Here is a 72,089-nt window from a genome sequence, read left to right as displayed (position 1 = left end):
CCTAACCCTAACCCTAACCCTAACCCTAACCCCTAACCCCTAACCCTAACCCTAACCCTAACCCTAACCCTAACCCCTAACCCCTAACCCTAACCCTAACCCTAACCCTAACCCTAACCCCTGATCCGTCTCCACTCTGGATCTGTAACTTAAATAGTCTAAAATGTTTAAGTAGAAGATTAACCAGGTTTCCAACCTCCAGCCCATAATTTACTTGTTTACTTGTGGTTACATTGCCTAAACCTAAGACTTTGAGGATCAATGCCTAACCCCTAAAAACCGAGAGATTTTGCCTAACCCTAAACCATAACCTCGGCAGTAATGCCTAAACCTAAATTTAACACCTTAATTTGGCTCTTTTTAACCTGATCCTGATACCTCATTCTAACCCTAACCTCTTAGGAACCCATACTATAACCCTAACCATTACACCTTAGAAACCCATACTATAACCCTTACACCTTAGCCATAACAACTAGGGGAACCTAAAGCCTAATTCCTATCTGGAATCCCAACCGCAATCAGGAACCCTTGGGCTATCGCCTATCTGGAGCCCTAACCTGGATCCCTTGGCCTAATTGCTATCTGGAGCCCATTTTCTTTTTGGAACCTCTGTTCTTTATCTGGAACCCTATATCTTGAAGCCCTGCATTCTCTAAGCTTAACCCTGGAGGTTTGTCAGGGTTTTCCTTCAACAGGGCGTAGTCTTCCCTGGCCGAGACTCCAATTGGTGAGTCAATCTTGAATCAACCAATAATGGATTCTACTATAACCATAGTATAACCAGTACTAATTTCACAAAGGAGGCCCCAAGAGGCCCCATGGGAGACGAGGTCTCACCGGCGGATCCGAAAATCCATGACCCGGCCTTCATCTCGGCCGGAACCCCATGAATTTCACGAGTGTTTTCACTCGCGGTTTCAATTTTGTTCTTTTTACCCATAATGCACCTGAATGCATAATTATTTTAACCACGCCCATCAAGGATTTTTACCCATAATGCACCATTATGCATAATTATTTTAGCCACGCCCATCCAGGATTTTGACCCATAATGCACTTGGTCGATGGAAACTTTCTTTACACGTGAATATCTCGCCTTCCGTAAGTCCGATCGAGATAGAAAGCATACCACCGGACTCGTCTCGACCTCCTCTATCTACTTACACGGTAAGTCTTTATTATTCTTCTTTATTATTTATTTTTTTCCCCCACCACGAGCGAAAAGCCGGGTTCCCATTATAGAGTACCCACTTGGCCCTGGACCTTCTTGCACACACCCCATCGTCACGAATCGTCGTTTAGACCTTCGAGACTTCCAGATCCTCATCCGGACCTTGAGCACAATCTCCAAGGCCTTTTTGAAGGCTATTTCCTTGGACCCTCCAGGAGACTCTCATCCTACTAGAACCATCAGTAAGATTCTTCTTGGACTCTGGTCGGGCCGGGAGTCTACTCCACATCCAGTTCCCTGGGTGTCTGCTTGTTCTCCTTTTCTTGCGGACTTGACCAGACCTCTTCATAGGAGACTCACTTTCTCAACCTTGTCTGGGCAGATTGTGGTAACCTTACGGTGTCAACAAGCAATCTGTTAACCTGAACAAGGGGTAAGTATACGGCCCTCCCAGGTCCACTTGGACAGCACGTGGGATGTGGTGGTCTATGGCGTCAAAGACCTTAAACGTGGCCAAGTCTTCTATGGGGGTTAGCCCCACTCATACAACAGCACATTTTTGCACCACATACGTTTGATTCTGCCTTACATAATTTTAGCTTCACTTTAAATCGCTAAACACTTACCTTCGCAAACTTACCTTTAGATGTAACCATTTTAGCCAAAATACTTACCGTTCAATTCCAAAACCAATAATTTTAAACAAAACTTAAAGCTTGGCACAGACCAAAATAAATTCTCTTAAAAGATCCAATTAAACACCTTTAGCTGTTAATGCCAAGCTTAGCCTAACCATAACCCTAAATTGGCTATGGGACACGCCCCGGGACTTGATCACCCCGGGGTCCTGCCTTCGAGTGAGGGTGTCTGGTGGTAAATGGTGAAACACCCGATGATCTCAAGGTACACCACTGATGAGGTGTCCCACAATTCTTTTAAAACCGTAAACCTTTTCAAATCTAAAACTTCAATCTAAACTTCAATCTAAACTTCAATCTAAACTTCAATCTACTTAACCCTCTTATGACCTAAAACCAAACTTTTAATTAGCCTCATCCTTAATCAATGTCTAACCTTAACCGCTCAGAGTTATTGCCTAAACCTAAAGCTAAATTAATTCTTTTAACTACCTAATATCTCAGTTAACTAAATTAGCCTTACCCTTTGTCTCTTTCTAAACCTAACCAATCAGGATATATGCCTAAACTTAACCTTTAAAACAGGCCTAACACTTTCAGACCAAAACCTTTAACATTGGTAAATCATGTAAACCTATTTAACCGTAATGCATATTGGAACCAAAACAAACTTTAACCTAATACTCTAAAAAACTTTTACATCATTGAGACACCATGTGACTCATAAAGTCCGCAATGAACGTGATCACTGGACCCTGGGAACTGAGTGACAAGCGCCGGCCCGTGCATTGCCTTTGGCTCTCTATACCAAACTGCTCTAGTCGTCAGACAGAGTGGGGAGAGTCATCGAGATAGAACTACTTACACCTAACCCGCCAGTGCCTTCGGACAACCATTCCCATGGGAAGCCTTAATGATCACGATCTGGTCTGTTGGAACGGTGAGGGTAAAAAAGGCTTTGGTTGCGGTTGAGACATATCCCTGTTTCCTGCTCCTCTGCCGAACTCCATCTAATCCGACGGATCTTCATTGCAGACTATAATTAATTAGAATCCAGGGTCGGAATTTTCCATGCCCCTTTCTACTCCGATGCAGAGTTTGAGAGGAGCAATGGGAGCGGAGCACGCCTAACCCGGCGGGGTTGTTGTTGAGACCTAACCCGGTTTCCAACTTCCAAGTCTCTGATCCATTTCTTTCTGCTCTGATGGTGAGTTTGAGAGGAGCAATGGGAGCGGAGCACGCCTAACCCGGCGGGGTTGTTGTTGAGACCTAACCCGGTTTCCAACTTCCAAGTCTCTGATCCATTTCTACCCAGGTTCTATAAATAATAACTATGTCAATTTACTTACCTCAAGTATCCGAGGACGAATTTTCCCACATCCCTACCTGCTTTTTGGAGGGGAATTATGATGGGATCATGGCTTGCCTATACTGGCAGGGTCGTTGTTGAGACCTACCCAGTTTCCAATATCCATTACTACCTTTACTCTATATAACACAATAACTCAATTGGTTTACTTACCTTAAATAGCCAAAACTGCGATTTCCCACATCCCTCTCTGATAGGTTTAGGAGCTAGAGGGGTATGATAGGAACAGGGCTTGCCTACCCCGGCAAGGGTGTTGTTGAGACCTAACCCGGTTTCCGACTTCCAGTCCCTGATCCATCTCCACTCTGAATCTGTAACTTGAAATAGTCTAAAATATTTAAGTAGGAGATTAGGAACTAGAGGGGTTGACTGGAGCAGGGCTTGCCTACCCCGGCAAGGTTGTCGTTGAGACCTAACCCGGTTTCCGACTTCCAGCCCCTGATCCGTCTCCACTCTGGATCTGTAACTTGAAATAGTCTAACATATTTAAGTAGGAGATTAGGAACTGGAGGGGTTTGATTGGAGCAGGGCTTGCCTACCCCGGCAAGGTTGTCGTTGAGACCTAACCCGGTTTCCGACTTCCAGCCCCTGATCCGTCTCCACTCTGGATCTATAACTTGAAATAGTCTAACATATTTAAGTAGGAGATTAGGAACTGGAGGGGTCTGATTGGAGCAGGGCTTGCCTACCCCGGCAGGGTTGTCGTTGAGACCTAACCCGGTTTCCGACTTCCAGCCCCTGATCCGTCTCCACTCTGGATCTGTAACTTAAATAGTCTAAAATGTTTAAGTAGAAGATTAGGAACTGGAGGGGTTTGATTGGAGCAGGGCTTGCCTACCCCGGCAGGATTGCCGTTGAGACCTAACCCGGTTTCCGACTTCCAGCCCCTGATCCGTCTCCACTCTGGATCTGTAACTTAAATAGTCTAAAATGTTTAAGTAGAAGATTAACCAGGTTTCCAACCTCCAGCCCATAATTTACTTGTTTACTTGTGGTTACATTGCCTAAACCTAAGACTTTGAGGATCAATGCCTAACCCCTAAAAACCGAGAGATTTTGCCTAACCCTAAACCATAACCTCGGCAGTAATGCCTAAACCTAAATTTAACACCTTAATTTGGCTCTTTTTAACCTGATCCTGATACCTCATTCTAACCCTAACCTCTTAGGAACCCATACTATAACCCTAACCATTACACCTTAGAAACCCATACTATAACCCTTACACCTTAGCCATAACAACTAGGGGAACCTAAAGCCTAATTCCTATCTGGAATCCCAACCGCAATCAGGAACCCTTGGGCTATCGCCTATCTGGAGCCCTAACCTGGATCCCTTGGCCTAATTGCTATCTGGAGCCCATTTTCTTTTTGGAACCTCTGTTCTTTATCTGGAACCCTATATCTTGAAGCCCTGCATTCTCTAAGCTTAACCCTGGAGGTTTGTCAGGGTTTTCCTTCAACAGGGCGTAGTCTTCCCTGGCCGAGACTCCAATTGGTGAGTCAATCTTGAATCAACCAATAATGGATTCTACTATAACCATAGTATAACCAGTACTAATTTCACAAAGGAGGCCCCAAGAGGCCCCATGGGAGACGAGGTCTCACCGGCGGATCCGAAAATCCATGACCCGGCCTTCATCTCGGCCGGAACCCCATGAATTTCACGAGTGTTTTCACTCGCGGTTTCAATTTTGTTCTTTTTACCCATAATGCACCTGAATGCATAATTATTTTAACCACGCCCATCAAGGATTTTTACCCATAATGCACCATTATGCATAATTATTTTAGCCACGCCCATCCAGGATTTTGACCCATAATGCACTTGGTCGATGGAAACTTTCTTTACACGTGAATATCTCGCCTTCCGTAAGTCCGATCGAGATAGAAAGCATACCACCGGACTCGTCTCGACCTCCTCTATCTACTTACACGGTAAGTCTTTATTATTCTTCTTTATTATTTATTTTTTTCCCCCACCACGAGCGAAAAGCCGGGTTCCCATTATAGAGTACCCACTTGGCCCTGGACCTTCTTGCACACACCCCATCGTCACGAATCGTCGTTTAGACCTTCGAGACTTCCAGATCCTCATCCGGACCTTGAGCACAATCTCCAAGGCCTTTTTGAAGGCTATTTCCTTGGACCCTCCAGGAGACTCTCATCCTACTAGAACCATCAGTAAGATTCTTCTTGGACTCTGGTCGGGCCGGGAGTCTACTCCACATCCAGTTCCCTGGGTGTCTGCTTGTTCTCCTTTTCTTGCGGACTTGACCAGACCTCTTCATAGGAGACTCACTTTCTCAACCTTGTCTGGGCAGATTGTGGTAACCTTACGGTGTCAACAAGCAATCTGTTAACCTGAACAAGGGGTAAGTATACGGCCCTCCCAGGTCCACTTGGACAGCACGTGGGATGTGGTGGTCTATGGCGTCAAAGACCTTAAACGTGGCCAAGTCTTCTATGGGGGTTAGCCCCACTCATACAACAGCACATTTTTGCACCACATACGTTTGATTCTGCCTTACATAATTTTAGCTTCACTTTAAATCGCTAAACACTTACCTTCGCAAACTTACCTTTAGATGTAACCATTTTAGCCAAAATACTTACCGTTCAATTCCAAAACCAATAATTTTAAACAAAACTTAAAGCTTGGCACAGACCAAAATAAATTCTCTTAAAAGATCCAATTAAACACCTTTAGCTGTTAATGCCAAGCTTAGCCTAACCATAACCCTAAATTGGCTATGGGACACGCCCCGGGACTTGATCACCCCGGGGTCCTGCCTTCGAGTGAGGGTGTCTGGTGGTAAATGGTGAAACACCCGATGATCTCAAGGTACACCACTGATGAGGTGTCCCACAATTCTTTTAAAACCGTAAACCTTTTCAAATCTAAAACTTCAATCTAAACTTCAATCTAAACTTCAATCTAAACTTCAATCTACTTAACCCTCTTATGACCTAAAACCAAACTTTTAATTAGCCTCATCCTTAATCAATGTCTAACCTTAACCGCTCAGAGTTATTGCCTAAACCTAAAGCTAAATTAATTCTTTTAACTACCTAATATCTCAGTTAACTAAATTAGCCTTACCCTTTGTCTCTTTCTAAACCTAACCAATCAGGATATATGCCTAAACTTAACCTTTAAAACAGGCCTAACACTTTCAGACCAAAACCTTTAACATTGGTAAATCATGTAAACCTATTTAACCGTAATGCATATTGGAACCAAAACAAACTTTAACCTAATACTCTAAAAAACTTTTACATCATTGAGACACCATGTGACTCATAAAGTCCGCAATGAACGTGATCACTGGACCCTGGGAACTGAGTGACAAGCGCCGGCCCGTGCATTGCCTTTGGCTCTCTATACCAAACTGCTCTAGTCGTCAGACAGAGTGGGGAGAGTCATCGAGATAGAACTACTTACACCTAACCCGCCAGTGCCTTCGGACAACCATTCCCATGGGAAGCCTTAATGATCACGATCTGGTCTGTTGGAACGGTGAGGGTAAAAAAGGCTTTGGTTGCGGTTGAGACATATCCCTGTTTCCTGCTCCTCTGCCGAACTCCATCTAATCCGACGGATCTTCATTGCAGACTATAATTAATTAGAATCCAGGGTCGGAATTTTCCATGCCCCTTTCTACTCCGATGCAGAGTTTGAGAGGAGCAATGGGAGCGGAGCACGCCTAACCCGGCGGGGTTGTTGTTGAGACCTAACCCGGTTTCCAACTTCCAAGTCTCTGATCCATTTCTTTCTGCTCTGATGGTGAGTTTGAGAGGAGCAATGGGAGCGGAGCACGCCTAACCCGGCGGGGTTGTTGTTGAGACCTAACCCGGTTTCCAACTTCCAAGTCTCTGATCCATTTCTACCCAGGTTCTATAAATAATAACTATGTCAATTTACTTACCTCAAGTATCCGAGGACGAATTTTCCCACATCCCTACCTGCTTTTTGGAGGGGAATTATGATGGGATCATGGCTTGCCTATACTGGCAGGGTCGTTGTTGAGACCTACCCAGTTTCCAATATCCATTACTACCTTTACTCTATATAACACAATAACTCAATTGGTTTACTTACCTTAAATAGCCAAAACTGCGATTTCCCACATCCCTCTCTGATAGGTTTAGGAGCTAGAGGGGTATGATAGGAACAGGGCTTGCCTACCCCGGCAAGGGTGTTGTTGAGACCTAACCCGGTTTCCGACTTCCAGTCCCTGATCCATCTCCACTCTGAATCTGTAACTTGAAATAGTCTAAAATATTTAAGTAGGAGATTAGGAACTAGAGGGGTTGACTGGAGCAGGGCTTGCCTACCCCGGCAAGGTTGTCGTTGAGACCTAACCCGGTTTCCGACTTCCAGCCCCTGATCCGTCTCCACTCTGGATCTGTAACTTGAAATAGTCTAACATATTTAAGTAGGAGATTAGGAACTGGAGGGGTTTGATTGGAGCAGGGCTTGCCTACCCCGGCAAGGTTGTCGTTGAGACCTAACCCGGTTTCCGACTTCCAGCCCCTGATCCGTCTCCACTCTGGATCTATAACTTGAAATAGTCTAACATATTTAAGTAGGAGATTAGGAACTGGAGGGGTCTGATTGGAGCAGGGCTTGCCTACCCCGGCAGGGTTGTCGTTGAGACCTAACCCGGTTTCCGACTTCCAGCCCCTGATCCGTCTCCACTCTGGATCTGTAACTTAAATAGTCTAAAATGTTTAAGTAGAAGATTAGGAACTGGAGGGGTTTGATTGGAGCAGGGCTTGCCTACCCCGGCAGGATTGCCGTTGAGACCTAACCCGGTTTCCGACTTCCAGCCCCTGATCCGTCTCCACTCTGGATCTGTAACTTAAATAGTCTAAAATGTTTAAGTAGAAGATTAACCAGGTTTCCAACCTCCAGCCCATAATTTACTTGTTTACTTGTGGTTACATTGCCTAAACCTAAGACTTTGAGGATCAATGCCTAACCCCTAAAAACCGAGAGATTTTGCCTAACCCTAAACCATAACCTCGGCAGTAATGCCTAAACCTAAATTTAACACCTTAATTTGGCTCTTTTTAACCTGATCCTGATACCTCATTCTAACCCTAACCTCTTAGGAACCCATACTATAACCCTAACCATTACACCTTAGAAACCCATACTATAACCCTTACACCTTAGCCATAACAACTAGGGGAACCTAAAGCCTAATTCCTATCTGGAATCCCAACCGCAATCAGGAACCCTTGGGCTATCGCCTATCTGGAGCCCTAACCTGGATCCCTTGGCCTAATTGCTATCTGGAGCCCATTTTCTTTTTGGAACCTCTGTTCTTTATCTGGAACCCTATATCTTGAAGCCCTGCATTCTCTAAGCTTAACCCTGGAGGTTTGTCAGGGTTTTCCTTCAACAGGGCGTAGTCTTCCCTGGCCGAGACTCCAATTGGTGAGTCAATCTTGAATCAACCAATAATGGATTCTACTATAACCATAGTATAACCAGTACTAATTTCACAAAGGAGGCCCCAAGAGGCCCCATGGGAGACGAGGTCTCACCGGCGGATCCGAAAATCCATGACCCGGCCTTCATCTCGGCCGGAACCCCATGAATTTCACGAGTGTTTTCACTCGCGGTTTCAATTTTGTTCTTTTTACCCATAATGCACCTGAATGCATAATTATTTTAACCACGCCCATCAAGGATTTTTACCCATAATGCACCATTATGCATAATTATTTTAGCCACGCCCATCCAGGATTTTGACCCATAATGCACTTGGTCGATGGAAACTTTCTTTACACGTGAATATCTCGCCTTCCGTAAGTCCGATCGAGATAGAAAGCATACCACCGGACTCGTCTCGACCTCCTCTATCTACTTACACGGTAAGTCTTTATTATTCTTCTTTATTATTTATTTTTTTCCCCCACCACGAGCGAAAAGCCGGGTTCCCATTATAGAGTACCCACTTGGCCCTGGACCTTCTTGCACACACCCCATCGTCACGAATCGTCGTTTAGACCTTCGAGACTTCCAGATCCTCATCCGGACCTTGAGCACAATCTCCAAGGCCTTTTTGAAGGCTATTTCCTTGGACCCTCCAGGAGACTCTCATCCTACTAGAACCATCAGTAAGATTCTTCTTGGACTCTGGTCGGGCCGGGAGTCTACTCCACATCCAGTTCCCTGGGTGTCTGCTTGTTCTCCTTTTCTTGCGGACTTGACCAGACCTCTTCATAGGAGACTCACTTTCTCAACCTTGTCTGGGCAGATTGTGGTAACCTTACGGTGTCAACAAGCAATCTGTTAACCTGAACAAGGGGTAAGTATACGGCCCTCCCAGGTCCACTTGGACAGCACGTGGGATGTGGTGGTCTATGGCGTCAAAGACCTTAAACGTGGCCAAGTCTTCTATGGGGGTTAGCCCCACTCATACAACAGCACATTTTTGCACCACATACGTTTGATTCTGCCTTACATAATTTTAGCTTCACTTTAAATCGCTAAACACTTACCTTCGCAAACTTACCTTTAGATGTAACCATTTTAGCCAAAATACTTACCGTTCAATTCCAAAACCAATAATTTTAAACAAAACTTAAAGCTTGGCACAGACCAAAATAAATTCTCTTAAAAGATCCAATTAAACACCTTTAGCTGTTAATGCCAAGCTTAGCCTAACCATAACCCTAAATTGGCTATGGGACACGCCCCGGGACTTGATCACCCCGGGGTCCTGCCTTCGAGTGAGGGTGTCTGGTGGTAAATGGTGAAACACCCGATGATCTCAAGGTACACCACTGATGAGGTGTCCCACAATTCTTTTAAAACCGTAAACCTTTTCAAATCTAAAACTTCAATCTAAACTTCAATCTAAACTTCAATCTAAACTTCAATCTACTTAACCCTCTTATGACCTAAAACCAAACTTTTAATTAGCCTCATCCTTAATCAATGTCTAACCTTAACCGCTCAGAGTTATTGCCTAAACCTAAAGCTAAATTAATTCTTTTAACTACCTAATATCTCAGTTAACTAAATTAGCCTTACCCTTTGTCTCTTTCTAAACCTAACCAATCAGGATATATGCCTAAACTTAACCTTTAAAACAGGCCTAACACTTTCAGACCAAAACCTTTAACATTGGTAAATCATGTAAACCTATTTAACCGTAATGCATATTGGAACCAAAACAAACTTTAACCTAATACTCTAAAAAACTTTTACATCATTGAGACACCATGTGACTCATAAAGTCCGCAATGAACGTGATCACTGGACCCTGGGAACTGAGTGACAAGCGCCGGCCCGTGCATTGCCTTTGGCTCTCTATACCAAACTGCTCTAGTCGTCAGACAGAGTGGGGAGAGTCATCGAGATAGAACTACTTACACCTAACCCTAACCCTAACCCTAACCCCTAACCCCTAACCCTAACCCTAACCCTAACCCTAACCCTAACCCCTAACCCTAACCCTAACCCTAACCCTAACCCCAACCCTAACCCTAACCCTAACCCTAACCCTAACCCGGCGGGGTTGTTGTTGATTGACCTAACCCGGTCTCCAACTTCCAAGTCTCTGATCCATTCCTACCTAGGTTCTATAAGACGAGTTTTCCCACATCCCTTTCTGCTTTTTGAAGGGGAATTATGATGGGATCATGGCTTGCCTATACTGGCATGGTCATTGTTGAGACCTACCCAGTTTCCAATATCCATTACTACCTTTAATCTATATAACACAATAACTAAATTAGTTTACTTACCTTAAATAGCCAAAACTGCGATTTCCCACATCACTCTCTGATATGTTTAGGAGCTAGAGGTGTTGATTGGAGCAGGGCTTGCCTACCCCGGCAAGGTTGTCGTTGAAGACCTAACCCGGTTTCCGACTTCCAGCCCCTGTTCCGTCTCCACTCTGGATCTGTAACTTTAAATAGTCTAAAATACTTAAGTAGGAGATTAGGAACTAGAGGGGTTGATTGGAGCAGGGCTTGCCTACCCCGGCAGGGTTGTCGTTGAAGACCTAACCCGGTTTCCGACTTCCAGCCCCTGATCCGTCTCCACTCTGGATCTGTAGCTTTAAATAGTCTAAAATACTTAAGTAGGAGATTATGAACTAGAGGGGTTGATTGGAACAGGGCTTGCCTACCCCGGCAGGGTTGTCGTTGAAGACCTAACCCGGTTTCCGACTTCCAGCCCCTGATCCGTCTCCACTCTGGATCTGTAGCTTTAAATAGTCTAAAATATTTAAGTAGGAGATTAGGAACTAGAGGGGTTGATTGGAGCAGGGCTTGCCTACCCCGGCAGGGTTGTCGTTGAAGACCTAACCCGGTTTCCGACTTCCAGCCCCTGATCCGTCTCCACTCTGGATCTGTAACTTTAAATAGTCTAAAATACTTAAGTAGAAGATTAGGAACTAGAGGGGTTGATTGGAACAGGGCTTGCCTACCCCGGCAGGGTTGTCGTTGAAGACCTAACCCGGTTTCCGACTTCCAGCCCCTGATCCGTCTCCACTCTGGATCTGTAGCTTTAAATAGTCTAAAATATTTAAGTAGGAGATTAGGAACTAGAGGGGTTGATTGGAGCAGGGCTTGCCTACCCCGGCAGGGTTGTCGTTGAAGACCTAACCCGGTTTCCGACTTCCAGCCCCTGATCCGTCTCCACTCTGGATCTTTAGCTTGAAATAGTCTAAAATGTTTAAGTAGGAGATTAACCAGGTTTCCAACCTCCGGCCCATGATTTACTTGTTTACTCGTAGTTACATTGCCTAAACCTAAAACTTTGAGGGTCAATGCCTAAACCTTAAAAGCCGAGAGATTTTGCCTAACCCTAAACCATAACCTCGGCAGTAATGCCTGAACCTAAATTTAACACCATAATTTGGCTCTTTTTAACCTGATCCTGATACCACACTCTAACCCTAACCACTTAGGGACCCACACTGTAACCCTAACTCCCTAACCCTAACCACTTAGGGACCCACACTGTAACCCTAACCCCCTAACCCTAACCACTTAGGGACCCACACTGTAACCCTAACTCCCTAACCCTAACCACTTAGGCCATGGCCGAGACTCCGGTTGGTGATTCAATCTTGAATCAACCAACAATAGATTCTACTAGAACCCTAGTAGAACCTCTATTAATTTCACCAAAAGGGCCCCAGGAGGCCCCATGGGAGACGAGGTCTCACCGACGGATCCGAAAATCCATGACCCGGCCTTCGTCTCGGCCGTTACCCCATGAATTTCACGATCATCTTCACTCACGGTGTCAGTTTTGTTCTTTTCACCCATAATGCACTTCGGTTAATTATGCAAACTCCTCCCACTTTCTGGGATTTTTTTCCCATAATGCACTTCGGTTAATTATGCAAATTGCTCCCACGTTCTGGTTTTAACCACGTCCATCCAGGATTTTACCCATAATGCACTTGGTCGATGGAAAATTTCTTTACACGCGAATATCTCGCCTTCTGTTAGTCCGATCGAGATAAAAAGCATATCACCGGACTCGTCTCGACCTCTTCTATCTTCTTACGGGGTAGGCTTCTTTCATTCTTTCATTATTCTTCCGACACCGTGAGCGGAAAGCCGTGTTCCCATTATGGGGTACCCGTTTGGCCCTGGGCCTTCTTGTACACACCCCATCGTCACGAGGCGTCTTCAAGACCTTCCAGACCTTCATCAGGACTTTGAGCATAATCTCCTTTACTAAGGCCTTTTTGAAGGCTCTTGCTGTGGACCTTCCAGGGGACTCTCACCCTACTAGAACCATCGTTAGGTTTCTTCTTGGACTCTGCTTGTTCTTCTTTCCTTTGGGACTTGACCAGACCTCTTCATAGGAGACACACTTTCTCAACCTTGTCTGGGCAGATTGTGGTAACCTTACGGTGTCAACAAGCAATCTGTTAACCTGAACAAGGGGTAAGTATACGGCCCTCCCAGGTCCACTTGGACAGCACGTGGGATGTGGTGGTCTATGGCGTCAAAGACCTTAAACGTGGCCAAATCTTCTATGGGGGTTAGCCCCACTCATACAACAGCACATTTTTGCACCACATACGTTTGATTCTGCCTTACATAATTTTAGCTTAACTTAAAATCGCTAAACACTTACCTTCGCAAACTTACCTTTAGATGTAACCATTTTAGCCAAAATACTTACCGTTCAATTCCAAAACCAATAATCTTAAACAAAACTTAAAGCTTGGCACAGACCAAAATAAATTCTCTTAAAAGATCCAATTAACCACCTTTAGCTGTTAATGCCAAGCTTAGCCTAACCATAACCCTAAATTGGCTATGGGACACGCCCCGGGACTTGATCACCCCGGGGTCCTGCCTTCGAGTGAGGGTGTCTGGTGGTAAATGGTGAAACACCCGATGATCTCAAGGTACACCACTGATGAGGTGTCCCACAATTCTTGTAAAACCGTAAACCTTCTCAATCTAAACTTCAATCTAAACTCCAATCTAAACTTCAATCTAAACTTCAATCTACTTACCCTTCTTATGACCTAAAACCTAACTTTTAATTAACCTCAACCTTAGTCATTGTCTAACCTTAACCGCTCAAGGTTATTGCCTAAACCTAAAACTAAATTAATTCTTTTGACTGCCTAATATTCCAGTTAACTAAATTAGCCTTAACCTTTGTCTCTTTCTAAACCTAACCAATCAGGATATATGCCTAAACTTAACCTTTAAAACAGGCCTAACACTTTCGGACCAAAACCTTTAACATTTGGTAAATCAGGTAAACCTATTTAACCGTAATGTATATTGGAACCAAAACAAACTTTAACCTAATACTCTAAAAAACTTTTACATCATTGAGACAACATGTCTCATGAAGTCCGCAATGAACGTGATCTCTGGACCCTGGGAACAGAGTGACAAGCGCCGGCCCGTGCATTGCCTTTGGCTCTCTATACCAAACTGCTCTAGTCGTCAGACAGAGTGGGGAGAGTCATCGAGATAGAACTACTTACACCTAACCCTAACCCTAACCCTAACCCTAACCCTAACCCTAAACCTAAGACTTTGAGGGTCAATGCCTAACCCCTAAAAAACGAGAGATTTTGCCTAATCCTAAACCATAACCTCGGCAATAATGCCTAAACCTAAAAAACTGAGGACATTGCCTAAACCTAAATTTAACACCTTAATTTGGCTCTTTTTAACCTGATCCAGATACCTCATTCTAACCCTAACCTCTTAGGAACCCATACTATAACCTTAACCTCTTAGGAACCATAACCCTAACCATTACACCTTAGAAACCCATACTATAACCCTTACACCTTAGGAACCCAAACTCTAACCCTTACACCTTAGCCATAACAACTAGGGAAACCTAAAGCCTAATTCCTGTCTGGAATCCCAACCGCAATCCGGAACCCCTGGGCTATCGCCTATCTGGAGCCCTAACCTGGATCCCTTGGCCTAATTCCTGTCTGGAACCCATGTTCTTTTTGGAACCTCTATTCCTTGTCTGGAACCCTATATCTTAAAGCCCTGCATTCTCTAATCTTAACCCTGAAGGTTTGTCAGGGTTTTCCTTCAACAGGACGTAGTCTTCCCTGGCCGAGACTCCAATTGGTGAGTCAATCTTGAATCGACCAATAATGGATTCTACTACAACCATAGTATAACCAGTATTAATTTCACAAAGGAGGCCCCAAGAGGCCCCATGGGAGACGAGGTCTCACCGGCGGATCCGAAAATCCATGACCCGGCCTTCATCTCGGCCGGAACCCCATGAATTTCACGAGTGTTTTCACTCGCGGTTTCAATTTTGTTCTTTTTACCCATAATGCACCTGAATGCATAATTATTTTAACCACGCCCATCAAGGATTTTTACCCATAATGCACCATTATGCATAATTATTTTAGCCACGCCCACCCAGGACTTTTACCCATAATGCACTTGGTCGATGGAAACTTTCTTTACACGCGAATATCTCGCCTTCCGTAAGTCCGATCGAGATAGAAAGCATACCACCGGACTCGTCTCGACCTCCTCTATCTACTTACACGGTAAGTCTTTATTATTCTTCCTTATTATTTATTTTTTTTCCCCCACCACGAGCGAAAAGCCGGGTTCCCATTATAGAGTACCCACTTGGCCCTGGACCTTCTTGCACACACCCCGTCGTCACGAATCATCATTTAGACCTTCGAGACTTCCAGATCCTCATCAGGACCTTGAGCACAATCTCCAAGGCCTTTTTGAAGGCTATTTCCTTGGACCCTCCAGGAGACCCTCATCCTACTAGAACCATCAGTAAGATTCTTCTTGGACTCTGGTCGGGCCGGGAGTCTGCTCCACATCCAGTTCCCTGGGTGTCTGCTTGTTCTCCTTTTCTTGCGGACTTGACCAGACCTCTTCATAGGAGACTCACTTTCTCAACCTTGTCTGGGCAGATTGTGGTAACCTTACGGTGTCAACAAGCAATCTGTTAACCTGAACAAGGGGTAAGTATACGGCCCTCCCAGGTCCACTTGGACAGCACGTGGGATGTGGTGGTCTATGGCGTCAAAGACCTTAAACGTGGCCAAGTCTTCTATGGGGGTTAGCCCCACTCATACAACAGCACATTTTTGCACCACATATGTTTGATTCTGCCTTACATAATTTTAGCTTAACTTTAAATCGCTAAACACTTACCTTCGCAAACTTACCTTTAGATGTAACCATTTTAGCCAAAATACTTACCGTTCAATTCCAAAACCAATAATTTTAAACAAAACTTAAAGCTTGGCACAGACCAAAATAAATTCTCTTAAAAGATCCAATTAACCACCTTTAGCTGTTAATGCCAGGCTTAGCCTAACCATAACCCTAAATTGGCTATGGGACACGCCCCGGGACTTGATCACCCCGGGGTCCTGCCTTCGAGTGAGGGTGTCTGGTGGTAAATGGTGAAACACCCGATGATCTCGAGGTACACCACTGATGAGGTGTCCCACAATTCTTTTAAAACCGTAAACCTTTTCAATCTAAACTTCAATCTAAACTTTAAACTAAACTTCAATCTAAAAACTTCAAATCTACTTACCCTTCTTATGACCTAAACCTAACTTTTAACTAGCCTCAACCTTAGTCATTTTCTAACCTTAACCACTTAGGGTTATTGCCTAAACCTAAACTAAATTAGTTCTTTTGACTGCCTAAGATTACAGTTAACTAAATTAACCTTAACCTTTGTCTCTCTCTAAACCTAACCAATCGGGATATATGCCTAAACTTAACCTTTAAAAACAGGCCTAACACTTTCGGATCCAAGCCTTCAACATTTAATAAATCATGTTAACCTAGTTAACCGTAATGTATATTGACAACAAAATAAACCTTAACCTAATACTCTAAAAACTTTTACGTTATTTAGACACCGTGGTGACTCATGAAGTATGCAATGAACGTGATTACTGGACCCTGGGAATAGAGTGACAAGCGCCGGCCCGTGCATTGCCTTTGGCTCTCTATACCAAACTGCTCTAGTCGTCAGACAGAGTGGGGAGAGTCATCGAGATAGAACTACTTACACCTAACCCTAACCCTAACCCTAACCCTAACCCTAAGATTCTGAGGATCAATGCCTAAACCATAACCTTGGCAGTAATGCCTAAACCTAAAAAACTGAGGATATTGCCTAAACCTAAATTTAACACCTTAATTTGACTCTTTTTAACCTGATCCTGATACCTCATTCTAACCCTAACCATAACCTCTTAGGAACCCAACACTGTAACCCTTACACCTTAGAAACCCTAACCATAACCCTAACCTTTACACCTTAGGAACCCATACTGTAACCCTTACACCTTAGCCATAACAACTAATTCCTGTCTGGAATCCCAACTGCAATCCGGAACCCTTAAACTATCGCCTATCTGGAACCCTAACCTGGATTCCCTGGCCTAATTCCTGTCTGGAACCCATTTTCTTTTTGGAACCTCTATTCCTTGTCTGGAACCGTATATCTTGAAGCCCTGCAGTCTCTAATCTTAACCCCGGAGGTTTGTCAGGGTCTTCCTTGGCCAAGACTCCAATTGGTGAGTCAATCTTGAATCAACCAATAATGGATTCTACTATAACCATAGTATAACCAGCATTAATTTCACAAAGGAGGCCCCGAGAGGCCCCATGGGAGACGAGGTCTCACCGGCGGATCCGAAAATCCATGACCCGGCCTTCATCTCGGCCGGAACCCCATGAATTTCACGAGTGTTTTCACTCGCGGTTTCAATTTTGTTCTTTTTACCCATAATGCACCTGAATGCATAATTATTTTAACCACGCCCATCAAGGATTTTTACCCATAATGCACCATTATGCATAATTATTTTAGCCACGCCCATCCAGGATTTTGACCCATAATGCACTTGGTCGATGGAAACTTTCTTTACACGTGAATATCTCGCCTTCCGTAAGTCCGATCGAGATAGAAAGCATACCACCGGACTCGTCTCGACCTCCTCTATCTACTTACACGGTAAGTCTTTATTATTCTTCTTTATTATTTATTTTTTTCCCCCACCACGAGCGAAAAGCCGGGTTCCCATTATAGAGTACCCACTTGGCCCTGGACCTTCTTGCACACACCCCATAGTCACGAATCGTCGTTTAGACCTTCGAGACTTCCAGATCCTCATCAGGACCTTGAGCACAATCTCCAAGGCCTTTTTGAAGGCTATTTCCTTGGACCCTCCAGGAGACTCTCATCCTACTAGAACCATCAGTAAGATTCTTCTTGGACTCTGGTCGGGCCGGGAGTCTACTCCACATCCAGTTCCCTGGGTGTCTGCTTGTTCTCCTTTTCTTGCGGACTTGACCAGACCTCTTCATAGGAGACTCACTTTCTCAACCTTGTCTGGGCAGATTGTGGTAACCTTACGGTGTCAACAAGCAATCTGTTAACCTGAACAAGGGGTAAGTATACGGCCCTCCCAGGTCCACTTGGACAGCACGTGGGATGTGGTGGTCTATGGCGTCAAAGACCTTAAACGTGGCCAAGTCTTCTATGGGGGTTAGCCCCACTCATACAACAGCACATTTTTGCACCACATACGTTTGATTCTGCCTTACATAATTTTAGCTTCACTTTAAATCGCTAAACACTTACCTTCGCAAACTTACCTTTAGATGTAACCATTTTAGCCAAAATACTTACCGTTCAATTCCAAAACCAATAATTTTAAACAAAACTTAAAGCTTGGCACAGACCAAAATAAATTCTCTTAAAAGATCCAATTAAACACCTTTAGCTGTTAATGCCAAGCTTAGCCTAACCATAACCCTAAATTGGCTATGGGACACGCCCCGGGACTTGATCACCCCGGGGTCCTGCCTTCGAGTGAGGGTGTCTGGTGGTAAATGGTGAAACACCCGATGATCTCGAGGTACACCACTGATGAGGTGTCCCACAATTCTTTTAAAACCATAAACCTTTTCAATCTAAACTTCAATCTAAACTTCAATCTAAACTTCAATCTACTTACCCTTCTTATGACCTAAAACCTAACTTTTAATTAGCCTCAACCTTAGTCATTGTCTAACCTTAACCACTCAGGGTTATTGCCTAAACCTAAAACTAAATCAGTTCTTTTGACTACCTAATATTACAGTTAACTAAATTAGCCTTAACCTTTGTCTCTTTCTAAACCTAACCAATCAGGATATATGCCTAAACTTAACCTTTAAATCAGGACTAACACTTTCAGACCGAAGCCTTCAACATTTATTAAATCATGTAAACCTATTTAACTGTAATGTATATTGACATCATAACAAACCTTAACCTAATACTCTAAAAACTTTTACATTATTTAGACACCAGGGTGACTCATGAAGTCCGCAATGAACGTGATCACTGGACCCTGGGAACAGAGTGACAAGCGCCGGCCCGTGCATTGCCTTTGGCTCTCTATACCAAACTGCTCTAGTCGTCAGACAGAGTGGGGAGAGTCATCGAGATAGAACTCCTTACACCTAACCCGCCAGTGCCTTCGGACAACCATTCCCATGGGAAGCCTCAAGAATCACGATCCGGTCTGTTGGAACGGTGGGTGTGAGGAAGGCTTAGGTTGCGGTTGAGACAGGTTCACTGTGTCCTGCTCCTCTGCCAAAATCCATCTAACTGGTTCGACGGATCTTCTTTGCGGACTTCTGATCACCAATAAAATATAATTTATTAGAATCAAGGGTCAGGATTTTCCATGCCCCTTTCTGCTCTGATGAAGAGTTTGAGGGGGGCAATGGGAGAGACGCACGCCTAATCCGGTGGGGTTGTTGTTGAGGCCTAACCCGGTGTCCAACTTCCAAGTCTCTGGTCCATTGCTACCCTGGTTCCTTAAATAATAACTATATCAATTTACTTACCTTAAATATCCATTACTACTTTTAATCTATATAACGCAATAACTAAATCGGTTCACTTACCTTAAATAGCCAAAAATGGGATTTCCCACGTCCCTCTCTGATTTATTTAGGAGCTGGAGGGGATGATGTGAGCAGGGCTTGCCTACCCCGGCAAGGTTGTTGTTGAGACCTAACCCGGTGTCCAACTTCCAGCCCCTGTTCCGTCTCCACTCCGGACCCATAACTTTAAATAGTCTAAAATATTTAAGTAGGTGATTAGGAGCTAGAGGTGTTTGATGTGAGCAGGGCTTGCCTACCCCGGCAAGGTTGTTGTTGAGACCTAACCCGGTGTCCAACTTCCAGCCCCTGATCCATCTCCACTCTGGATCTATAACTTTAAATAGTCTAAAATAGTTAAGTAGAAGATTAGGAGCTGGAGAAGTTTGATGTGAGCAGGGCTTGCCTACCCCGGCAAGGTTGTTGTTGAGACCTAACCCGGTGTCCGACTTCCAGCCCCTGATCCATCTCCACTCTGGATCTATAACTTTAAATAGTCTAAAATAGTTAAGTAGGAGATTAGGAGCTGGGGAGGTTTGATGTGAGCAGGGCTTGCCTACCCCGGCAAGGTTGTTGTTGAGACCTAACCCGGTGTCCGACTTCCAGCCCCTGATCCATCTCCACTCTGGATCTATAACTTTAAATAGTCTAAAATAGTTAAGTAGGAGATTAGGAGCTAGAGAGGTTTGATGTGAGCAGGGCTTGCCTACCCCGGCAAGGTTGTTGTTGAGACCTAACCCGGTGTCCGACTTCCAGCCCCTGATCCATCTCCACTCTGGATCTATAACTTTAAATAGTCTAAAATAGTTAAGTAGGAGATTAGGAGCTAGAGAGGTTTGATGTGAGCAGGGCTTGCCTACCCCGGCAAGGTTGTTGTTGAGACCTAACCCGGTGTCCGACTTCCAGCCCCTGATCCATCTCCACTCTGGTTCTATAACTTTAAATAGTCTAAAGTAGTTAAGTAGGAGATTAGGAGCTAGAGAGTTTTGATGTGAGCAGGGCTTGCCTACCCCGGCAAGGTTGTTGTTGAGACCTAACCCGGTGTCCGACTTCCAGCCCCTGATCCATCTCCACTCTGGATCTATAACTTTAAATAGTCTAAAGTAGTTAAGTAGGAGATTAGGAGCTAGAGAGTTTTGATGTGAGCAGGGCTTGCCTACCCCGGCAAGGTTGTTGTTGAGACCTAACCCGGTGTCCGACTTCCAGCCCCTGATCCATCTCCACTCTGGATCTATAACTTTAAATAGTCTAAAATAGTTGAGTAGGAGATTAGGAGCTAGAGAGGTTTGATGTGAGCAGGGCTTGCCTACCCCGGCAAGGTTGTTGTTGAGACCTAACCCGGTGTCCGACTTCCAGCCCCTGATCCATCTCCACTCTGGTTCTATAACTTCAAATAGTCTAAGGTAGTTAAGTAGGAGATTAGGAGCTAGAGAGTTTTGATGTGAGCAGGGCTTGCCTACCCCGGCAAGGTTGTTGTTGAGACCTAACCCGGTGTCCGACTTCCAGCCCCTGATCCATCTCCACTCTGGATCTATAACTTTAGATAGTCTAAAATAGTTAAGTAGGAGATTAGGAGCTAGAGAGTTTTGATGTGAGCAGGGCTTGCCTACCCCGGCAAGGTTGTTGTTGAGACCTAACCCGGTGTCCAACTTCCAGCCCCTGATCCATCTCCACTCTGGATCTATGACTTAAATAGTCTAAAATAGTTAAGTAGGAGATTAGGAGCTAGAGAGGTTTGATGTGAGCAGGGCTTGCCTACCCCGGCAAGGTTGTTGTTGAGACCTAACCCGGTGTCCGACTTCCAGCCCCTGATCCATCTCCACTCTGGACTTGTTACTTGAAATAGTCTGAAATATCCAAGTAGGTGATTAACCAGGTTTCCAACTTCCGGCCCATACTTTACTCATTTACTCGTAGTTACATTGCCTAAACCTAAGATTCTGAGGATCAATGCCTAAACCATAACCTTGGCAGTAATGCCTAAACCTAAAAAACTGAGGATATTGCCTAAACCTAAATTTAACACCTTAATTTGACTCTTTTTAACCTGATCCTGATACCTCATTCTAACCCTAACCATAACCTCTTAGGAACCCAACACTGTAACCCTTACACCTTAGAAACCCTAACCATAACCCTAACCTTTACACCTTAGGAACCCATACTGTAACCCTTACACCTTAGCCATAACAACTAATTCCTGTCTGGAATCCCAACTGCAATCCGGAACCCTTAAACTATCGCCTATCTGGAACCCTAACCTGGATTCCCTGGCCTAATTCCTGTCTGGAACCCATTTTCTTTTTGGAACCTCTATTCCTTGTCTGGAACCGTATATCTTGAAGCCCTGCAGTCTCTAATCTTAACCCCGGAGGTTTGTCAGGGTCTTCCTTGGCCAAGACTCCAATTGGTGAGTCAATCTTGAATCAACCAATAATGGATTCTACTATAACCATAGTATAACCAGCATTAATTTCACAAAGGAGGCCCCGAGAGGCCCCATGGGAGACGAGGTCTCACCGGCGGATCCGAAAATCCATGACCCGGCCTTCATCTCGGCCGGAACCCCATGAATTTCACGAGTGTTTTCACTCGCGGTTTCAATTTTGTTCTTTTTACCCATAATGCACCTGAATGCATAATTATTTTAACCACGCCCATCAAGGATTTTTACCCATAATGCACCATTATGCATAATTATTTTAGCCACGCCCATCCAGGATTTTGACCCATAATGCACTTGGTCGATGGAAACTTTCTTTACACGTGAATATCTCGCCTTCCGTAAGTCCGATCGAGATAGAAAGCATACCACCGGACTCGTCTCGACCTCCTCTATCTACTTACACGGTAAGTCTTTATTATTCTTCTTTATTATTTATTTTTTTCCCCCACCACGAGCGAAAAGCCGGGTTCCCATTATAGAGTACCCACTTGGCCCTGGACCTTCTTGCACACACCCCATAGTCACGAATCGTCGTTTAGACCTTCGAGACTTCCAGATCCTCATCAGGACCTTGAGCACAATCTCCAAGGCCTTTTTGAAGGCTATTTCCTTGGACCCTCCAGGAGACTCTCATCCTACTAGAACCATCAGTAAGATTCTTCTTGGACTCTGGTCGGGCCGGGAGTCTACTCCACATCCAGTTCCCTGGGTGTCTGCTTGTTCTCCTTTTCTTGCGGACTTGACCAGACCTCTTCATAGGAGACTCACTTTCTCAACCTTGTCTGGGCAGATTGTGGTAACCTTACGGTGTCAACAAGCAATCTGTTAACCTGAACAAGGGGTAAGTATACGGCCCTCCCAGGTCCACTTGGACAGCACGTGGGATGTGGTGGTCTATGGCGTCAAAGACCTTAAACGTGGCCAAGTCTTCTATGGGGGTTAGCCCCACTCATACAACAGCACATTTTTGCACCACATACGTTTGATTCTGCCTTACATAATTTTAGCTTCACTTTAAATCGCTAAACACTTACCTTCGCAAACTTACCTTTAGATGTAACCATTTTAGCCAAAATACTTACCGTTCAATTCCAAAACCAATAATTTTAAACAAAACTTAAAGCTTGGCACAGACCAAAATAAATTCTCTTAAAAGATCCAATTAAACACCTTTAGCTGTTAATGCCAAGCTTAGCCTAACCATAACCCTAAATTGGCTATGGGACACGCCCCGGGACTTGATCACCCCGGGGTCCTGCCTTCGAGTGAGGGTGTCTGGTGGTAAATGGTGAAACACCCGATGATCTCGAGGTACACCACTGATGAGGTGTCCCACAATTCTTTTAAAACCATAAACCTTTTCAATCTAAACTTCAATCTAAACTTCAATCTAAACTTCAATCTACTTACCCTTCTTATGACCTAAAACCTAACTTTTAATTAGCCTCAACCTTAGTCATTGTCTAACCTTAACCACTCAGGGTTATTGCCTAAACCTAAAACTAAATCAGTTCTTTTGACTACCTAATATTACAGTTAACTAAATTAGCCTTAACCTTTGTCTCTTTCTAAACCTAACCAATCAGGATATATGCCTAAACTTAACCTTTAAATCAGGACTAACACTTTCAGACCGAAGCCTTCAACATTTATTAAATCATGTAAACCTATTTAACTGTAATGTATATTGACATCATAACAAACCTTAACCTAATACTCTAAAAACTTTTACATTATTTAGACACCAGGGTGACTCATGAAGTCCGCAATGAACGTGATCACTGGACCCTGGGAACAGAGTGACAAGCGCCGGCCCGTGCATTGCCTTTGGCTCTCTATACCAAACTGCTCTAGTCGTCAGACAGAGTGGGGAGAGTCATCGAGATAGAACTCCTTACACCTAACCCTAACCCTAACCCTAACCCCAACCCCAACCCTAACCCTAACCCTAACCATAACCCTAACCCTAACCCTAACCCTAGTAGGGACATGCCCTGTTGCAGTGTAATCAGTGTACTTACCTGTCTGCGTCGATGCTCCTCCATATTCCTCCGGACCACTTACCTGTCTTGGACTCCTGGATCGTCGTCTGCTCCATCATCCCTGCTAAAAGAAGAAAATATTTCATCACCACAATTTAATATTTAAAGCCCCAGTGGGGAACGGACATGGTGCGTGTAGGGGGGTGGATATATGGGTGGACCTGGATTGGCCAGTGCATTACTGTGGCCCTGGGACGCTGGGGTCACAGGCCTAGGGGTTCCTAACCCCGTCTTATAACCCTAACCAGCCCGTGCCATTCAGGTCCATTGTCTTCCGCCTTCCTCACGCTTCCATCAGTCCTACGCCTATTTAGGCCCTTAATTTTTTCGCCGGCTCCCTGATGACGGCATGGCAGCCAGAAACGCGTTGGAGCCTGATCTTTGAGCCCAACTTGGCCAGATCAGTGCCTACAAAATTTAGAATTAGAATACGGCCCAACTTGGCCCTAGATTAAGAATTTAGCCTTAACTAAAATATGGCCCAACTAGGCCTTGCCCCTATCCTAACCCTAAACCTAAGGCCAGTAGGCCGGATCCCTAACCCTAATGTCCCTATCTACGGCCAGTAGGCCTTATCCCTAACCCTTAGTCCCTGGACCTTAAGGCTAGTGGCCGGGTCCCTAACCCTAAATCCCCCCTCCTAAGGCTATTCAGCCGGATCCCTAACCCTAATTTCCCTGCCTATATATACAATAATCCCCCACTGTGCTTCCTCATTTCTATCTGTCTTCCGTGGAGGAAGGTCACAGGACACAGTGCTGGTGTGATTTTGTGTATTGGGCATTCAACCAATCAGGATGGATGTGGATTGACCTTGTGGGGGTCTGGGACACTGGGGGTGCCTCCGGGGGACACCGGAGTGGCGCCGGCGCCGTACACAGGGGGGCGCTTTACCTGCAGCAGGATGAAACCTTAGTGAGGAAACATAACCACAGTGTGGACATAATAGGATACTTACCTCCTGAGCCGGCGTGGGCCTGGTCAGCCACGTCCGAGCTAGAATATAGGAGAGGAACATATAATATTTAGATATAAGTGCGGTGCCCAAAGCCCCAGTGGGGGATCTAAAGCCCTAGTAGGGACATGCCCTGTTGCAGTGTAATCAGTGTACTTACCTGTCTGCGTCGATGCTCCTCCATATTCCTCCGGACCACTTACCTGTCTTGGACTCCTGGATCGTCGTCTGCTCCATCATCCCTGCTAAAAGAAGAAAATATTTCATCACCACAATTTAATATTTAAAGCCCCAGTGGGGAACGGACATGGTGCGTGTAGGGGGGTGGATATATGGGTGGACCTGGATTGGCCAGTGCATTACTGTGGCCCTGGGACGCTGGGGTCACAGGCCTAGGGGTTCCTAACCCCGTCTTATAACCCTAACCCTAACCCTATCTATATCCCTAACCCCTAACCCTAACCCCCCCTCTCCCTAACCCTAAGACTCCCCCTTTCTCCCTAATCCTAAGACTCCCCCTTTCTCCCTAATCCTAAGACTCCCCTTTTCTCCCTAATCCTAAGACCCCTTCTCTCTTCCTAACCTCAAGACCCCCGCTTTCCTCCTAATCCTAAGACCCTCTCTGTTTCCCTAACCTTAAGACCCCTCTTTTACTTACCATTAATACTTACCTGAACCTGTATTTTAGATGTATGCTTCATCATTATTCTGTTTTACTTACCTCTCAGTTGGTTTAATTCTTTATTTGATTACAACTACCAGCAGGGGGCATAACATTGGTATCAGGAATACTACTGTCATTAGATACCATTCCAGGCTTTACCTGGATGGATCAACAGAAAAATAAATAATAATTAATTTAAATAGAAATGTACTTACCTTTTGATATCTTGACTACCTTATACTTACCTTCCAGGACTTTAGTCATCCAGGTCGTTGTCTCCGCCGTCATCGTCGTCACCGCCATTACTGTCTTTTCCGTTAATAAGGTCACCATCACCTAGAATAACCCCCATTAGAGGGTCTTTCCTCCTACAAAAAAAGTAATGAATATATAAGGACAAGGGAATAGTGCTGCCAGTGCACCATAAAACACTATAAGTGTTGTTTTAAACAGTAATCTTTACCTAACCCCTAACCCTAACCCTTTAAAATTTACTTTCCAGGACAGAATGCTTAAATTTTAACCTAATCTGCATTTTTCAAATGAGCACGCCCACTTCCCCCACTTCCACTTTGACCTTGTTTCATGGTTCAGTAGACTAAAATAATCTGAGGCAGATGTTATTTGACATCTACAAGCTACAGGAAGTGTGTATTTTAGTCCTTCAATCAAAATCCATTGGTTCAGAAAAGATGACCTATAAAATTTACTCTTCAGGAAAAAATGCTTGAAATTGAACCTAATCTGCATTTTTCAAATGGCCACGCCCACTTCCACTTTGACCTTGTTTCATCGTTCAGTAGACTAAAATTATCTGAGGCAGATGATTTTTGATTCCTACAAGCTACAGCAAGTGTGAAATTTAGTCCTTGAATGAAAAGCCATTGGTTCAGAAAAGAGAACTGCGGACTTACTCGTCGGGAGAAAATGCTTGAAATTTAATCAGTTCTGCATTTTTCAAATAGGCACGCCCACTTCCACGTTGACCTTGTTTCATCGTTCAGTAGACTAAAATAATCTGAGGCAGATGATTTTGGACACCTACAAAGCTACAGGAAGTGTGTATTTTAGTCCTTCAATCAAAAGCCTTTGGTTCAGTAAAGAGTATGTGGGACACGTATAATTCAGTCTCCAAGAGAATATGCTTGAAATTTAATCTATAATATTTTTTAAAATGGCTATGCCCACTTCCACTTTGACATTTTATCGTTAAGTAGACTAAAGTAATCTGAGGCAGATCATTTTTGACACCTACAAGCTACAGGAAGTGTGAAATTTAGTCTTTTAATCAACAGCCTTTAGTTTCGAAAAGAGTACCTGCGATAATTATAACTTAGTCTCCAAGAAAATGCTTGAAATTTAATCTAATCTGCATTTTTAAATAGGCACGCCCACTTGCACTTTCACCTCGTTTGATCGTTAAGTTGACAAAAATATTATGAGGCAGATTTTTGACATCTACATGCAAAGGGAAGTGTGAAAGAAACATTTCCCAATACTTTAGCTTCTTTATACTCATGTTCTGGCAAAATATAGGGCCAGGGCATAGCCATTGCTGTGCCACCGACATGAGGAATGCTCATACCACTTCCTCACCTATATAATCTTTCATCAGGCACCAACTATGTGCTTGCTATGGCAGCACATATACTAAAATTGGAACGATACAGAGATTAGCATGGCCCCTGCGCAAGGATGACACGCAAATTCGTGAAGCGTTCCATATTTTGCTTGGCTTTCCTGGTCCTCAACTTAATCAAACTGCATGCTGTGAAAAAGACATGTTCCTAAATGAAACTATTGTAATATTTCTCTTGCAATGGACCTTAACAGGAAACCTGCTCATAATAGATGATTGTAATAATCAGAGAAATATAAACCAGCGTGAAAATCTTTCATTGGCAAAGATTTAGCCCAATCCAAAGCATATCATGCTTATGCGTGAAAATGAGAGAAGTGTCAGATGACTATGCTGACTGGAATGTGATTGACTTTTGTCTGAAAATAACCCAGCTGGAATTCTTGGGGAACGTTTTTGATGCCATTAAAAAGCAAGTTTGATGTCAATAATGAGTGCAATAACAAAAATTGTGATTTGGTATAAGTGTGTCTCAGAAAGCAATACAAACCAATTGACTGAAGGTTTCAGGAAGAGATGGAAGCCAGATTTTACCACACTTTTAAATTTTGGTCTTTTAATCAAAAGCATCTTATACAGAAAAGAGGACCTGGGACCTGTAGAATTCGGACTGCAATGAAAATACTTGCACTTTCACCTTGATTCATTGTTGAAACATGCTAAAACACATAATTTAGTCTATAAGAGAATATGCTTAAAATTTAATCTAATCTGCATTTTAAAATAGGCATGCCCACTAGCACTTTGACCTTGTTTGATCATTAAGTTGATTAATACGTTTTGAGGCAGATTATTTTTGAGAACTACATGTTAAGGTCAGCGTAAAATTTAGTCTTTTAATCAAAAGGCTTTGGTTCAGAAAAGATGACCGCGGACCTTTAAAATTTACTTTCCAGGACATAATGCTTAAATTTGAACCTAATCTGCATTTTTCAAATGAGCACGCCCACTTCCCCCACTTCCACTTTGACCTTGTTTCATCATTCAGTAGACTAAAATAATCTGAAGCGGATGGTTTTTGGCACCTACAAAGCTACAAGAAGTGTGAAATTTAGTCCATTAATCAAATGCCTTTGGACCAGTATAGTATGTGCGACATGTAGAATTTAGTCTCCAAGAGAATGTGCTTGAAATTTAATCTAAACTATATTTTGAAATGGCCACGCCCACTTCCACTTTGACCTTGTTTCATCGTTCAGTAGACTAGAATTATCTGAAGCAGATGATTTTTGACTCCTACAAGCTACAGGAAGTGTGAAATTTAGTCCTTAAATCAAAAGTCATTGGTTCAGAAAAGATGACCGCGGAACTTTAAAATTTACTTTCTAGGACAAAATGCTTAAATTTTTATCTAATCTGCATTTTTCGAATGGGCATGCCGACTTCCACTTTGACCTTGTTTCATTGTTCAGTAGACCAAAATAATCTGAGGCAGTTGTTATTTGACACCTACAAGCAACAGGAAGTGTGAATTTTAGTCTTTCAATCAAAAGCCTTTGTTTCAGAAAAGATGACCTATAAAATTTACTCTTCAGGAGAAAATGCTTGAAATTCAACATAATCTGCATTTTTCAAGTGGGCACGCCCACTTCCACTTTGACCTTGTTTCATCATTCAGTAGACTAAATTAATCTGAGGCAGATGTTATTTGACACCTACAAGCAACAGGAAGTGTGAATTTTAGTCCTTTAATCAAAAGCCATTGGTTCAGAAAAGATGACCTATAAAATCTACTCTTCACGGTTATGGTTATGGGTGAGGGTTACGGTTACGGTCAAGGTTAGTGGTTATGGTCACGGTTATGGTTACGGTTACGGGTTAGTGATATGAGATTGTGACCACAGCGTCCCAGGGCCATAGCAGTGCACTGTCCAATCCTAGTCCATCCATATATCAGCAACTGGGGCTTTGTTTAATTAAATTTAAATCGTTTTTGTGTAATTTTCCAGGGGCGACGGAGCAGAAGGATCCAGGAGAGCTGAAGACACCAGGTAAGTGATCCGGAGGAGCAGAAGGAGGAGCGACAGCACAAACAGGTAAGTACTACTTTTTAAATGTCCTCACTGAGGTTTATACACTAAATATTATATATTTAACTGCTATACTATAGCTTGGACTATGAGACCTACGCCGGCTCAGGAGGTAATTGTCCTATTTTCCCTGTCTCAGGTTATGTCCTTACTAAGGTTTCATGTGCCTCACTGAGGCTTGTTGTCCGTACTATGGTTATAGCGCCGCCCTGTGTACGGTGCCGGCTCAGCTCCCGGTGTCCCCCGGAGGCACATCCCAGTGCCGGTGACCCCCCAAGGTCAATCCACTGCCATCCTCATCTAATATAAATAAATAAACTATTTTAACACCTCAACTGTGTCCCATGACCTTCCTCCTCTGAGGATTGAGGCAAATGAGGGTACACAGTGGTTAATGCATATATATAATAATTATGTTACTCTGCATAATTTTAAATCTCATCTATGGTTAGATTTCCCTTTCTTAAGGTTAATATAAAGTCAGGGTGATATACACTCCAGGCCCAGGCCTCACTAGGCCTTAAGGTTAAGGTTTAGGCCTCACTGGGCTTAGGATTAGGGCCTCACTGGGCTTTAGGTTTAGGCCTCACTGGGCTTTAGGGTTAGGGCCAGGTTGTCAGTTAAGGCTATACTAAAGTATTAGTGGTAACCGTGATCTTTAGATCAGGCTCCAACAGCTGTTTCGGACTGCCACATCCTCATCAGGGAACCGGCGAAAAAATTGTAGGCCCACTGGGCCTTGATGTAATGGACCTGAATGGTACGGGCTGGTTAGGGATATGAGACTGTGACCACAGCGTCCCAGGGCCACAGGAGTGCACTGTCCAATCTGAGTCCATCCATATATCCACAACTGTGGCTTTGTTTAATTAAATTTAAATTATTTTTGTGTAATTTTTCAGGTTAATGGTTACGGCATCGCGAGAGGCTGGTGCAATGGTTGTGGCTGCACCCCCCCTGGCCCGCCCCGCAGCCGTTGCAGGGGGCGTGGCCTGGCGCATAGGCGCCATGCGTGCGAAGGAAGGCCGTATCTTGCTCCGTTTGCGAGATATTGTGAAAAAACGTTGTAACTTTTTTTACATGTAGGCGGGCTTTGATTTGGTTGGTGCAGGTGGCCTCTACTGGTGGAGAGGGATCTGAGGAACTTTGTTGCTAATGTCTACGATGTTCCCAGGCGGAGACACGCCCACTTCCGGTTTGGATGTTAACAATGCTAACATGCTAACTTTTGCGATAAGAGCAGATTGCGCGCCTAGGACGCGCAGAACGTGTAGATCGAAAGTTCGGGCCCGATCCGGGCATGCTAAGACATGCTAAATGCTAACATGATAACACGCTAACTCTCGAGACGACGGCGTATTGCGCACCTGCAGAAGGTGTATATCGAGATCTGAGCATGCCAAGACATTTCTGCATTTGTGTTTACATGAAGAAATCATGACAAACTAACACGAAATGAAGTTTTCATTATAACTTGACATTCTGAGTTCATTTCATGAAACCTGCGCTTCCCCTATAAGAGTTCGACGTAACATTATAGGAAAACGTGTTTTCGTGAAGAAATCATGACAAACTAACACAAAATGAAGATTTCATTATAACTTGACATTCTGAGTTCATTTCATGAAACCTGCGCTTCCCCTATTATAGTTCGACCTACCATTATAGGAAAACGTGTTTTCGTGAAGAAATCATGACAAACTAACACAAAATGAAGATTTCATTATAACTTGACATTCTGAGTTCATTTCATGAAACCTGCGCTTCCCCTATAAGAGTTCGACGTAACATTATAGGAAAACGTGTTTTCGTGAAGAAATCATGACAAACTAACACAAAATGAAGATTTCATTATAACTTGACATTCTGAGTTCATTTCATGAAACCTGCGCTTCCCCTATAAGAGTTCGACGTAACATTATAGGAAAACGTGTTTTCGTGAAGAAATCTTAACAAACTAAAACAAAATGAAGATTTCATTATAACTTGACATTCTGAGTTCATTTCATGAAACCTGCGCTTCCCCTATAACAGTTCGACCTACCATTATAGGAAAACTTGTTTTCGTGAAGAAATCATGACAAACTAACACAAAATGAAGATTTCATTATAACTTGACATTCTGAGTTTATTTCATGAAACCTGCGCTTCCCCTATAAGTGTTCGACGTAACATTATAGGAAAACGTGTTTTTCGTGAAGAAATCATGACAAACTAACACAAAATGAAGATTTCATTATAACTTGACATTCTGAGTTCATTTCATGAAACCTGCGATTCCCCTATTAGAGTTTGACCTACCATTATAGGAAAACGTGTTTTCGTGAAGAAATCATGACAAACTAACACAAAATGAAGATTTCATTATAACTTGACATTCTGAGTTCATTTCATGAAACCTGCGCTTCCCCTATAAGAGTTCGACGTAACATTATAGGAAAACCTGTTTTCGTGAAGAAATCATGACAAACTAACACAAAATGAAGATTTCATTATAACTTGACATTCTGAGTTCATTTCATGAAACCTGCGCTTCCCCTATAACAGTTCGACGTAACATTATAGGAAAACGTGTTTTCGTGAAGAAATCATGACAAACTAACAAAAAATGAAGATTTCATTATAACTTGACATTCTGAGTTCATTTCATGAAACCTGCGCTTCCCCTTTAAGAGTTTGACGTAACATTATAGGAAAACGTGTTTTCGTGAAGAAATCATGACAAACTAACACAAAATGAAGATTTCATTATAACTTGACATTCTGAGTTCATTTCATGAAACCTGCGCTTCCCCTATAAGAGTTTGACGTAACATTATACGAAAACGTGTTTTCGTGAAGAAATCATGACAAACTAACACAAAATGAAGATTTCATTATAACTTGACATTCTGAGTTCATTTCATGAAACCTGCGCTTCCCCTATAAGAGTTCGACGTAACATTATAGGAAAACGTGTTTTCGTGAAGAAATCATGACAAACTAACACAAAATGAAGATTTCATTATAACTTGACATTCTGTGTTCATTTCATGAAACCTGCGCTTCCCCTATTATAGTTCGACCTACCATTATAGGAAAACGTGTTTTCGTGAAGAAATCATGACAAACTAACACAAAATGAAGATTTCATTATAACTTGACATTCTGAGTTGTTTTCATGAAATATGCGCTTCCCCTACAAGAGTTCGACCTACCATTATAGGAAAACGTGTTTTCGTGAAGAAATCATGACAAACTAACACAAAATGAAGATTTCATTATAACTTGACATTCTGAGTTGTTTTCATGAAACCTGCGCTTCCCCTACAAGAGTTCGACCTACCATTATAGGAAAACGTGTTTTCGTGAAGAAATCATGACAAACTAACACAAAATGAAGATTTCATTATAACTTGACATTCTGAGTTCATTTCATGAAACCTGCGCTTCCCCTATTATAGTTCAACCTACCATTATAGGAAAATGTGTTTTCGTGAAGAAATCATGACAAACTAACACAAAATGAAGATTTCATTATAACTTGACATTCTGAGTTCATTTCATGAAACCTGCGCTTCCCCTACAAGAGTTCGACCTACCATTATAGGAAAACGTGTTTTCGTGAAGAAATCATGACAAACTAACACAAAATGAAGATTTCATTATAACTTGACATTCTGAGTTGTTTTCATGAAACCTGCGCTTCCCCTACAAGAGTTCGACCTACCATTATAGGAAAACGTGTTTTCGTGAAGAAATCATGACAAACTAACACAAAATGAAGATTTCATTATAACTTGACATTCTGAGTTGTTTTCATGAAACCTGCGCTTCCCCTACAAGAGTTCAACCTACCATTATAGGAAAACGTGTTTTCGTGAAGAAATCATGACAAACTAACACAAAATGAAGATTTCATTGTAACTTGACATTCTGAGTTGTTTTCATGAAACCTGCGCTTCCCCTACAAGAGTTCGACCTACCATTATAGGAAAACGTGTTTTCGTGAAGAAATCATGACAAACTAACACAAAATGAAGATTTCATTATAACTTGACATTCTGAGTTGTTTTCATGAAACCTGCGCTTCCCCTACAAGAGTTCGACCTACCATTATAGGAAAATGTGTTTTCGTGAAGAAATCATGACAAACTAACACAAAATGAAGATTTCATTATAACTTGACATTCTTTGTTGTTTTCATGAAACCTGCGCTTCCCCTACAAGAGTTCGACCTACCATTATAGGAAAACGTGTTTTCGTGAAGAAATCATGACAAACGAACACAAAATGAAGATTTCATTATAACTTGACATTCTGAGTTGTTTTCATGAAACCTGCGCTTCCCCTATAAGAGTTCAACCTACCATTATAGGAAAACGTGTTTTCGTGAAGAAATCATGACAAACTAACACAAAATGAAGATTTCATTATAACTTGACATTCTGAGTTGTTTTCATGAAACCTGCGCTTCCCCTACAAGAGTTCGACCTACCATTATAGGAAAACGTGTTTTCGTGAAGAAATCATGACAAACTAACACAAAATGAAGATTTCATTATAACTTGACATTCTGAGTTGTTTTCATGAAACCTGCGCTTCCCCTACAAGAGTTCGACCTACCATTATAGGAAAACGTGTTTTTGTGAAGAAATCATGACAAACTAACACAAAATGAAGATTTCATTATAACTTGACATTCTGAGTTGTTTTCATGAAACCTGCGCTTCCCCTACAAGAGTTCGACCTACCATTATAGGAAAACGTGTTTTCGTGAAGAAATCATGACAAACTAACACAAAATGAAGATTTCATTATAACTTGACATTCTGAGTTGTTTTCATGAAACCTGCGCTTCCCCTATAAGAGTTCAACCTACCATTATAGGAAAACGTGTTTTCGTGAAGAAATCATGACAAACTAACACAAAATGAAGATTTCATTATAACTTGACATTCTGAGTTGTTTTCATGAAACCTGCGCTTCCCCTACAAGAGTTCGACCTACCATTATAGGAAAACGTGTTTTCGTGAAGAAATCATGACAAACTAACACAAAATGAAGATTTCATTATAACTTGACATTCTGAGTTCATTTCATGAAACCTGCGCTTCCCCTATGAGTTCGACGTAACATTATAGGAAAACGTGTTTTCGTGAAGAAATCATGACAAACTAACACAAAATGAAGATTTCATTATAACTTGACATTCTGTGTTCATTTCATGAAACCTGCGCTTCCCCTATTATAGTTCGACCTACCATTATAGGAAAACGTGTTTTCGTGAAGAAATCATGACAAACTAACACAAAATGAAGATTTCATTATAACTTGACATTCTGAGTTCATTTCATGAAACCTGCGCTTCCCCTATAAGAGTTCGACGTAACATTATAGGAAAACGTGTTTTCGTGAAGAAATCATGACAAACTAACACAAAATGAAGATTTCATTATAACTTGACATTCTGAGTTCATTTCATGAAACCTGCGCTTCCCCTATTATAGTTCGACCTACCATTATAGGAAAACGTGTTTTCGTGAAGAAATCATGACAAACTAACACAAAATGAAGATTTCATTATAACTTGACATTCTGAGTTCATTTCATGAAACCTGCGCTTCCCCTATAAGAGTTCGACGTAACATTATAGGAAAACGTGTTTTCGTGAAGAAATCATGACAAACTAACACAAAATGAAGATTTCATTATAACTTGACATTCTGAGTTCATTTCATGAAACCTGCGCTTCCCCTATAAGAGTTCGACGTAACATTATAGGAAAACGTGTTTTCGTGAAGAAATCTTAACAAACTAAAACAAAATGAAGATTTCATTATAACTTGACATTCTGAGTTCATTTCATGAAACCTGCGCTTCCCCTATAACAGTTCGACCTACCATTATAGGAAAACTTGTTTTCGTGAAGAAATCATGACAAACTAACACAAAATGAAGATTTCATTATAACTTGACATTCTGAGTTTATTTCATGAAACCTGCGCTTCCCCTATAAGTGTTCGACGTAACATTATAGGAAAACGTGTTTTTCGTGAAGAAATCATGACAAACTAACACAAAATGAAGATTTCATTATAACTTGACATTCTGAGTTCATTTCATGAAACCTGCGATTCCCCTATTAGAGTTTGACCTACCATTATAGGAAAACGTGTTTTCGTGAAGAAATCATGACAAACTAACAAAAAATGAAGATTTCATTATAACTTGACATTCTGAGTTCATTTCATGAAACCTGCGCTTCCCCTTTAAGAGTTTGACGTAACATTATAGGAAAACGTGTTTTCGTGATGAAATCATGACAAACTAACACAAAATGAAGATTTCATTATAACTTGACATTCTGAGTTCATTTCATGAAACCTGCGCTTCCCCTATAAGAGTTTGACGTAACATTATACGAAAACGTGTTTTCGTGAAGAAATCATGACAAACTAACACAAAATGAAGATTTCATTATAACTTGACATTCTGAGTTCATTTCATGAAACCTGCGCTTCCCCTATAAGAGTTCGACGTAACATTATAGGAAAACGTGTTTTCGTGAAGAAATCATGACAAACTAACACAAAATGAAGATTTCATTATAACTTGACATTCTGTGTTCATTTCATGAAACCTGCGCTTCCCCTATTATAGTTCGACCTACCATTATAGGAAAACGTGTTTTCGTGAAGAAATCATGACAAACTAACACAAAATGAAGATTTCATTATAACTTGACATTCTGGGTTCATTTCATGAAACCTGCGCTTCCCCTACAAGAGTTCGACCTACCATTATAGGAAAACGTGTTTTCGTGGAGAAATCATGACAAACTAACACAAAATGAAGATTTCATTATAACTTGACATTCTGAGTTGTTTTCATGAAACCTGCGCTTCCCCTACAAGAGTTCGACCGACCATTATAGGAAAACGTGTTTTCGTGAAGAAATCATGACAAACTAACACAAAATGAAGATTTCATTATAACTTGACATTCTGAGTTCATTTCATGAAACCTGCGCTTCCCCTATAAGAGTTCGACGTAACATTATAGGAAAACGTGTTTTCGTGAAGAAATCATGACAAACTAACACAAAATGAAGATTTCATTATAACTTGACATTCTGTGTTCATTTCATGAAACCTGCGCTTCCCCTATTATAGTTCGACCTACCATTATAGGAAAACGTGTTTTCGTGAAGAAATCATGACAAACTAACACAAAATGAAGATTTCATTATAACTTGACATTCTGAGTTGTTTTCATGAAATATGCGCTTCCCCTACAAGAGTTCGACCTACCATTATAGGAAAACGTGTTTTCGTGAAGAAATCATGACAAACTAACACAAAATGAAGATTTCATTATAACTTGACATTCTGAGTTGTTTTCATGAAACCTGCGCTTCCCCTACAAGAGTTCGACCTACCATTATAGGAAAACGTGTTTTCGTGAAGAAATCATGACAAACTAACACAAAATGAAGATTTCATTATAACTTGACATTCTGAGTTCATTTCATGAAACCTGCGCTTCCCCTATTATAGTTCAACCTACCATTATAGGAAAATGTGTTTTCGTGAAGAAATCATGACAAACTAACACAAAATGAAGATTTCATTATAACTTGACATTCTGAGTTCATTTCATGAAACCTGCGCTTCCCCTACAAGAGTTCGACCTACCATTATAGGAAAATGTGTTTTCGTGAAGAAATCATGACAAACTAACACAAAATGAAGATTTCATTATAACTTGACATTCTGAGTTGTTTTCATGAAACCTGCGCTTCCCCTACAAGAGTTCGACCTACCATTATAGGAAAACGTGTTTTCGTGAAGAAATCATGACAAACTAACACAAAATGAAGATTTCATTATAACTTGACATTCTGAGTTGTTTTCATGAAACCTGCGCTTCCCCTACAAGAGTTCGACCTACCATTATAGGAAAACGTGTTTTCGTGAAGAAATCATGACAAACTAACACAAAATGAAGATTTCATTATAACTTGACATTCTGAGTTGTTTTCATGAAACCTGCGCTTCCCCTACAAGAGTTCAACCTACCATTATAGGAAAACGTGTTTTCGTGAAGAAATCATGACAAACTAACACAAAATGAAGATTTCATTGTAACTTGACATTCTGAGTTGTTTTCATGAAACCTGCGCTTCCCCTACAAGAGTTCGACCTACCATTATAGGAAAACGTGTTTTCGTGAAGAAATCATGACAAACTAACACAAAATGAAGATTTCATTATAACTTGACATTCTGAGTTGTTTTCATGAAACCTGCGCTTCCCCTACAAGAGTTCGACCTACCATTATAGGAAAACGTGTTTTCGTGAAGAAATCATGACAAACTAACACAAAATGAAGATTTCATTATAACTTGACATTCTTTGTTGTTTTCATGAAACCTGCGCTTCCCCTACAAGAGTTCGACCTACCATTATAGGAAAACGTGTTTTCGTGAAGAAATCATGACAAACTAACACAAAATGAAGATTTCATTATAACTTGACATTCTGAGTTGTTTTCATGAAACCTGCGCTTCCCCTATAAGAGTTCAACCTACCATTATAGGAAAACGTGTTTTCGTGAAGAAATCATGACAAACTAACACAAAATGAAGATTTCATTATAACTTGACATTCTGAGTTGTTTTCATGAAACCTGCGCTTCCCCTACAAGAGTTCGACCTACCATTATAGGAAAACGTGTTTTCGTGAAGAAATCATGACAAACTAACACAAAATGAAGATTTCATTATAACTTGACATTCTGAGTTGTTTTCATGAAACCTGCGCTTCCCCTACAAGAGTTCGACCTACCATTATAGGAAAACGTGTTTTTGTGAAGAAATCATGACAAACTAACACAAAATGAAGATTTCATTATAACTTGACATTCTGAGTTGTTTTCATGAAACCTGCGCTTCCCCTACAAGAGTTCGACCTACCATTATAGGAAAACGTGTTTTCGTGAAGAAATCATGACAAACTAACACAAAATGAAGATTTCATTATAACTTGACATTCTGAGTTGTTTTCATGAAACCTGCGCTTCCCCTATAAGAGTTCAACCTACCATTATAGGAAAACGTGTTTTCGTGAAGAAATCATGACAAACTAACACAAAATGAAGATTTCATTATAACTTGACATTCTGAGTTGTTTTCATGAAACCTGCGCTTCCCCTACAAGAGTTCGACCTACCATTATAGGAAAACGTGTTTTCGTGAAGAAATCATGACAAACTAACACAAAATGAAGATTTCATTATAACTTGACATTCTGAGTTCATTTCATGAAACCTGCGCTTCCCCTATGAGTTCGACGTAACATTATAGGAAAACGTGTTTTCGTGAAGAAATCATGACAAACTAACACAAAATGAAGATTTCATTATAACTTGACATTCTGTGTTCATTTCATGAAACCTGCGCTTCCCCTATTATAGTTCGACCTACCATTATAGGAAAACGTGTTTTCGTGAAGAAATCATGACAAACTAACACAAAATGAAGATTTCATTATAACTTGACATTCTGAGTTCATTTCATGAAACCTGCGCTTCCCCTATAAGAGTTCGACGTAACATTATAGGAAAACGTGTTTTCGTGAAGAAATCATGACAAACTAACACAAAATGAAGATTTCATTATAACTAGACATTCTGAGTTCATTTCATGAAACCTGCGCTTCCCCTATTATAGTTCGACCTACCATTATAGGAAAACGTGTTTTCGTGAAGAAATCATGACAAACTAACACAAAATGAAGATTTCATTATAACTTGACATTCTGAGTTCATTTCATGAAACCTGCGCTTCCCCTATAAGAGTTCGACGTAACATTATAGGAAAACGTGTTTTCGTGAAGAAATCATGACAAACTAACACAAAATGAAGATTTCATTATAACTTGACATTCTGAGTTCATTTCATGAAACCTGCGCTTCCCCTATAAGAGTTCGACGTAACATTATAGGAAAACGTGTTTTCGTGAAGAAATCTTAACAAACTAAAACAAAATGAAGATTTCATTATAACTTGACATTCTGAGTTCATTTCATGAAACCTGCGCTTCCCCTATAACAGTTCGACCTACCATTATAGGAAAACTTGTTTTCGTGAAGAAATCATGACAAACTAACACAAAATGAAGATTTCATTATAACTTGACATTCTGAGTTTATTTCATGAAACCTGCGCTTCCCCTATAAGTGTTCGACGTAACATTATAGGAAAACGTGTTTTTCGTGAAGAAATCATGACAAACTAACACAAAATGAAGATTTCATTATAACTTGACATTCTGAGTTCATTTCATGAAACCTGCGATTCCCCTATTAGAGTTTGACCTACCATTATAGGAAAACGTGTTTTCGTGAAGAAATCATGACAAACTAACAAAAAATGAAGATTTCATTATAACTTGACATTCTGAGTTCATTTCATGAAACCTGCGCTTCCCCTTTAAGAGTTTGACGTAACATTATAGGAAAACGTGTTTTCGTGATGAAATCATGACAAACTAACACAAAATGAAGATTTCATTATAACTTGACATTCTGAGTTCATTTCATGAAACCTGCGCTTCCCCTATAAGAGTTTGACGTAACATTATACGAAAACGTGTTTTCGTGAAGAAATCATGACAAACTAACACAAAATGAAGATTTCATTATAACTTGACATTCTGAGTTCATTTCATGAAACCTGCGCTTCCCCTATAAGAGTTCGACGTAACATTATAGGAAAACGTGTTTTCGTGAAGAAATCATGACAAACTAACACAAAATGAAGATTTCATTATAACTTGACATTCTGTGTTCATTTCATGAAACCTGCGCTTCCCCTATTATAGTTCGACCTACCATTATAGGAAAACGTGTTTTCGTGAAGAAATCATGACAAACTAACACAAAATGAAGATTTCATTATAACTTGACATTCTGAGTTCATTTCATGAAACCTGCGCTTCCCCTACAAGAGTTCGACCTACCATTATAGGAAAACGTGTTTTCGTGAAGAAATCATGACAAACTAACACAAAATGAAGATTTCATTATAACTTGACATTCTGAGTTGTTTTCATGAAACCTGCGCTTCCCCTACAAGAGTTCGACCGACCATTATAGGAAAACGTGTTTTCGTGAAGAAATCATGACAAACTAACACAAAATGAAGATTTCATTATAACTTGACATTCTGAGTTCATTTCATGAAACCTGCGCTTCCCCTATAAGAGTTCGACGTAACATTATAGGAAAACGTGTTTTCGTGAAGAAATCATGACAAACTAACACAAAATGAAGATTTCATTATAACTTGACATTCTGAGTTGTTTTCATGAAACCTGCGCTTCCCCTACAAGAGTTCGACCTACCATTATAGGAAAACGTGTTTTCGTGAAGAAATCCTGACAAACTAACACAAAATGAAGATTTCATTATAACTTGACATTCTGAGTTCATTTCATGAAACCTGCGCTTCCCCTATATGAGTTCGACTTAACATTATAGGAAAACGTGTTTTCGTGAAGAAATCATGACAAACTAACACAAAATGAAGATTTCATTATAACTTGACATTCTGTGTTCATTTCATGAAACCTGCGCTTCCCCTATTATAGTTCGACCTACCATTATAGGAAAATGTGTTTTCGTGAAGAAATCATGACAAACTAACACAAAATGAAGATTTCATTATAACTTGACATTCTGAGTTCATTTCATGAAACCTGCGCTTCCCCTACAAGAGTTCGACCTACCATTATAGGAAAACGTGTTTTCGTGAAGAAATCATGACAAACTAACACAAAATGAAGATTTCATTATAACTTGACATTCTGAGTTGTTTTCATGAAACCTGCGCTTCCCCTACAAGAGTTCGACCTACCATTATAGGAAAACGTGTTTTCGTGAAGAAATCATGACAAACTAACACAAAATGAAGATTTCATTATAACTTGACATTCTGAGTTCATTTCATGAAACCTGCGCTTCCCCTATTATAGTTCAACCTACCATTATAGGAAAACGTGTTTTCGTGAAGAAATCATGACAAACTAACACAAAATGAAGATTTCATTATAACTTGACATTCTGAGTTCATTTCATGAAACCTGCGCTTCCCCTACAAGAGTTCGACCTACCATTATAGGAAAACGTGTTTTCGTGAAGAAATCATGACAAACTAACACAAAATGAAGATTTCATTATAACTTGACATTCTGAGTTGTTTTCATGAAACCTGCGCTTCCCCTACAAGAGTTCGACCTACCATTATAGGAAAACGTGTTTTCGTGAAGAAATCATGACAAACTAACACAAAATGAAGATTTCATTATAACTTGACATTCTGAGTTGTTTTCATGAAACCTGCGCTTCCCCTACAAGAGTTCGACCTACCATTATAGGAAAACGTGTTTTCGTGAAGAAATCATGACAAACTAACACAAAATGAAGATTTCATTATAACTTGACATTCTGAGTTGTTTTCATGAAACCTGCGCTTCCCCTACAAGAGTTCAACCTACCATTATAGGAAAACGTGTTTTCGTGAAGAAATCATGACAAACTAACACAAAATGAAGATTTCATTGTAACTTGACATTCTGAGTTCATTTCATGAAACCTGCGCTTCCCCTTTAAGAGTTTGACCTACCATTATAGGAAAACGTGTTTTCGTGAAGAAATCATGATAAACTAACACAAAATGAAGATTTCATTATAACTTGACATTCTGAGTTCATTTCATGAAACCTGCGCTTCCCCTATAAGAGTTCGACGTAACATTATAGGAAAATGTGTTTTAGTGAAGAAATCATGACAAACTAACACAAAATGAAGATTTCATTATAACTTGACATTCTGAGTTCATTTCATGAAACCTGCGCTTCCCCTATTATAGTTCGACCTACCATTATAGGAAAATGTGTTTTCGTGAAGAAATCATGACAAACTAACACAAAATGAAGATTTCATTATAACTTGACATTCTGAGTTCATTTCATGAAACCTGCGCTTCCCCTACAAGAGTTCGACCTACCATTATAGGAAAACGTGTTTTCGTGAAGAAATCATGACAAACTAACACAAAATGAAGATTTCATTATAACTTGACATTCTGAGTTCATTTCATGAAACCTGCGCTTCCCCTATTATAGTTCAACCTACCATTATAGGAAAACGTGTTTTCGTGAAGAAATCATGACAAACTAACACAAAATGAAGATTTCATTATAACTTGACATTCTGAGTTCATTTCATGAAACCTGCGCTTCCCCTACAAGAGTTCGACCTACCATTATAGGAAAACGTGTTTTCGTGAAGAAATCATGACAAACTAACACAAAATGAAGATTTCATTATAACTTGACATTCTGAGTTGTTTTCATGAAACCTGCGCTTCCCCTACAAGAGTTCGACCTACCATTATAGGAAAACGTGTTTTCGTGAAGAAATCATGACAAACTAACACAAAATGAAGATTTCATTATAACTTGACATTCTGAGTTGTTTTCATGAAACCTGCGCTTCCCCTACAAGAGTTCGACCTACCATTATAGGAAAACGTGTTTTCGTGAAGAAATCATGACAAACTAACACAAAATGAAGATTTCATTATAACTTGACATTCTGAGTTGTTTTCATGAAACCTGCGCTTCCCCTATAAGAGTTCAACCTACCATTATAGGAAAACGTGTTTTCGTGAAGAAATCATGACAAACTAACACAAAATGAAGATTTCATTATAACTTGACATTCTGAGTTCATTTTATGAAACCTGCGCTTCCCCTATAAGAGTTCGACGTAACATTATAGGAAAACGTGTTTTCGTGAAGAAATCATGACAAACTAACACAAAATGAAGATTTCATTATAACTTGACATTCTGTGTTCATTTCATGAAACCTGCGCTTCCCCTACAAGAGTTCGACCTACCATTATAGGAAAACGTGTTTTCGTGAAGAAATCATGACAAACTAACACAAAATGAAGATTTCATTATAACTTGACATTCTGAGTTGTTTTCATGAAACCTGCGCTTCCCCTACAAGAGTTCGACCTACCATTATAGGAAAACGTGTTTTCGTGAAGAAATCATGACAAACTAACACAAAATGAAGATTTCATTATAACTTGACATTCTGAGTTGTTTTCATGAAACCTGCGCTTCCCCTACAAGAGTTCGACCTACCATTATAGGAAAACGTGTTTTCGTGAAGAAATCATGACAAACTAACACAAAATGAAGATTTCATTATAACTTGACATTCTGAGTTGTTTTCATGAAACCTGCGCTTCCCCTACAAGAGTTCGACCTACCATTATAGGAAAACGTGTTTTCGTGAAGAAATCATGACAAACTAACACAAAATGAAGATTTCATTATAACTTGACATTCTGAGTTGTTTTCATGAAACCTGCGCTTCCCCTACAAGAGTTCGACCTACCATTATAGGAAAACGTGTTTTCGTGAAGAAATCATGACAAACTAACACAAAATGAAGATTTCATTATAACTTGACATTCTGAGTTGTTTTCATGAAACCTGCGCTTCCCCTACAAGAGTTCAACCTACCATTATAGGAAAACGTGTTTTCGTGAAGAAATCATGACAAACTAACACAAAATGAAGATTTCATTGTAACTTGACATTCTGAGTTTATTTCATGAAACCTGCGCTTCCCCTACAAGAGTTCGACCTACCATTATAGGAAAACGTGTTTTCGTGAAGAAATCATGACAAACTAACACAAAATGAAGATTTCATTATAACTTGACATTCTGAGTTGTTTTCATGAAACCTGCGCTTCCCCTACAAGAGTTCGACCTACCATTATAGGAAAACGTGTTTTCGTGAAGAAATCATGACAAACTAACACAAAATGAAGATTTCATTATAACTTGACATTCTGAGTTGTTTTCATGAAACCTGCACTTCCCCTACAAGAGTTCGACCTACCATTATAGGAAAACGTGTTTTCGTGAAGAAATCATGACAAACTAACACAAAATGAAGATTTCATTATAACTTGACATTCTGAGTTCATTTCATGAAACCTGCGCTTCCCCTATAAGAGTTCGACGTAACATTATAGGAAAACGTGTTTTCGTGAAGAAATCATGACAAACTAACACAAAATGAAGATTTCATTATAACTTGACATTCTGAGTTGTTTTCATGAAACCTGCGCTTCCCCTACAAGAGTTCGACCTACCATTATAGGAAAACGTGTTTTCGTGAAGAAATCATGACAAACTAACACAAAATGAAGATTTCATTGTAACTTGACATTCTGAGTTGTTTTCATGAAACCTGCGCTTCCCCTACAAGAGTTCGACCTACCATTATAGGAAAACGTGTTTTCGTGAAGAAATCATGACAAACTAACACAAAATGAAGATTTCATTATAACTTGACATTCTGAGTTCATTTCATGAAACCTGCGCTTCCCCTACAAGAGTTCGACCTACCATTATAGGAAAACGTGTTTTCGTGAAGAAATCATGACAAACTAACACAAAATGAAGATTTCATTATAACTTGACATTCTGAGTTGTTTTCATGAAACCTGTGCTTCCCCTACAAGAGTTCGACCTACCATTATAGGAAAACGTGTTTTCGTGAAAAAATCATGACAAACTAACCAAAATGAAGATTTCATTATAACTTGACATTCTGAGTTGTTTTCATGAAACCTGCGCTTCCCCTACAAGAGTTCGACCTACCATTATAGGAAAACGTGTTTTCGTGAAGAAATCATGACAAACTAACACAAAATGAAGATTTCATTATAACTTGACATTCTGAGTTGTTTTCATGAAACCTGCGCTTCCCCTACAAGAGTTCGACCTACCATTATAGGAAAACGTGTTTTCGTGAAGAAATCATGACAAACTAACACAAAATGAAGATTTCATTATAACTTGACATTCTGAGTTGTTTTCATGAAACCTGCGCTTCCCCTACAAGAGTTCGACCTACCATTATAGGAAAACGTGTTTTCGTGAAGAAATCATGACAAACTAACACAAAATGAAGATTTCATTATAACTTGACATTCTGAGTTGTTTTCATGAAACCTGCGCTTCCCCTACAAGAGTTCGACCTACCATTATAGGAAAACGTGTTTTCGTGAAGAAATCATGACAAACTAACACAAAATGAAGATTTCATTATAACTTGACATTCTGAGTTGTTTTCATGAAACCTGCGCTTCCCCTACAAGAGTTCGACCTACCATTATAGGAAAACGTGTTTTCGTGAAGAAATCATGACAAACTAACGCAAAATGAAGATTTCATTATAACTTGACATTCTGAGTTGTTTTCATGAAACCTGCGCTTCCCCTACAAGAGTTCGACCTACCATTATAGGAAAACGTGTTTTCGTGAAGAAATCATGACAAACTAACACAAAATGAAGATTTCATTATAACTTGACATTCTGAGTTCATTTCATGAAACCTGCGCTTCCCCTATAAGAGTTCGACGTAACATTATAGGAAAACGTGTTTTCGTGAAGAAATCATGACAAACTAACACAAAATGAAGATTTCATTATAACTTGACATTCTGAGTTCATTTCATGAAACCTGCGCTTCCCCTATAAGAGTTCGACCTACCATTATAGGAAAACGTGATTTCGTGAAGAAATCATGACAAACTAACACAAAATGAAGATTTCATTATAACTTGACATTCTGAGTTCATTTCATGAAACCTGCGCTTCCCCTATAAGAGTTCGACGTAACATTATAGGAAAACGTGTTTTCGTGAAGAAATCTTAACAAACTAAAACAAAATGAAGATTTCATTATAACTTGACATTCTGAGTTCATTTCATGAAACCTGCGCTTCCCCTATAACAGTTCGACCTACCATTATAGGAAAACTTGTTTTCGTGAAGAAATCATGACAAACTAACACAAAATGAAGATTTCATTATAACTTGACATTCTGAGTTTATTTCATGAAACCTGCGCTTCCCCTATAAGTGTTCGACGTAACATTATAGGAAAACGTGTTTTTCGTGAAGAAATCATGACAAACTAACACAAAATGAAGATTTCATTATAACTTGACATTCTGAGTTCATTTCATGAAACCTGCGCTTCCCCTACAAGAGTTCGACCTACCATTATAGGAAAACGTGTTTTCGTGAAGAAATCATGACAAACTAACACAAAATGAAGATTTCATTATAACTTGACATTCTGAGTTGTTTTCATGAAACCTGCGCTTCCCCTACAAGAGTTCGACCTACCATTATAGGAAAACGTGTTTTCGTGAAGAAATCATGACAAACTAACACAAAATGAAGATTTCATTGTAACTTGACATTCTGAGTTGTTTTCATGAAACCTGCGCTTCCCCTACAAGAGTTCGACCTACCATTATAGGAAAACGTGTTTTCGTGAAGAAATCATGACAAACTAACACAAAATGAAGATTTCATTATAACTTGACATTCTGAGTTCATTTCATGAAACCTGCGCTTCCCCTACAAGAGTTCGACCTACCATTATAGGAAAACGTGTTTTCGTGAAGAAATCATGACAAACTAACACAAAATGAAGATTTCATTATAACTTGACATTCTGAGTTGTTTTCATGAAACCTGCGCTTCCCCTACAAGAGTTCGACCTACCATTATAGGAAAACGTGTTTTCGTGAAGAAATCATGACAAACTAACACAAAATGAAGATTTCATTATAACTTGACATTCTGAGTTGTTTTCATGAAACCTGCGCTTCCCCTACAAGAGTTCGACCTACCATTATAGGAAAACGTGTTTTCGTGAAGAAATCATGACAAACTAACACAAAATGAAGATTTCATTATAACTTGACATTCTGAGTTCATTTCATGAAACCTGCGCTTCCCCTATAAGAGTTCGACGTAACATTATAGGAAAACGTGTTTTCGTGAAGAAATCATGACAAACTAACACAAAATGAAGATTTCATTATAACTTGACATTCTGAGTTCATTTCATGAAACCTGCGCTTCCCCTATAACAGTTCGACCTACCATTATAGGAAAACTTGTTTTCGTGAAGAAATCATGACAAACTAACACAAAATGAAGATTTCATTATAACTTGACATTCTGAGTTTATTTCATGAAACCTGCGCTTCCCCTATAAGTGTTCGACGTAACATTATAGGAAAACGTGTTTTTCGTGAAGAAATCATGACAAACTAACACAAAATGAAGATTTCATTATAACTTGACATTCTGAGTTCATTTCATGAAACCTGCGATTCCCCTATTAGAGTTTGACCTACCATTATAGGAAAACGTGTTTTCGTGAAGAAATCATGACAAACTAACAAAAAATGAAGATTTCATTATAACTTGACATTCTGAGTTCATTTCATGAAACCTGCGCTTCCCCTTTAAGAGTTTGACGTAACATTATAGGAAAACGTGTTTTCGTGATGAAATCATGACAAACTAACACAAAATGAAGATTTCATTATAACTTGACATTCTGAGTTCATTTCATGAAACCTGCGCTTCCCCTATAAGAGTTTGACGTAACATTATACGAAAACGTGTTTTCGTGAAGAAATCATGACAAACTAACACAAAATGAAGATTTCATTATAACTTGACATTCTGAGTTCATTTCATGAAACCTGCGCTTCCCCTATAAGAGTTCGACGTAACATTATAGGAAAACGTGTTTTCGTGAAGAAATCATGACAAACTAACACAAAATGAAGATTTCATTATAACTTGACATTCTGTGTTCATTTCATGAAACCTGCGCTTCCCCTATTATAGTTCGACCTACCATTATAGGAAAACGTGTTTTCGTGAAGAAATCATGACAAACTAACACAAAATGAAGATTTCATTATAACTTGACATTCTGAGTTCATTTCATGAAACCTGCGCTTCCCCTACAAGAGTTCGACCTACCATTATAGGAAAACGTGTTTTCGTGAAGAAATCATGACAAACTAACACAAAATGAAGATTTCATTATAACTTGACATTCTGAGTTGTTTTCATGAAACCTGCGCTTCCCCTACAAGAGTTCGACCGACCATTATAGGAAAACGTGTTTTCGTGAAGAAATCATGACAAACTAACACAAAATGAAGATTTCATTATAACTTGACATTCTGAGTTCATTTCATGAAACCTGCGCTTCCCCTATAAGAGTTCGACGTAACATTATAGGAAAACGTGTTTTCGTGAAGAAATCATGACAAACTAACACAAAATGAAGATTTCATTATAACTTGACATTCTGAGTTGTTTTCATGAAACCTGCGCTTCCCCTACAAGAGTTCGACCTACCATTATAGGAAAACGTGTTTTCGTGAAGAAATCCTGACAAACTAACACAAAATGAAGATTTCATTATAACTTGACATTCTGAGTTCATTTCATGAAACCTGCGCTTCCCCTATATGAGTTCGACTTAACATTATAGGAAAACGTGTTTTCGTGAAGAAATCATGACAAACTAACACAAAATGAAGATTTCATTATAACTTGACATTCTGTGTTCATTTCATGAAACCTGCGCTTCCCCTATTATAGTTCGACCTACCATTATAGGAAAATGTGTTTTCGTGAAGAAATCATGACAAACTAACACAAAATGAAGATTTCATTATAACTTGACATTCTGAGTTCATTTCATGAAACCTGCGCTTCCCCTACAAGAGTTCGACCTACCATTATAGGAAAACGTGTTTTCGTGAAGAAATCATGACAAACTAACACAAAATGAAGATTTCATTATAACTTGACATTCTGAGTTGTTTTCATGAAACCTGCGCTTCCCCTACAAGAGTTCGACCTACCATTATAGGAAAACGTGTTTTCGTGAAGAAATCATGACAAACTAACACAAAATGAAGATTTCATTATAACTTGACATTCTGAGTTCATTTCATGAAACCTGCGCTTCCCCTATTATAGTTCAACCTACCATTATAGGAAAACGTGTTTTCGTGAAGAAATCATGACAAACTAACACAAAATGAAGATTTCATTATAACTTGACATTCTGAGTTCATTTCATGAAACCTGCGCTTCCCCTACAAGAGTTCGACCTACCATTATAGGAAAACGTGTTTTCGTGAAGAAATCATGACAAACTAACACAAAATGAAGATTTCATTGTAACTTGACATTCTGAGTTCATTTCATGAAACCTGCGCTTCCCCTTTAAGAGTTTGACCTACCATTATAGGAAAACGTGTTTTCGTGAAGAAATCATGATAAACTAACACAAAATGAAGATTTCATTATAACTTGACATTCTGAGTTCATTTCATGAAACCTGCGCTTCCCCTATAAGAGTTCGACGTAACATTATAGGAAAATGTGTTTTAGTGAAGAAATCATGACAAACTAACACAAAATGAAGATTTCATTATAACTTGACATTCTGAGTTCATTTCATGAAACCTGCGCTTCCCCTATTATAGTTCGACCTACCATTATAGGAAAATGTGTTTTCGTGAAGAAATCATGACAAACTAACACAAAATGAAGATTTCATTATAACTTGACATTCTGAGTTCATTTCATGAAACCTGCGCTTCCCCTACAAGAGTTCGACCTACCATTATAGGAAAACGTGTTTTCGTGAAGAAATCATGACAAACTAACACAAAATGAAGATTTCATTATAACTTGACATTCTGAGTTCATTTCATGAAACCTGCGCTTCCCCTATTATAGTTCAACCTACCATTATAGGAAAACGTGTTTTCGTGAAGAAATCATGACAAACTAACACAAAATGAAGATTTCATTATAACATGACATTCTGAGTTCATTTCATGAAACCTGCGCTTCCCCTACAAGAGTTCGACCTACCATTATAGGAAAACGTGTTTTCGTGAAGAAATCATGACAAACTAACACAAAATGAAGATTTCATTATAACTTGACATTCTGAGTTGTTTTCATGAAACCTGCGCTTCCCCTACAAGAGTTCGACCTACCATTATAGGAAAACGTGTTTTCGTGAAGAAATCATGACAAACTAACACAAAATGAAGATTTCATTATAACTTGACATTCTGAGTTGTTTTCATGAAACCTGCGCTTCCCCTACAAGAGTTCGACCTACCATTATAGGAAAACGTGTTTTCGTGAAGAAATCATGACAAACTAACACAAAATGAAGATTTCATTATAACTTGACATTCTGAGTTGTTTTCATGAAACCTGCGCTTCCCCTATAAGAGTTCAACCTACCATTATAGGAAAACGTGTTTTCGTGAAGAAATCATGACAAACTAACACAAAATGAAGATTTCATTATAACTTGACATTCTGAGTTCATTTTATGAAACCTGCGCTTCCCCTATAAGAGTTCGACGTAACATTATAGGAAAACGTGTTTTCGTGAAGAAATCATGACAAACTAACACAAAATGAAGATTTCATTATAACTTGACATTCTGTGTTCATTTCATGAAACCTGCGCTTCCCCTACAAGAGTTCGACCTACCATTATAGGAAAACGTGTTTTCGTGAAGAAATCATGACAAACTAACACAAAATGAAGATTTCATTATAACTTGACATTCTGAGTTGTTTTCATGAAACCTGCGCTTCCCCTACAAGAGTTCGACCTACCATTATAGGAAAACGTGTTTTCGTGAAGAAATCATGACAAACTAACACAAAATGAAGATTTCATTATAACTTGACATTCTGAGTTGTTTTCATGAAACCTGCGCTTCCCCTACAAGAGTTCGACCTACCATTATAGGAAAACGTGTTTTCGTGAAGAAATCATGACAAACTAACACAAAATGAAGATTTCATTATAACTTGACATTCTGAGTTGTTTTCATGAAACCTGCGCTTCCCCTACAAGAGTTCGACCTACCATTATAGGAAAACGTGTTTTCGTGAAGAAATCATGACAAACTAACACAAAATGAAGATTTCATTATAACTTGACATTCTGAGTTGTTTTCATGAAACCTGCGCTTCCCCTACAAGAGTTCGACCTACCATTATAGGAAAACGTGTTTTCGTGAAGAAATCATGACAAACTAACACAAAATGAAGATTTCATTATAACTTGACATTCTGAGTTGTTTTCATGAAACCTGCGCTTCCCCTACAAGAGTTCAACCTACCATTATAGGAAAACGTGTTTTCGTGAAGAAATCATGACAAACTAACACAAAATGAAGATTTCATTGTAACTTGACATTCTGAGTTTATTTCATGAAACCTGCGCTTCCCCTACAAGAGTTCGACCTACCATTATAGGAAAACGTGTTTTCGTGAAGAAATCATGACAAACTAACACAAAATGAAGATTTCATTATAACTTGACATTCTGAGTTGTTTTCATGAAACCTGCGCTTCCCCTACAAGAGTTCGACCTACCATTATAGGAAAACGTGTTTTCGTGAAGAAATCATGACAAACTAACACAAAATGAAGATTTCATTATAACTTGACATTCTGAGTTGTTTTCATGAAACCTGCACTTCCCCTACAAGAGTTCGACCTACCATTATAGGAAAACGTGTTTTCGTGAAGAAATCATGACAAACTAACACAAAATGAAGATTTCATTATAACTTGACATTCTGAGTTCATTTCATGAAACCTGCGCTTCCCCTATAAGAGTTCGACGTAACATTATAGGAAAACGTGTTTTCGTGAAGAAATCATGACAAACTAACACAAAATGAAGATTTCATTATAACTTGACATTCTGAGTTGTTTTCATGAAACCTGCGCTTCCCCTACAAGAGTTCGACCTACCATTATAGGAAAACGTGTTTTCGTGAAGAAATCATGACAAACTAACACAAAATGAAGATTTCATTGTAACTTGACATTCTGAGTTGTTTTCATGAAACCTGCGCTTCCCCTACAAGAGTTCGACCTACCATTATAGGAAAACGTGTTTTCGTGAAGAAATCATGACAAACTAACACAAAATGAAGATTTCATTATAACTTGACATTCTGAGTTCATTTCATGAAACCTGCGCTTCCCCTACAAGAGTTCGACCTACCATTATAGGAAAACGTGTTTTCGTGAAGAAATCATGACAAACTAACACAAAATGAAGATTTCATTATAACTTGACATTCTGAGTTGTTTTCATGAAACCTGTGCTTCCCCTACAAGAGTTCGACCTACCATTATAGGAAAACGTGTTTTCGTGAAAAAATCATGACAAACTAACCAAAATGAAGATTTCATTATAACTTGACATTCTGAGTTGTTTTCATGAAACCTGCGCTTCCCCTACAAGAGTTCGACCTACCATTATAGGAAAACGTGTTTTCGTGAAGAAATCATGACAAACTAACACAAAATGAAGATTTCATTATAACTTGACATTCTGAGTTGTTTTCATGAAACCTGCGCTTCCCCTACAAGAGTTCGACCTACCATTATAGGAAAACGTGTTTTCGTGAAGAAATCATGACAAACTAACACAAAATGAAGATTTCATTATAACTTGACATTCTGAGTTGTTTTCATGAAACCTGCGCTTCCCCTACAAGAGTTCGACCTACCATTATAGGAAAACGTGTTTTCGTGAAGAAATCATGACAAACTAACACAAAATGAAGATTTCATTATAACTTGACATTCTGAGTTGTTTTCATGAAACCTGCGCTTCCCCTACAAGAGTTCGACCTACCATTATAGGAAAACGTGTTTTCGTGAAGAAATCATGACAAACTAACACAAAATGAAGATTTCATTATAACTTGACATTCTGAGTTGTTTTCATGAAACCTGCGCTTCCCCTACAAGAGTTCGACCTACCATTATAGGAAAACGTGTTTTCGTGAAGAAATCATGACAAACTAACGCAAAATGAAGATTTCATTATAACTTGACATTCTGAGTTGTTTTCATGAAACCTGCGCTTCCCCTACAAGAGTTCGACCTACCATTATAGGAAAACGTGTTTTCGTGAAGAAATCATGACAAACTAACACAAAATGAAGATTTCATTATAACTTGACATTCTGAGTTCATTTCATGAAACCTGCGCTTCCCCTATAAGAGTTCGACGTAACATTATAGGAAAACGTGTTTTCGTGAAGAAATCATGACAAACTAACACAAAATGAAGATTTCATTATAACTTGACATTCTGAGTTCATTTCATGAAACCTGCGCTTCCCCTATAAGAGTTCGACCTACCATTATAGGAAAACGTGATTTCGTGAAGAAATCATGACAAACTAACACAAAATGAAGATTTCATTATAACTTGACATTCTGAGTTCATTTCATGAAACCTGCGCTTCCCCTATAAGAGTTCGACGTAACATTATAGGAAAACGTGTTTTCGTGAAGAAATCTTAACAAACTAAAACAAAATGAAGATTTCATTATAACTTGACATTCTGAGTTCATTTCATGAAACCTGCGCTTCCCCTATAACAGTTCGACCTACCATTATAGGAAAACTTGTTTTCGTGAAGAAATCATGACAAACTAACACAAAATGAAGATTTCATTATAACTTGACATTCTGAGTTTATTTCATGAAACCTGCGCTTCCCCTATAAGTGTTCGACGTAACATTATAGGAAAACGTGTTTTTCGTGAAGAAATCATGACAAACTAACACAAAATGAAGATTTCATTATAACTTGACATTCTGAGTTCATTTCATGAAACCTGCGCTTCCCCTACAAGAGTTCGACCTACCATTATAGGAAAACGTGTTTTCGTGAAGAAATCATGACAAACTAACACAAAATGAAGATTTCATTATAACTTGACATTCTGAGTTGTTTTCATGAAACCTGCGCTTCCCCTACAAGAGTTCGACCTACCATTATAGGAAAACGTGTTTTCGTGAAGAAATCATGACAAACTAACACAAAATGAAGATTTCATTGTAACTTGACATTCTGAGTTGTTTTCATGAAACCTGCGCTTCCCCTACAAGAGTTCGACCTACCATTATAGGAAAACGTGTTTTCGTGAAGAAATCATGACAAACTAACACAAAATGAAGATTTCATTATAACTTGACATTCTGAGTTCATTTCATGAAACCTGCGCTTCCCCTACAAGAGTTCGACCTACCATTATAGGAAAACGTGTTTTCGTGAAGAAATCATGACAAACTAACACAAAATGAAGATTTCATTATAACTTGACATTCTGAGTTGTTTTCATGAAACCTGCGCTTCCCCTACAAGAGTTCGACCTACCATTATAGGAAAACGTGTTTTCGTGAAGAAATCATGACAAACTAACACAAAATGAAGATTTCATTATAACTTGACATTCTGAGTTGTTTTCATGAAACCTGCGCTTCCCCTACAAGAGTTCGACCTACCATTATAGGAAAACGTGTTTTCGTGAAGAAATCATGACAAACTAACACAAAATGAAGATTTCATTATAACTTGACATTCTGAGTTCATTTCATGAAACCTGCGCTTCCCCTATAAGAGTTCGACGTAACATTATAGGAAAACGTGTTTTCGTGAAGAAATCATGACAAACTAACACAAAATGAAGATTTCATTATAACTTGACATTCTGAGTTCATTTCATGAAACCTGCGCTTCCCCTATAACAGTTCGACCTACCATTATAGGAAAACTTGTTTTCGTGAAGAAATCATGACAAACTAACACAAAATGAAGATTTCATTATAACTTGACATTCTGAGTTTATTTCATGAAACCTGCGCTTCCCCTATAAGTGTTCGACGTAACATTATAGGAAAACGTGTTTTTCGTGAAGAAATCATGACAAACTAACACAAAATGAAGATTTCATTATAACTTGACATTCTGAGTTCATTTCATGAAACCTGCGATTCCCCTATTAGAGTTTGACCTACCATTATAGGAAAACGTGTTTTCGTGAAGAAATCATGACAAACTAACAAAAAATGAAGATTTCATTATAACTTGACATTCTGAGTTCATTTCATGAAACCTGCGCTTCCCCTTTAAGAGTTTGACGTAACATTATAGGAAAACGTGTTTTCGTGATGAAATCATGACAAACTAACACAAAATGAAGATTTCATTATAACTTGACATTCTGAGTTCATTTCATGAAACCTGCGCTTCCCCTATAAGAGTTTGACGTAACATTATACGAAAACGTGTTTTCGTGAAGAAATCATGACAAACTAACACAAAATGAAGATTTCATTATAACTTGACATTCTGAGTTCATTTCATGAAACCTGCGCTTCCCCTATAAGAGTTCGACGTAACATTATAGGAAAACGTGTTTTCGTGAAGAAATCATGACAAACTAACACAAAATGAAGATTTCATTATAACTTGACATTCTGTGTTCATTTCATGAAACCTGCGCTTCCCCTATTATAGTTCGACCTACCATTATAGGAAAACGTGTTTTCGTGAAGAAATCATGACAAACTAACACAAAATGAAGATTTCATTATAACTTGACATTCTGAGTTCATTTCATGAAACCTGCGCTTCCCCTACAAGAGTTCGACCTACCATTATAGGAAAACGTGTTTTCGTGAAGAAATCATGACAAACTAACACAAAATGAAGATTTCATTATAACTTGACATTCTGAGTTGTTTTCATGAAACCTGCGCTTCCCCTACAAGAGTTCGACCGACCATTATAGGAAAACGTGTTTTCGTGAAGAAATCATGACAAACTAACACAAAATGAAGATTTCATTATAACTTGACATTCTGAGTTCATTTCATGAAACCTGCGCTTCCCCTATAAGAGTTCGACGTAACATTATAGGAAAACGTGTTTTCGTGAAGAAATCTTAACAAACTAAAACAAAATGAAGATTTCATTATAACTTGACATTCTGAGTTCATTTCATGAAACCTGCGCTTCCCCTATAACAGTTCGACCTACCATTATAGGAAAACTTGTTTTCGTGAAGAAATCATGACAAACTAACACAAAATGAAGATTTCATTATAACTTGACATTCTGAGTTTATTTCATGAAACCTGCGCTTCCCCTATAAGTGTTCGACGTAACATTATAGGAAAACGTGTTTTTCGTGAAGAAATCATGACAAACTAACACAAAATGAAGATTTCATTATAACTTGACATTCTGAGTTCATTTCATGAAACCTGCGATTCCCCTATTAGAGTTTGACCTACCATTATAGGAAAACGTGTTTTCGTGAAGAAATCATGACAAACTAACAAAAAATGAAGATTTCATTATAACTTGACATTCTGAGTTCATTTCATGAAACCTGCGCTTCCCCTTTAAGAGTTTGACGTAACATTATAGGAAAACGTGTTTTCGTGATGAAATCATGACAAACTAACACAAAATGAAGATTTCATTATAACTTGACATTCTGAGTTCATTTCATGAAACCTGCGCTTCCCCTATAAGAGTTTGACGTAACATTATACGAAAACGTGTTTTCGTGAAGAAATCATGACAAACTAACACAAAATGAAGATTTCATTATAACTTGACATTCTGAGTTCATTTCATGAAACCTGCGCTTCCCCTATAAGAGTTCGACGTAACATTATAGGAAAACGTGTTTTCGTGAAGAAATCATGACAAACTAACACAAAATGAAGATTTCATTATAACTTGACATTCTGTGTTCATTTCATGAAACCTGCGCTTCCCCTATTATAGTTCGACCTACCATTATAGGAAAACGTGTTTTCGTGAAGAAATCATGACAAACTAACACAAAATGAAGATTTCATTATAACTTGACATTCTGAGTTCATTTCATGAAACCTGCGCTTCCCCTACAAGAGTTCGACCTACCATTATAGGAAAACGTGTTTTCGTGAAGAAATCATGACAAACTAACACAAAATGAAGATTTCATTATAACTTGACATTCTGAGTTGTTTTCATGAAACCTGCGCTTCCCCTACAAGAGTTCGACCGACCATTATAGGAAAACGTGTTTTCGTGAAGAAATCATGACAAACTAACACAAAATGAAGATTTCATTATAACTTGACATTCTGAGTTCATTTCATGAAACCTGCGCTTCCCCTATAAGAGTTCGACGTAACATTATAGGAAAACGTGTTTTCGTGAAGAAATCATGACAAACTAACACAAAATGAAGATTTCATTATAACTTGACATTCTGAGTTGTTTTCATGAAACCTGCGCTTCCCCTACAAGAGTTCGACCTACCATTATAGGAAAACGTGTTTTCGTGAAGAAATCCTGACAAACTAACACAAAATGAAGATTTCATTATAACTTGACATTCTGAGTTCATTTCATGAAACCTGCGCTTCCCCTATATGAGTTCGACTTAACATTATAGGAAAACGTGTTTTCGTGAAGAAATCATGACAAACTAACACAAAATGAAGATTTCATTATAACTTGACATTCTGTGTTCATTTCATGAAACCTGCGCTTCCCCTATTATAGTTCGACCTACCATTATAGGAAAATGTGTTTTCGTGAAGAAATCATGACAAACTAACACAAAATGAAGATTTCATTATAACTTGACATTCTGAGTTCATTTCATGAAACCTGCGCTTCCCCTACAAGAGTTCGACCTACCATTATAGGAAAACGTGTTTTCGTGAAGAAATCATGACAAACTAACACAAAATGAAGATTTCATTATAACTTGACATTCTGAGTTGTTTTCATGAAACCTGCGCTTCCCCTACAAGAGTTCGACCTACCATTATAGGAAAACGTGTTTTCGTGAAGAAATCATGACAAACTAACACAAAATGAAGATTTCATTATAACTTGACATTCTGAGTTCATTTCATGAAACCTGCGCTTCCCCTATTATAGTTCAACCTACCATTATAGGAAAACGTGTTTTCGTGAAGAAATCATGACAAACTAACACAAAATGAAGATTTCATTATAACTTGACATTCTGAGTTCATTTCATGAAACCTGCGCTTCCCCTACAAGAGTTCGACCTACCATTATAGGAAAACGTGTTTTCGTGAAGAAATCATGACAAACTAACACAAAATGAAGATTTCATTATAACTTGACATTCTGAGTTGTTTTCATGAAACCTGCGCTTCCCCTACAAGAGTTCGACCTACCATTATAGGAAAACGTGTTTTCGTGAAGAAATCATGACAAACTAACACAAAATGAAGATTTCATTATAACTTGACATTCTGAGTTGTTTTCATGAAACCTGCGCTTCCCCTACAAGAGTTCGACCTACCATTATAGGAAAACGTGTTTTCGTGAAGAAATCATGACAAACTAACACAAAATGAAGATTTCATTATAACTTGACATTCTGAGTTGTTTTCATGAAACCTGCGCTTCCCCTACAAGAGTTCAACCTACCATTATAGGAAAACGTGTTTTCGTGAAGAAATCATGACAAACTAACACAAAATGAAGATTTCATTGTAACTTGACATTCTGAGTTCATTTCATGAAACCTGCGCTTCCCCTTTAAGAGTTTGACCTACCATTATAGGAAAACGTGTTTTCGTGAAGAAATCATGATAAACTAACACAAAATGAAGATTTCATTATAACTTGACATTCTGAGTTCATTTCATGAAACCTGCGCTTCCCCTATAAGAGTTCGACGTAACATTATAGGAAAATGTGTTTTAGTGAAGAAATCATGACAAACTAACACAAAATGAAGATTTCATTATAACTTGACATTCTGAGTTCATTTCATGAAACCTGCGCTTCCCCTATTATAGTTCGACCTACCATTATAGGAAAATGTGTTTTCGTGAAGAAATCATGACAAACTAACACAAAATGAAGATTTCATTATAACTTGACATTCTGAGTTCATTTCATGAAACCTGCGCTTCCCCTACAAGAGTTCGACCTACCATTATAGGAAAACGTGTTTTCGTGAAGAAATCATGACAAACTAACACAAAATGAAGATTTCATTATAACTTGACATTCTGAGTTCATTTCATGAAACCTGCGCTTCCCCTATTATAGTTCAACCTACCATTATAGGAAAACGTGTTTTCGTGAAGAAATCATGACAAACTAACACAAAATGAAGATTTCATTATAACTTGACATTCTGAGTTCATTTCATGAAACCTGCGCTTCCCCTACAAGAGTTCGACCTACCATTATAGGAAAACGTGTTTTCGTGAAGAAATCATGACAAACTAACACAAAATGAAGATTTCATTATAACTTGACATTCTGAGTTGTTTTCATGAAACCTGCGCTTCCCCTACAAGAGTTCGACCTACCATTATAGGAAAACGTGTTTTCGTGAAGAAATCATGACAAACTAACACAAAATGAAGATTTCATTATAACTTGACATTCTGAGTTGTTTTCATGAAACCTGCGCTTCCCCTACAAGAGTTCGACCTACCATTATAGGAAAACGTGTTTTCGTGAAGAAATCATGACAAACTAACACAAAATGAAGATTTCATTATAACTTGACATTCTGAGTTGTTTTCATGAAACCTGCGCTTCCCCTATAAGAGTTCAACCTACCATTATAGGAAAACGTGTTTTCGTGAAGAAATCATGACAAACTAACACAAAATGAAGATTTCATTATAACTTGACATTCTGAGTTCATTTTATGAAACCTGCGCTTCCCCTATAAGAGTTCGACGTAACATTATAGGAAAACGTGTTTTCGTGAAGAAATCATGACAAACTAACACAAAATGAAGATTTCATTATAACTTGACATTCTGTGTTCATTTCATGAAACCTGCGCTTCCCCTACAAGAGTTCGACCTACCATTATAGGAAAACGTGTTTTCGTGAAGAAATCATGACAAACTAACACAAAATGAAGATTTCATTATAACTTGACATTCTGAGTTGTTTTCATGAAACCTGCGCTTCCCCTACAAGAGTTCGACCTACCATTATAGGAAAACGTGTTTTCGTGAAGAAATCATGACAAACTAACACAAAATGAAGATTTCATTATAACTTGACATTCTGAGTTGTTTTCATGAAACCTGCGCTTCCCCTACAAGAGTTCGACCTACCATTATAGGAAAACGTGTTTTCGTGAAGAAATCATGACAAACTAACACAAAATGAAGATTTCATTATAACTTGACATTCTGAGTTGTTTTCATGAAACCTGCGCTTCCCCTACAAGAGTTCGACCTACCATTATAGGAAAACGTGTTTTCGTGAAGAAATCATGACAAACTAACACAAAATGAAGATTTCATTATAACTTGACATTCTGAGTTGTTTTCATGAAACCTGCGCTTCCCCTACAAGAGTTCGACCTACCATTATAGGAAAACGTGTTTTCGTGAAGAAATCATGACAAACTAACACAAAATGAAGATTTCATTATAACTTGACATTCTGAGTTGTTTTCATGAAACCTGCGCTTCCCCTACAAGAGTTCAACCTACCATTATAGGAAAACGTGTTTTCGTGAAGAAATCATGACAAACTAACACAAAATGAAGATTTCATTGTAACTTGACATTCTGAGTTTATTTCATGAAACCTGCGCTTCCCCTACAAGAGTTCGACCTACCATTATAGGAAAACGTGTTTTCGTGAAGAAATCATGACAAACTAACACAAAATGAAGATTTCATTATAACTTGACATTCTGAGTTGTTTTCATGAAACCTGCGCTTCCCCTACAAGAGTTCGACCTACCATTATAGGAAAACGTGTTTTCGTGAAGAAATCATGACAAACTAACACAAAATGAAGATTTCATTATAACTTGACATTCTGAGTTGTTTTCATGAAACCTGCACTTCCCCTACAAGAGTTCGACCTACCATTATAGGAAAACGTGTTTTCGTGAAGAAATCATGACAAACTAACACAAAATGAAGATTTCATTATAACTTGACATTCTGAGTTCATTTCATGAAACCTGCGCTTCCCCTATAAGAGTTCGACGTAACATTATAGGAAAACGTGTTTTCGTGAAGAAATCATGACAAACTAACACAAAATGAAGATTTCATTATAACTTGACATTCTGAGTTGTTTTCATGAAACCTGCGCTTCCCCTACAAGAGTTCGACCTACCATTATAGGAAAACGTGTTTTCGTGAAGAAATCATGACAAACTAACACAAAATGAAGATTTCATTGTAACTTGACATTCTGAGTTGTTTTCATGAAACCTGCGCTTCCCCTACAAGAGTTCGACCTACCATTATAGGAAAACGTGTTTTCGTGAAGAAATCATGACAAACTAACACAAAATGAAGATTTCATTATAACTTGACATTCTGAGTTCATTTCATGAAACCTGCGCTTCCCCTACAAGAGTTCGACCTACCATTATAGGAAAACGTGTTTTCGTGAAGAAATCATGACAAACTAACACAAAATGAAGATTTCATTATAACTTGACATTCTGAGTTGTTTTCATGAAACCTGTGCTTCCCCTACAAGAGTTCGACCTACCATTATAGGAAAACGTGTTTTCGTGAAAAAATCATGACAAACTAACCAAAATGAAGATTTCATTATAACTTGACATTCTGAGTTGTTTTCATGAAACCTGCGCTTCCCCTACAAGAGTTCGACCTACCATTATAGGAAAACGTGTTTTCGTGAAGAAATCATGACAAACTAACACAAAATGAAGATTTCATTATAACTTGACATTCTGAGTTGTTTTCATGAAACCTGCGCTTCCCCTACAAGAGTTCGACCTACCATTATAGGAAAACGTGTTTTCGTGAAGAAATCATGACAAACTAACACAAAATGAAGATTTCATTATAACTTGACATTCTGAGTTGTTTTCATGAAACCTGCGCTTCCCCTACAAGAGTTCGACCTACCATTATAGGAAAACGTGTTTTCGTGAAGAAATCATGACAAACTAACACAAAATGAAGATTTCATTATAACTTGACATTCTGAGTTGTTTTCATGAAACCTGCGCTTCCCCTACAAGAGTTCGACCTACCATTATAGGAAAACGTGTTTTCGTGAAGAAATCATGACAAACTAACACAAAATGAAGATTTCAATATAACTTGACATTCTGAGTTGTTTTCATGAAACCTGCGCTTCCCCTACAAGAGTTCGACCTACCATTATAGGAAAACGTGTTTTCGTGAAGAAATCATGACAAACTAACGCAAAATGAAGATTTCATTATAACTTGACATTCTGAGTTGTTTTCATGAAACCTGCGCTTCCCCTACAAGAGTTCGACCTACCATTATAGGAAAACGTGTTTTCGTGAAGAAATCATGACAAACTAACACAAAATGAAGATTTCATTATAACTTGACATTCTGAGTTCATTTCATGAAACCTGCGCTTCCCCTATAAGAGTTCGACGTAACATTATAGGAAAACGTGTTTTCGTGAAGAAATCATGACAAACTAACACAAAATGAAGATTTCATTATAACTTGACATTCTGAGTTCATTTCATGAAACCTGCGCTTCCCCTATAAGAGTTCGACCTACCATTATAGGAAAACGTGATTTCGTGAAGAAATCATGACAAACTAACACAAAATGAAGATTTCATTATAACTTGACATTCTGAGTTCATTTCATGAAACCTGCGCTTCCCCTATAAGAGTTCGACGTAACATTATAGGAAAACGTGTTTTCGTGAAGAAATCTTAACAAACTAAAACAAAATGAAGATTTCATTATAACTTGACATTCTGAGTTCATTTCATGAAACCTGCGCTTCCCCTATAACAGTTCGACCTACCATTATAGGAAAACTTGTTTTCGTGAAGAAATCATGACAAACTAACACAAAATGAAGATTTCATTATAACTTGACATTCTGAGTTTATTTCATGAAACCTGCGCTTCCCCTATAAGTGTTCGACGTAACATTATAGGAAAACGTGTTTTTCGTGAAGAAATCATGACAAACTAACACAAAATGAAGATTTCATTATAACTTGACATTCTGAGTTCATTTCATGAAACCTGCGCTTCCCCTACAAGAGTTCGACCTACCATTATAGGAAAACGTGTTTTCGTGAAGAAATCATGACAAACTAACACAAAATGAAGATTTCATTATAACTTGACATTCTGAGTTGTTTTCATGAAACCTGCGCTTCCCCTACAAGAGTTCGACCTACCATTATAGGAAAACGTGTTTTCGTGAAGAAATCATGACAAACTAACACAAAATGAAGATTTCATTGTAACTTGACATTCTGAGTTGTTTTCATGAAACCTGCGCTTCCCCTACAAGAGTTCGACCTACCATTATAGGAAAACGTGTTTTCGTGAAGAAATCATGACAAACTAACACAAAATGAAGATTTCATTATAACTTGACATTCTGAGTTCATTTCATGAAACCTGCGCTTCCCCTACAAGAGTTCGACCTACCATTATAGGAAAACGTGTTTTCGTGAAGAAATCATGACAAACTAACACAAAATGAAGATTTCATTATAACTTGACATTCTGAGTTGTTTTCATGAAACCTGCGCTTCCCCTACAAGAGTTCGACCTACCATTATAGGAAAACGTGTTTTCGTGAAGAAATCATGACAAACTAACACAAAATGAAGATTTCATTATAACTTGACATTCTGAGTTGTTTTCATGAAACCTGCGCTTCCCCTACAAGAGTTCGACCTACCATTATAGGAAAACGTGTTTTCGTGAAGAAATCATGACAAACTAACACAAAATGAAGATTTCATTATAACTTGACATTCTGAGTTCATTTCATGAAACCTGCGCTTCCCCTATAAGAGTTCGACGTAACATTATAGGAAAACGTGTTTTCGTGAAGAAATCATGACAAACTAACACAAAATGAAGATTTCATTATAACTTGACATTCTGAGTTCATTTCATGAAACCTGCGCTTCCCCTATAACAGTTCGACCTACCATTATAGGAAAACTTGTTTTCGTGAAGAAATCATGACAAACTAACACAAAATGAAGATTTCATTATAACTTGACATTCTGAGTTTATTTCATGAAACCTGCGCTTCCCCTATAAGTGTTCGACGTAACATTATAGGAAAACGTGTTTTTCGTGAAGAAATCATGACAAACTAACACAAAATGAAGATTTCATTATAACTTGACATTCTGAGTTCATTTCATGAAACCTGCGATTCCCCTATTAGAGTTTGACCTACCATTATAGGAAAACGTGTTTTCGTGAAGAAATCATGACAAACTAACAAAAAATGAAGATTTCATTATAACTTGACATTCTGAGTTCATTTCATGAAACCTGCGCTTCCCCTTTAAGAGTTTGACGTAACATTATAGGAAAACGTGTTTTCGTGATGAAATCATGACAAACTAACACAAAATGAAGATTTCATTATAACTTGACATTCTGAGTTCATTTCATGAAACCTGCGCTTCCCCTATAAGAGTTTGACGTAACATTATACGAAAACGTGTTTTCGTGAAGAAATCATGACAAACTAACACAAAATGAAGATTTCATTATAACTTGACATTCTGAGTTCATTTCATGAAACCTGCGCTTCCCCTATAAGAGTTCGACGTAACATTATAGGAAAACGTGTTTTCGTGAAGAAATCATGACAAACTAACACAAAATGAAGATTTCATTATAACTTGACATTCTGTGTTCATTTCATGAAACCTGCGCTTCCCCTATTATAGTTCGACCTACCATTATAGGAAAACGTGTTTTCGTGAAGAAATCATGACAAACTAACACAAAATGAAGATTTCATTATAACTTGACATTCTGAGTTCATTTCATGAAACCTGCGCTTCCCCTACAAGAGTTCGACCTACCATTATAGGAAAACGTGTTTTCGTGAAGAAATCATGACAAACTAACACAAAATGAAGATTTCATTATAACTTGACATTCTGAGTTGTTTTCATGAAACCTGCGCTTCCCCTACAAGAGTTCGACCGACCATTATAGGAAAACGTGTTTTCGTGAAGAAATCATGACAAACTAACACAAAATGAAGATTTCATTATAACTTGACATTCTGAGTTCATTTCATGAAACCTGCGCTTCCCCTATAAGAGTTCGACGTAACATTATAGGAAAACGTGTTTTCGTGAAGAAATCATGACAAACTAACACAAAATGAAGATTTCATTATAACTTGACATTCTGAGTTGTTTTCATGAAACCTGCGCTTCCCCTACAAGAGTTCGACCTACCATTATAGGAAAACGTGTTTTCGTGAAGAAATCCTGACAAACTAACACAAAATGAAGATTTCATTATAACTTGACATTCTGAGTTCATTTCATGAAACCTGCGCTTCCCCTATATGAGTTCGACTTAACATTATAGGAAAACGTGTTTTCGTGAAGAAATCATGACAAACTAACACAAAATGAAGATTTCATTATAACTTGACATTCTGTGTTCATTTCATGAAACCTGCGCTTCCCCTATTATAGTTCGACCTACCATTATAGGAAAATGTGTTTTCGTGAAGAAATCATGACAAACTAACACAAAATGAAGATTTCATTATAACTTGACATTCTGAGTTCATTTCATGAAACCTGCGCTTCCCCTACAAGAGTTCGACCTACCATTATAGGAAAACGTGTTTTCGTGAAGAAATCATGACAAACTAACACAAAATGAAGATTTCATTATAACTTGACATTCTGAGTTGTTTTCATGAAACCTGCGCTTCCCCTACAAGAGTTCGACCTACCATTATAGGAAAACGTGTTTTCGTGAAGAAATCATGACAAACTAACACAAAATGAAGATTTCATTATAACTTGACATTCTGAGTTCATTTCATGAAACCTGCGCTTCCCCTATTATAGTTCAACCTACCATTATAGGAAAACGTGTTTTCGTGAAGAAATCATGACAAACTAACACAAAATGAAGATTTCATTATAACTTGACATTCTGAGTTCATTTCATGAAACCTGCGCTTCCCCTACAAGAGTTCGACCTACCATTATAGGAAAACGTGTTTTCGTGAAGAAATCATGACAAACTAACACAAAATGAAGATTTCATTGTAACTTGACATTCTGAGTTCATTTCATGAAACCTGCGCTTCCCCTTTAAGAGTTTGACCTACCATTATAGGAAAACGTGTTTTCGTGAAGAAATCATGATAAACTAACACAAAATGAAGATTTCATTATAACTTGACATTCTGAGTTCATTTCATGAAACCTGCGCTTCCCCTATAAGAGTTCGACGTAACATTATAGGAAAATGTGTTTTAGTGAAGAAATCATGACAAACTAACACAAAATGAAGATTTCATTATAACTTGACATTCTGAGTTCATTTCATGAAACCTGCGCTTCCCCTATTATAGTTCGACCTACCATTATAGGAAAATGTGTTTTCGTGAAGAAATCATGACAAACTAACACAAAATGAAGATTTCATTATAACTTGACATTCTGAGTTCATTTCATGAAACCTGCGCTTCCCCTACAAGAGTTCGACCTACCATTATAGGAAAACGTGTTTTCGTGAAGAAATCATGACAAACTAACACAAAATGAAGATTTCATTATAACTTGACATTCTGAGTTCATTTCATGAAACCTGCGCTTCCCCTATTATAGTTCAACCTACCATTATAGGAAAACGTGTTTTCGTGAAGAAATCATGACAAACTAACACAAAATGAAGATTTCATTATAACTTGACATTCTGAGTTCATTTCATGAAACCTGCGCTTCCCCTACAAGAGTTCGACCTACCATTATAGGAAAACGTGTTTTCGTGAAGAAATCATGACAAACTAACACAAAATGAAGATTTCATTATAACTTGACATTCTGAGTTGTTTTCATGAAACCTGCGCTTCCCCTACAAGAGTTCGACCTACCATTATAGGAAAACGTGTTTTCGTGAAGAAATCATGACAAACTAACACAAAATGAAGATTTCATTATAACTTGACATTCTGAGTTGTTTTCATGAAACCTGCGCTTCCCCTACAAGAGTTCGACCTACCATTATAGGAAAACGTGTTTTCGTGAAGAAATCATGACAAACTAACACAAAATGAAGATTTCATTATAACTTGACATTCTGAGTTGTTTTCATGAAACCTGCGCTTCCCCTATAAGAGTTCAACCTACCATTATAGGAAAACGTGTTTTCGTGAAGAAATCATGACAAACTAACACAAAATGAAGATTTCATTATAACTTGACATTCTGAGTTCATTTTATGAAACCTGCGCTTCCCCTATAAGAGTTCGACGTAACATTATAGGAAAACGTGTTTTCGTGAAGAAATCATGACAAACTAACACAAAATGAAGATTTCATTATAACTTGACATTCTGTGTTCATTTCATGAAACCTGCGCTTCCCCTACAAGAGTTCGACCTACCATTATAGGAAAACGTGTTTTCGTGAAGAAATCATGACAAACTAACACAAAATGAAGATTTCATTATAACTTGACATTCTGAGTTGTTTTCATGAAACCTGCGCTTCCCCTACAAGAGTTCGACCTACCATTATAGGAAAACGTGTTTTCGTGAAGAAATCATGACAAACTAACACAAAATGAAGATTTCATTATAACTTGACATTCTGAGTTGTTTTCATGAAACCTGCGCTTCCCCTACAAGAGTTCGACCTACCATTATAGGAAAACGTGTTTTCGTGAAGAAATCATGACAAACTAACACAAAATGAAGATTTCATTATAACTTGACATTCTGAGTTGTTTTCATGAAACCTGCGCTTCCCCTACAAGAGTTCGACCTACCATTATAGGAAAACGTGTTTTCGTGAAGAAATCATGACAAACTAACACAAAATGAAGATTTCATTATAACTTGACATTCTGAGTTGTTTTCATGAAACCTGCGCTTCCCCTACAAGAGTTCGACCTACCATTATAGGAAAACGTGTTTTCGTGAAGAAATCATGACAAACTAACACAAAATGAAGATTTCATTATAACTTGACATTCTGAGTTGTTTTCATGAAACCTGCGCTTCCCCTACAAGAGTTCAACCTACCATTATAGGAAAACGTGTTTTCGTGAAGAAATCATGACAAACTAACACAAAATGAAGATTTCATTGTAACTTGACATTCTGAGTTTATTTCATGAAACCTGCGCTTCCCCTACAAGAGTTCGACCTACCATTATAGGAAAACGTGTTTTCGTGAAGAAATCATGACAAACTAACACAAAATGAAGATTTCATTATAACTTGACATTCTGAGTTGTTTTCATGAAACCTGCGCTTCCCCTACAAGAGTTCGACCTACCATTATAGGAAAACGTGTTTTCGTGAAGAAATCATGACAAACTAACACAAAATGAAGATTTCATTATAACTTGACATTCTGAGTTGTTTTCATGAAACCTGCACTTCCCCTACAAGAGTTCGACCTACCATTATAGGAAAACGTGTTTTCGTGAAGAAATCATGACAAACTAACACAAAATGAAGATTTCATTATAACTTGACATTCTGAGTTCATTTCATGAAACCTGCGCTTCCCCTATAAGAGTTCGACGTAACATTATAGGAAAACGTGTTTTCGTGAAGAAATCATGACAAACTAACACAAAATGAAGATTTCATTATAACTTGACATTCTGAGTTGTTTTCATGAAACCTGCGCTTCCCCTACAAGAGTTCGACCTACCATTATAGGAAAACGTGTTTTCGTGAAGAAATCATGACAAACTAACACAAAATGAAGATTTCATTGTAACTTGACATTCTGAGTTGTTTTCATGAAACCTGCGCTTCCCCTACAAGAGTTCGACCTACCATTATAGGAAAACGTGTTTTCGTGAAGAAATCATGACAAACTAACACAAAATGAAGATTTCATTATAACTTGACATTCTGAGTTCATTTCATGAAACCTGCGCTTCCCCTACAAGAGTTCGACCTACCATTATAGGAAAACGTGTTTTCGTGAAGAAATCATGACAAACTAACACAAAATGAAGATTTCATTATAACTTGACATTCTGAGTTGTTTTCATGAAACCTGTGCTTCCCCTACAAGAGTTCGACCTACCATTATAGGAAAACGTGTTTTCGTGAAAAAATCATGACAAACTAACCAAAATGAAGATTTCATTATAACTTGACATTCTGAGTTGTTTTCATGAAACCTGCGCTTCCCCTACAAGAGTTCGACCTACCATTATAGGAAAACGTGTTTTCGTGAAGAAATCATGACAAACTAACACAAAATGAAGATTTCATTATAACTTGACATTCTGAGTTGTTTTCATGAAACCTGCGCTTCCCCTACAAGAGTTCGACCTACCATTATAGGAAAACGTGTTTTCGTGAAGAAATCATGACAAACTAACACAAAATGAAGATTTCATTATAACTTGACATTCTGAGTTGTTTTCATGAAACCTGCGCTTCCCCTACAAGAGTTCGACCTACCATTATAGGAAAACGTGTTTTCGTGAAGAAATCATGACAAACTAACACAAAATGAAGATTTCATTATAACTTGACATTCTGAGTTGTTTTCATGAAACCTGCGCTTCCCCTACAAGAGTTCGACCTACCATTATAGGAAAACGTGTTTTCGTGAAGAAATCATGACAAACTAACACAAAATGAAGATTTCATTATAACTTGACATTCTGAGTTGTTTTCATGAAACCTGCGCTTCCCCTACAAGAGTTCGACCTACCATTATAGGAAAACGTGTTTTCGTGAAGAAATCATGACAAACTAACGCAAAATGAAGATTTCATTATAACTTGACATTCTGAGTTGTTTTCATGAAACCTGCGCTTCCCCTACAAGAGTTCGACCTACCATTATAGGAAAACGTGTTTTCGTGAAGAAATCATGACAAACTAACACAAAATGAAGATTTCATTATAACTTGACATTCTGAGTTCATTTCATGAAACCTGCGCTTCCCCTATAAGAGTTCGACGTAACATTATAGGAAAACGTGTTTTCGTGAAGAAATCATGACAAACTAACACAAAATGAAGATTTCATTATAACTTGACATTCTGAGTTCATTTCATGAAACCTGCGCTTCCCCTATAAGAGTTCGACCTACCATTATAGGAAAACGTGATTTCGTGAAGAAATCATGACAAACTAACACAAAATGAAGATTTCATTATAACTTGACATTCTGAGTTCATTTCATGAAACCTGCGCTTCCCCTATAAGAGTTCGACGTAACATTATAGGAAAACGTGTTTTCGTGAAGAAATCTTAACAAACTAAAACAAAATGAAGATTTCATTATAACTTGACATTCTGAGTTCATTTCATGAAACCTGCGCTTCCCCTATAACAGTTCGACCTACCATTATAGGAAAACTTGTTTTCGTGAAGAAATCATGACAAACTAACACAAAATGAAGATTTCATTATAACTTGACATTCTGAGTTTATTTCATGAAACCTGCGCTTCCCCTATAAGTGTTCGACGTAACATTATAGGAAAACGTGTTTTTCGTGAAGAAATCATGACAAACTAACACAAAATGAAGATTTCATTATAACTTGACATTCTGAGTTCATTTCATGAAACCTGCGCTTCCCCTACAAGAGTTCGACCTACCATTATAGGAAAACGTGTTTTCGTGAAGAAATCATGACAAACTAACACAAAATGAAGATTTCATTATAACTTGACATTCTGAGTTGTTTTCATGAAACCTGCGCTTCCCCTACAAGAGTTCGACCTACCATTATAGGAAAACGTGTTTTCGTGAAGAAATCATGACAAACTAACACAAAATGAAGATTTCATTGTAACTTGACATTCTGAGTTGTTTTCATGAAACCTGCGCTTCCCCTACAAGAGTTCGACCTACCATTATAGGAAAACGTGTTTTCGTGAAGAAATCATGACAAACTAACACAAAATGAAGATTTCATTATAACTTGACATTCTGAGTTCATTTCATGAAACCTGCGCTTCCCCTACAAGAGTTCGACCTACCATTATAGGAAAACGTGTTTTCGTGAAGAAATCATGACAAACTAACACAAAATGAAGATTTCATTATAACTTGACATTCTGAGTTGTTTTCATGAAACCTGCGCTTCCCCTACAAGAGTTCGACCTACCATTATAGGAAAACGTGTTTTCGTGAAGAAATCATGACAAACTAACACAAAATGAAGATTTCATTATAACTTGACATTCTGAGTTGTTTTCATGAAACCTGCGCTTCCCCTACAAGAGTTCGACCTACCATTATAGGAAAACGTGTTTTCGTGAAGAAATCATGACAAACTAACACAAAATGAAGATTTCATTATAACTTGACATTCTGAGTTCATTTCATGAAACCTGCGCTTCCCCTATAAGAGTTCGACGTAACATTATAGGAAAACGTGTTTTCGTGAAGAAATCATGACAAACTAACACAAAATGAAGATTTCATTATAACTTGACATTCTGAGTTCATTTCATGAAACCTGCGCTTCCCCTATAACAGTTCGACCTACCATTATAGGAAAACTTGTTTTCGTGAAGAAATCATGACAAACTAACACAAAATGAAGATTTCATTATAACTTGACATTCTGAGTTTATTTCATGAAACCTGCGCTTCCCCTATAAGTGTTCGACGTAACATTATAGGAAAACGTGTTTTTCGTGAAGAAATCATGACAAACTAACACAAAATGAAGATTTCATTATAACTTGACATTCTGAGTTCATTTCATGAAACCTGCGATTCCCCTATTAGAGTTTGACCTACCATTATAGGAAAACGTGTTTTCGTGAAGAAATCATGACAAACTAACAAAAAATGAAGATTTCATTATAACTTGACATTCTG

General features: G+C 38.9%; 1 non-coding gene across 1 annotated transcript; it reads left to right on the top strand.

Moving 5' to 3' along the window:
* The first annotated feature begins 27,341 nt into the window (after nt 1-27,341).
* LOC140586386 (U6 spliceosomal RNA) lies at nt 27,342-27,445 on the top strand. The gene has a single exon (XR_011988206.1). It is a non-coding gene; the product is annotated as a U6 spliceosomal RNA (small nuclear RNA).
* Nucleotides 27,446-72,089: the final 44,644 nt, after the last annotated feature.

Source organism: Paramormyrops kingsleyae, unplaced genomic scaffold (assembly GCF_048594095.1).
Source record: "Paramormyrops kingsleyae isolate MSU_618 unplaced genomic scaffold, PKINGS_0.4 ups48, whole genome shotgun sequence".
NCBI lineage: Eukaryota > Metazoa > Chordata > Actinopteri > Osteoglossiformes > Mormyridae > Paramormyrops > Paramormyrops kingsleyae.
Note: the sequence above shows the minus strand (reverse complement) of the source record. Positions and strands in the feature narration are given on the sequence as shown.